Raw genomic sequence first — 72,089 nt, 5'->3', positions numbered from 1 at the left:
TTGGTGGGCCACCAGAAGTGCAGACCCACTGCAGTCCTTGTAGAAATAATGGTATTGGTGGGTCATCAAAGGTGTAGACCCACTGTAGTCCTTGTAGAGATGTCCAGCAGCCATCTGTTTGACTGTGCAGGCGCACAATCACCATTGAAGAGTCTTGCGGATAACATAGCAAGTCCATAACCCACCACTTGTCCACTCACAAAAATTGTTTTTGAAATGTCCTTAGAACCAGCAATGCTGTTATCCAGTACCTTACTGAGTTATTAACACATGTGCAAACACTATCAGTCCCTACTTCTCACATATTGTCCATATAATATGACCAGCAGAAACGTGTGCAGTGAAATGTAATTTACAAGTTACTTAATTTGATGAACTGGTGTCAATTACAATTTTATAACATAAGAATACAATAACAAAGGTACAAAACACATCTTTAAAGAACGTAAGACTACAGATATCATTTGCAGTAGTACAGGCTTTACAAAAGAATCGAAATAGCAAATACATCAGTGTTACAAAAATTACGACAGAAGTACATACATAAAAGATCAGAATAACTTTTGAAACATCAACTTCACACATGAGCATTAGAACAAAACAGAATAAATAATGTGTAAACACAAAGTAAATAGCATGTTATTAATGCAAATTATATTTGAGGATAACAGTATTCCTCATCATAGTGAATGTAGCTTAGTATTAGAAAAATTCTGCAACATAAGTCTTATCAGATAAACATTTAAAGACAGGGAGAACATAAATACACAAAGGTACACAAACACATAGTGGGATAACACAAGGAAAGGACAGGGTTTGTTTTACTGCAGTATTTTGCATAGAGATCTCCCTTAGATCATCATTATTCCCAAAAAGTCCTATCTAAACCTGCTTTCTGTATTCTGTTCACATCCTCTTTCAAAAATAGTTTTTCTCCACTGTACACTACTTTTTTTTGGCCAAATCATTTTCATATAGCTTCTCAATGCTTCTCTTCCAATTCATCATAGTTAGTTTCTTATATAGTCTACCCCCTTTTAAGCTAACTTAAAATCTACTGAGCTCAGATGCTAAACTAAGGGACGACGCAATGCAGCAGCACAAAACGATTAACACAAACAGCAATGAATAAAAAATGCAAGTAAGCATAGCAAGCAGCAATAAATGTAATAACTTATAACTAAACATGACAAACCCACAAGCAGAAAAAATAGTACACTAAAGACAACAATGCAGATAAGGGAAAGTTATAATCACATCTTAATGACTATGTAATTAAAGTGGTGCACCACAACTTATTCTATTAAATAAATTACCAAGTACTTGAAAAGAAAATTATGTATGCAGTTCCTGTTACTAGTCCCTTCTTATTGTTCTTTCCTTTCCAAATGCTCCTTTTTTTTAAGAATGTGGATCATAAAATTATTATTTAACAGATCTGTTGACAGAAAGTTTTCACATTAGCAAATGCATTTACTTTTATTTTATAAAACCAATGCTGTAACACAGCTGGAAAACAGATATCAAATGAAACAAGCAACTATGAAAGACAAAGAATAAAAATATCATTCAATAGTCATGTGACATTTCATAAGTTAGTACAAATTCTCTCAACTCTCGTAGAAAGACGGTTGTCATTGTCAGGTATGCATATGTAAGAAAATATCTTTCCAAGTAATGAGCGTATCGTTTTTGCGATGCTTTCTACAAAGGATTTTCAATAGCGAGGGTAATGGCCTCTTTATTTTTTTCTCCACCTGTGCCTCTGAAAGGCACACACTAATGGCTTGTTTCCCGGTGGTTGTCGCCCAGCTGGGTGCCCACGACGCATTACGCGCAGGTGGTCTCTTAACTGTCTTACCGAAATATTTACGACACCATAGCGTGTAGGCTTACGACACCAGTTTCCGCTACAGTGGCAGTCTCATATAAAAAATTTCACAGGTCAAGAACTTGCGTTACAAATCTGTAGAAACAAAATCCTGTAAATATAACAGTGTCCAAAAAATTTTTGGCGGCATTGTGGTACATTCACGCATTTACATACATTTCATTTCTTAAAGTATGATTCTTGGTTTCCAACCACCTTTTTCACAAACCAGAGTCCCTAACCACTACTCATTATTCCTTACCTTATTACACATATACATAATCGTCCACACTTCTTCAATATTTCATCATAACAAATAAGTAGCATAATCAAATTCCTCATATAGCATCAGCTTATTGATCATAAACATACCACAACATCATAATACACATCGTCATCGTAATAATAACATCATTACACCTCAGTCAAATTCTCAAAATCGTCGTAGCTTCCTCCAATAATTTCAAAACCTAAAAAAATTCTCTACTCATGTCAAAAGTTTCATCTACCTCAAATGTACTTTAAAAATCATGATCCCACACCAAATATGTCATTCAAAGCTCTCATAGTATCACAATGGTTCCGAAAAAATGTGAACAGTTCACAAAGTACAGACAAAATACAATTTCGTAAGTGTGAAGTTATCCTACAGTGTAATTACGTAAACATGTGTCACTGATGTAGTAAAATGAATGTTTGTCTCTCCCAGTTAAATGATCAGATAGCTGTGTAATTTATGTGTTAGAGAAATATGGTACCGATGTGTTAAGTTGTATAAACAAATACCATATTAGCTAGGGCTCCTTGTGCTTGCCAAACACATGGTACACAAAGTAGGCGTGTACCCCTCTGAGGATTAATGTAATTATATCCTCAGGTGTTACAGATTACAGCAATGGAATGAAATGTATCACGGAAAACTTTCTTTGTAATTCAAATATGTTGAAAAATGAATAGTTTAATGCATGTCCTGTAGCGCTAAATGTGCGTCTTGCTGTAAGATAATCTCTGTGGAAGTGTCGTAGTTATTGTCCTCCGAAAGCTAAGTTCTGCAGAAGTCAATGTACTTACCTCATGATAAACGAAATTGAAATGCTTTGCGTATAGATATCTTAGTTATTACGCTTATTGCCATGATGAAGTAAGTACTGTACTGTACGTATATTGTTGTGCTACAGAAAAGGCTGTCTCATTGTAACTATACCACAAACGTTACTACTAAAACATGTTTTACTTTCCAGAAAAATTCAGAAAAACTGTGCAGATATAAAACAGATAAACTGCAAAAGCAACATTGTAAATTGTCACTCATTAGTAGCGTCGTGATAAAATCGTGTAGCTGTCACATAAACTAACCACTGTATCGTCTGGTATCTCACAGAAAGTACTTTAAATCCAGAATCTATTTTCAAGTAAACCAAAATGTTGCATTAAAATCTCATTAGCAATACTGGTAAATGTTCTAAGTATGTGAGCCGTACATCGTTACGTAATCGTGCAACTAACAAGCAAGAATGTACACACGAAATAACACAGTGATGTGTGTTCACTATAACAATGCACTCGCAAATACTGTCTAAATATGTTCCGTAGGTTCTAGACTGGATAGTGAACTTCAAAACATTGTTACATGTTAACAGTTTCTAAGTGTGACAAAGCACATTAGAAATGTGAAGTGATATGTTTTATGGCAAAGACAAATATTAAAAAGCAGATTATATTTCAATAAACGGTTTTACGTATGAAATGTGGTGCAATCCTTTACTCTTCATAGTACTCAAAGTTTCAACTTGAACGCAATTATCATGTTCTATACGTCCGTAAAGAATACTGGAATTTATCTCGAGGTTAGGTTATGTTATTTTTCTCTGAGCCAGCCGGCGCACGTGGCTGCCTGCGGTGCGAGTCATTGTCTGTCTCTTTGTTGGTGCGTGCCGTTAATGGGATTAGGGGACCTAACTTCTAAAAATTCACCTTGCCGAGAGGGCCCTAACCCTGTTTGAAGCTCGCCAGTTCTGATGGATTTCCGGTCTGTCATTATGATTATATCGTCTGTCGTCATGTCGGTAGTTCGTGTAATTTCTTGTTTGTCGATCATGTGGTGGAGAATTTCTCCCTGAATCGTAACTGCGCGGTGGACCGTTGGGTCTGAAATTATTCTGTCTCCCGTGATAATAATAGTTCTGGTTGCCATATTGTCTGTTTCTATGATTGTCTCTGTTGTGTTCATTACCGCGGAGAGGTGATCTTTCCCTGTAATAATTACTACTCTGCCAACGGTTGTCATACGGGTGGTGTCTGTTTTGGTCACGATTTACGTTGTACGAATAGCCTTGTCGTGTATTATTTCTGTCATCGCGGAATTGTGACAGGTGTGACCTGTAATTGTTGTGCTCCTGTTTTCGCGTTCCGCGATTGTCAGTGTCAATTTCCAGTTCTTGTAACAGTCCCTGAAAAGCTTCAGTGTCGTCTTTGCAACGTCCTGCTAAAATAATCTGTTGTAAATGTTCAGGTAATTTGATTAAGCAAATGCGGATGAGTTCTGAGGTTTGAAAGATACTGATTCTTATGTAACATGTCTTCAAAATATTTGACAAGACTGGAAAATTCAGATTGTTCGAAATGTTTCATCATCATGATGCCATGTTTTACTCGGTCTTGTGTGGCTTGGGACCAATATGCTGAGAGGAAGGCATGGTAAAATTCTCCTTCACTGTGGCAATCGTGAATGACCGATCGCATTCTTACAGCTGGGTCATTCTCTAAGTAGCCACACATAAATTCTAATCTGTGCTCTAGTGACCAGTTGGGAGGAAAACAATGAGAGAATTGATTGAGCCACACTTGTGGATGAATGTCGTTGCCAGAATTCTTAAATGTTTTGAATTTACGTTCAGTAATGAACAGCTTATAGTCAAAATCATCGTGTCGGCGGGTAGCATATCGGTCATTGTTACGTCGTATCTGCGGTTCCATCTCAAAATTCGGTGCACCTTGCCAATTACTTTCATGATTTCCGAAATGCCCTGTGTTATTATTTTGTGGTTGTTCTGTATTGCATTGTCCCTCTTCCCATACTGGGGCGCGAGTGCCCTCTGAAATATGTAATTCTTGTATTACTTGAGCCAACTGATCTTGTACTTCCCGCATTTCTCTTTTGTACGGTGTGTTGATTTGATTTTGATTCTGTTTGAATTTCCTAATTTGTTCATACTCTTCAGTGTCAGTGAAGGCTACAGGTTTTGTGTCATTCAGATCATCATCTACCTTCGTAGATAAGTTAGTGAACTGATCTGAAAGTTCGGCTACTTTATCCGACAGTGAAATTATTTCCTCTGTGTCTTTCTGAATCAATTTTCAGATTATCTACTGCGTCCTTTAAGTTCGCTTGAGCTTTTGCAAGTTGCGTAACCGAATCGGTAGATGCAACTGAGTCCATTTTAGCTTGCAAGGTCTCATGATTTTCATGAACAATAGTTTGCAGTTCTTTTATGGCTGCTTCGTGATTCTGTAATGCATTTTCATGCCGCGAAAAAATAGGTTGGAAATGCTCACAAATTTGTGTTTTTACGTCATTACAGACTTTTTGACATTTCGATTCGATGTTATGTAACTCATTAGTTAAATCTTCACGTGTTTGTTCAAGTGTGGTGTCTAACTTTTGAAGCTTTTGCTATGTTTGTCTCTGATTTTGTTCCATTGCGTCTAACTTTTGAAGATTATGTTCCATTGTGTCTAACTTTTGAAGATTCTGTCCCATTTGTTTCTGATTTTGTTCAAGCGTTGTGTCTAACTTTTGAAGATTTTGTTCCATTCTGTCTAACATTTGAAGCTTTTGTCCCATTTGTTGCATTAATTGCAATAACAATGCACTGGTGTCTGAAACATGTTCCTGAGTGCTATTCGGCAATACATTTGAACCGGCAATATTCGCAGTTTGAAAAACAGAAAATGTGTCTTGACTTATTTGAGAAAGCGGTGAGGACGCAAAACCTGAATGTACAGTATTTCCTAGATTGTGTCCTGTCGTTTCCGATTTCTGACGCGAGCTGTTGCCGACCGATCGATCGATAATGCTTCCCTGTTCACTGTTTCACTGTCTACACATTATTTGCAGCCCGCTCCATTTCCCTATGCTCTATTCCCAAATTACTACTTTGAACGTTAGTTAATTCATTACATGGTGGCGTTAACATACTGCTTTCGTCTTCACTGTCATTTCTCAGTTTACTTTGGAGCCTAGTATTACGTTTTTCACACACCATTATTGTAACAATATTTCACACAACAACACAGAAAAAGCACAATTTGAAAAGCAAAAATAAGAGAACACATTAACATATCACTGAAAATAATATGTAGTTAATTGCAAGCACAGCTGCGAAAAACTTTGTGCAAAACTACAATGCATGCCACAACTGTTTTACTGTACAACAATGAAAGACTGCAACTACAAACGAAGTTCTATGATTACGCGCTAGCAATAAACAAAAGCTACACTAATTGCACAAACTACAAGAAAAAATCAGAAGATTCCAGTTAGGTATCCTGGCAGGGTCGCCATATGAAACGTCCCCTTTGAAAAATTTTACACGACTGTGCTTAAACTGACACACAATATCTTTTAGCGCAACGCAATCTGACTTTCAAAAACCCCTACGAAAGAATGGCCCTGACTAACATTAACCTATACGTTTCACAAATGACTTACCTCACAAAAATCTTCGTTACTCAAGCTACTGCAATACAGAGAGCGCCGCTACTGCCAGCTAAATAAAAGATTCAAACTACTGAAGGCACTAACTACTGATAGGCATAGTTAGGAAATGAAAGATTTTAATAGAGAACAAACAATGTATTTACCTCACTAGTCATAATATATATAGCAGTTCATGACACCAATTCTTACAAATTTCAAAACTCCGCAATCTCTCTCCCCACGTCCACCACTGCTGGCGGCTCACCTCCAACTGCGCAACACTACGCGCTGTTAGCATCCAGCTGCCCGCTGCTCAACACTACAATGGCGAGTATTACAACAATGCCAACCAGCCACAGACTGCACACAGCACAGCCAGTGATTTTCATACAGAGCGCTACGTGGCGGCGGCGTTACCAATTAAAAGAACCTAAACAGCTTACTAACAATCTCTTCAGTACAGGACATTGCAAGGCATCCAGATATGCTCAATAATGTTCATGTCTAGGGATGTTTATTGGCACTGTGGAAGTGTGTAAACTCAGAAGAGTAATCCTGGAGCTACTCTGTAGCAATTATGGACGTGTGAGGTGTTGCATTGTCCTGCTGTCAAGGTCGTCAGAATGCAACAGTGCTCATGGATGGATGCAGGTGATCAGACAGGATGCTTACGTCCATGCCGCATGTCAGAGTTGTATCTAGACGTATTAGGGATCCGGCTGCACACCCTCGACTCCATTACAGACCTTTGACCAGTTTGAAATGCCCCTTGCTGACAAGCAGGTTCCATGGATTCATGGGGTTGTCTCCAAACCAGTACACGTCCATGCGCCCAATAGAATTCGAAACGAGATTCGGCCAACCAGCAACGTGTTTTCCGTCATCAACAGTCCAATGTCGTTGTTGATGGGCCCATGTGAGGAGTAAACTTTGTGTTGTGCAGTCATCAAGGGTACAAGAGTGGGCCTTTGGCTCTGAAAGCCCATGTCGATTATGTTTCCTAGAACGGTTCGCACAGTGACACCTGTTGATGGTCCTTCATTGAAATCTGCAGCAATTTGTGGAAGGTTGCGCTTGTGGCACGTTGAACGTTCAGATGGCACTGAGCACTGTGGGGCTTAACATCTGAGGTCATCTGTCCACTAGACATAGAACTACTGACACCGAACTAACGTAAGGTCATCACACACAGCCATGCGCAAGGCAGGATTCGAATCAGTGACCGTAGCAGCAACGCGGTTCCGGACTGAAGAGCCTAGAACCGCTCGGCCACAGCGGCCGGCCACGTTGAACTATTCTTTTCAGTCGTCGATGCTCCCATTCTTGCAGGATCTTCTTCCAGACGCAGCGATGTCGGTGATTTGATGTTTTACGGGGTTCCTGATATACACGATGCTCTCGTGATATGGTCGTACGGGAAAATCCCCACTTCATTGCTGCTTTGTAGATGCTCGTGGATCGACTATAACACCACGATCAAACTCACTTAATTCTGGATAACCTGCCAATGTAGTAGCGGTAACCGACCACACAAATGCGACAGACATTTGTTGCCTTATTTAGGCGTTATCCGCCGCAGGTCGCATTATACCTTTTTTACATATGTCTGTATTTCAATACGCATGCCTATATCAGTTTCTTTGGCGCTTCAGTGTACATATAAATAGAAATGTCAGTTTGTTCGAAGTATTCTCTCTCTGATGAATCCACCTATTGCTTCTAAATTACGACACAACGTTACATTCGAATACATGCCTGTTTTTGTATGCCTGTTTTAACATATACTACGCATAAATAAATACATCTGTAAATGGGAAACGTTATTACAAAAAATCGTGGGAAGTTCTTGAGAGCTTCAATTTAAATTTTTACACAATACTCTAATCAACATACATAGTGGGTTCTTGATGATCAGTTATTACTTGAGCAGGGAACATCTATTAAAATGTTTTGTTTCAGATAAGATCAGTTGCTACTTCTAGAGTCTTTCGAACGTCTGTTTTACTGTGGATACGATAGAGCATATTAATCATGGCCTTGGCGTAGAATCCAGGCTAATAGTGTAAATGAATTAATTCCTATTTTTTTAAAAAAAGGTATTAGGCTAAAATTAATGTTCAGCTAATTGCACCATTCCTATGTGAACCGGTAGGCATTTTACGGCAATCCTCGAATAGTGCAAAAGTAATCAGTCTTAAAAATCTCCGGAATCAAGACTGGTGGTTTAAATTTGTTCCAGCGGTAAATAGGATCTAGGACTAAGACCAGTTTTAGTCGTTTGAGAAAAGTCATGCTTCGCCTGGATCGATTCTCCGTGCAAAAATAAGTGTCCTTGGTAAGCCTTTGAGGCCCACCATTTCTGTACTTTACACTTCTATGAATCGATTCAGACTTTGGACGGGGGGAGATAAATGGATAAAGTGAAAACAAAATGTTTGATGCAATAATTTTTATCTCTTTACGAGGTACGATGGTTTAGCGGTTCTTCTGAGGTTTTTGAAGCGAGCCGCTTCTACTCGTATACGATAAACTTGTACGCGGTTCAAACTCTGTACGAAGGTAGATAAATGGAAAAAAATCGAAAAGATTATTTTTTTGATACCACAATATCTATCCACTGTCGAGATAGGGTGGTTTAAACTCGACCTCAATGTAGCGCGAATATTCATTCTCACATGAACTGAATGCGTGGAAGTTGTTTAAAGTTAATTAAAGAAATAAAACAGGCAATTTTTGGATTAAATTAAAAACTGGTTTTCAAAAATATATCTTCATTTGGATCTTACGCACAAAAATACGTTTTTAATGAGTTTCTTTATGCGCGCCGCTTTTGTGATTCAAACTTGCTCGAACGGGTAAGAAGGCAGACAAATTCATGTAATTAATGGTCGTCGAGTTGTTTTGTGAGTTTTATTCATTTACGCAAGGTGGTTTGAAAGACGATAAGGGAGCCTCTACCGGCTCAAACGTCTCCCGAGTCAACAAAAATGTTCATTGGTTGGAAAGTTGTGACATTCTACTGTCAAAATTATTGTAGAGCGAATGATGGGAACCAGAATCAAATCTGCTCCTATCGCAGAGCAAATGTCAGAGTTAGGGATGTAAGAGAATGGCTCTAGAATTTCGATTTATTTCGTTTCATCAAAGACATTTAAATAAAATTATTTTGGTATACCCGTATTCGTGCTTTCTTACGAGATAACTATGTTTCCCTAGTCCAGTGAACTCTCTAAGACCTACCCACTGTTGAATGTGTTTTGAGGCGTGTAAGAACAAATACACTCCTGGAAATGTAAAAAAGAACACATTGACACCGGTGTGTCAGACCCACCATACTTGCTCCGGACACTGCGAGAGGGCTGTACAAGCAATGATCACACGCACGGCACAGCAGACACACCAGGAACCGCGGTGTTGGCCGTCGAATGGCGCTAGCTGCGTAGCATTTGTGCACCGCCGACATCAGTGTCAGCCAGTTTGCCGTGGCATACGGAGCTCCATCGCAGTCTTTAACACTGGTAGCATGCCGCGACAGCGTGGACGTGAACCGTATGTGCAGTTGGCGGACTTTGAGCGAGGGCGTATAGTGGGCATGCGGGAGGCCGGGTGGACGTACCGCCGAATTGCTCAACACGTGGGGCGTGAGGTCTCCACAGTACATCGATGTTGTCGCCAGTGGTCGGCGGAAGGTGCACGTGCCCGTCGACCTGGGACCGGACCGCAGCGACGCACGGATGCACACCAAGACCGTAGGATCCTACGCAACGCCGTAGGGGACCGCACCGCCACTTCCCAGCAAATTAGGGACACTGTTGCTCCTCGGGTATCGGCGAGGACCATTCGCAACCGTCTCCATGAAGCTGGGCTACGGTCCCGCACACCGTTAGGCCGTCTTCCGCTCACGCCCCAACATCGTGCAGCCCGCCTCCAGTGGTGTCGCGACAGGCGTGAATGGAGGGACGAATGGAGACGTGTCGTCTTCAGCGATGAGAGTCGCTTCTGCCTTGGTGCCAATGATGGTGGTATGCGTGTTTGGCGCCGTGCAGGTGAGCGCCACAATCAGGACTGCATACGACCGAGGCACACAGGGCCAACACCCGGCATCATGGTGTGGGGAGCGATCTCCTACACTGGCCGTACACCTCTGGTGATCGTCGAGGGGACACTGAATAGTGCACGGTACATCCAAACCGTCATCGAACCCATCGTTCTACCATTCCTAGACCGGCAAGGGAACTTGCAGTTCCAACAGGACAATGCACGTCCGCATGTATCCCGTGCCATTCAACGTGCTCTAGAAGGTGTAAGTCAACTACCCTAGCCAGCAAGATCTCCGGATCTGTCCCTCATTGAGCATGTTTGGGACTGGATGAAGCGTCGTCTCACGCGGTCTGCACGTCCAGCACGAACGCTGGTCCAACTGAGGCGCGAGGTGGAAATGGCATGGCTGAATAGTGCACGGTACATCAAAACCGTCATCGAACCCATCGTTCTACCATTCCTAGACCGGCAAGGGAACTTGCAGTTCCAACAGGACAATGCACGTCCGCATGTATCCCGTGCCATTCAACGTGCTCTAGAAGGTGTAAGTCAACTACCCTAGCCAGCAAGATCTCCGGATCTGTCCCTCATTGAGCATGTTTGGGACTGGATGAAGCGTCGTCTCACGCGGTCTGCACGTCCAGCACGAACGCTGGTCCAACTGAGGCGCGAGGTGGAAATGGCATGGCAAGCCGTTCCACAGGACTACATCCAGCATCTCTACGATCGTCTCCATGGGAGAATAGCAGCCTGCATTGCTGCGAAAGGTGGATATACACTGTACTAGTGCCGACATTGTGCATGCTCTGTTGCCTGTGTCTATGTGCCTGTGGTTCTGTCAGTGTGATCATGTGATGTATCTGACCCCAGGAATGTGTCAATAAAGTTTCCCCTTCCTGGGACAATGAATTCACGGTATTCTTATTTCAATTTCCAGGACTGTAGATACAAATCTTTGTGCGTCCAGAGAGAGGGATGTAGCTACAATAGGGACTTAACAAGAGTGGGGATGCATCTATAACCGGAAGTAAGCTGCAGTGGCGACGCATGTATCGTACACTTGAAATACATGTTGTGTCGTATTGCATGACGTGAGAAGTGCCATGTTGGATGACATAGAGACATGTGCCATGTTATATGACGTGACATCATGTATTGTGTTAGTTAGAGGAATCGATGTTGTATGTAGGTACTAATACTAACAAGTAAAAAAGCGCAAATATGTGAAAATGCTTTGATTTAAACATTTTTGAAGCTTCCACATGTCAAAAGGCTAGTTCCCTTCTTTTACCTCCCAAATGGCCTAGGAGATACTGGCATTTTTTGTGCTACAATAGGAATATCTTTCATTCTGTTTTTTTAATATATTTTATTCTAAAACAGTACGAAAAAATGTGGTAAAACGTAAAAATGAGCGATGTAAGGGAAAATTGCTAAAATGAATGTGTCTTTTCCTTGTGCATCGAACGATGTAATTGTTATTAACGAACAGATCTCAGATGACGTGACTTAACGTAATCTGTATAAACTAATAGACACAGCCTAAAACCTGAACCTATGCTGTCCAACTCCAGAGTGACCCCTCTCACTCAAGTGTCACAGTTATAAAAGGTTGAGGTGTGTAGGGTGTGACTGATAATCACTGGTCCCGAGGGAGGGGTGGGGAAGGAAGGAGAGGGGTTGAGGGATTGGAGGGGAGGGGCTGGCGTTTCCCCTGAGTGACGTTGATCAATTCCCGGTGGCTCCCTGGGGGAGAGCTAGTGGGCGCACCAAGGAGCCGGAGAGTGTGATGTATCACAGGACGTGCAACATGACACTGTATGTGATAAGATCATTATCTATTCTTGAAACCGCCATGTTGTTCTACTGAGGTGACGGACAGAGAGTGAGGGAAGGAGTATACAAGGAGAGAGGGAGGAGTAGAAGTGCAGAGACTAGGGGGAGCGGGGGGGGGGGGGGTGGGGGCGAATGGACTAGAAGGAGATTACTATGGTATAAAAGTCCCACACATGTTAGAAACGTGTGCTTTTTCTTCTGTTTCTTTTACATTTAACCAGACTGAGCCGAAGAAAAGCGTGGCTGGGAACAGCTAGTGGGCGATGCAATTCAATTTATTCATTCGCTTTCATACACGTAGTAGTAGTGGTGGTGGTAGTAGTAGTAGTGGTGTTGGTGGTAGTTTTATCCATATATAGGCCACTTTTACAAGGATTTCGGACCTATCATGTCTTTATAATTTAAGAACAAATAAAATAAGCAATTCGTGTTAAAGTCATTTACGTAGTTACACGTCTGGTTGGTAAGGATGGGACAGCCAGTCGGTAGTGACCTTAAAATAACCATCTGCCAGAATAATTTAGTAATATAAACGCTAGTGTTACAGTTTTCATATATTCTCACTGCACACACTACACACAACTATACAAACTACTGCATGATGTAACACAAAACACGCTTTCAGCTGACATCAGGAGCATGGCGACGATGCCTGGATTGCAATTTGTGACCGAGTTTTCCCGTTTGTTAGCCCGAAGAATAGTCACGATGTCTCCATAATGAGAGATACGTCGTGTTCAGAGAGACAAAACGGTGTTAGTAAGATACAGTGCTTAACTTTGGGAATAAAGTTTTCTAGAAAGGAATGAAACAGGGAAAGAAATGAAACGAAGAACAATAAAAACGTTCTGTGAAAGTCTTATGTGTAATAATATTTGTGTCATTATTATTATTAATAATTATTTGTGTTAGATTTTTTCGAAATCCCTACCCTGTGTTATATAAGTTTCGTCTCATTCCTAGATTTCAGTGTTTGCTTGGCAAATATAAGTTCAGGTTAGATCTTGATTTATGCTTATTGATAGAGAAATTTCTGAAATAATAGTGAATTATATTACTGATGTGGACAAGCGATCGGTAAATGCACTCAAAAGATGTAATTTAAAACTATACTGTTTTGACAGAATTCTACAACGAGCTCGACCACCACTCTTTCGTTACTGTTCTTGTAGCACTTCTGTGTAGTTGAAAACTATGTTCAGTATTTCTGCATTTTGTTCCCCACAAAGGAATTCCATAGCTAAGAACAGAGTACACAAATGAATACTGTGTAACTTAAAGACGAGTAAATATCGTGTGTAGATACTACTTTGAAAACTCTCCTGAAGTGAGTAATATGTTTTGAAATATTTATAATTATACTTCACACAATGATAGTTGGCAAATATCTTGCTATTATTAGGTATCAAATCACTCAAAGTTTGAGCCTTCAGAGTCTGTCCGCCTCTTCTCTCCCCAACCCACCCAGTTGTTAAATCATAATTCATCAACTACTTAACTTTTATTACATTTACACCTAGATACACTCAGCTTTGTAGCTCTTTGTCAAGAGATTCTGCAATTAATATGCACATTTGAGCAGTATCACATGAAAGGTGGCTACACTGAGTCACAGCCCCAGAGATTACGCCAAAGAGTATTATTCAGCCGCCTCCACTGGCAGTTGCCGCTGTGAACTTGCTAAGGTCAGTCGTAGTTCTGAGGTAGGCGTGATCTGTGCTTGTTGAGACGTCGATAGAGTACTAGCTGTTCTGTTGGGCAAGACACCATATGTTATTCGATTGGGGATGTTGTAATGATCAGAGTGTATTTTCGTCAATATGTATGAAGGTAAAGAAAATTTTTTATTTTAGACGTCATAAACAACAATGCATCTTGGTCACAGGTACAGTCAACAAAGCATCTGGCTCGTGTTCTTGTATTTGACTGCAATTCTGGTTTCTATGTGCAATCATAGTATTTCTAGTTTTTTTTTAATTACTTCAGTGTAAATGGTGTTCAAAATATGTCGTCTTATCGTGGAAGAACCGTGCCAGACGTGTACGTTGAATCACACTTCCACACATAGAACAGTTACATTTGTGCATTCTTGTTTCATAGGTTTTATAGTTACTGGGGACTTAATTAATTAATTGTGTTAACGGATATTTCCTTTCATTCTTTGTTGATATTCTGTGCAGTCTGATTGCGTACTAATATTATTCAGGTCAACTGGTTACGAGACTGCATAACCGGACAAACAGCGACAAAAATTAAAATTATTAGCATTCTATTTAATTAAGCCCCCATGCACACATCATTACAATTTCGTCATTTAGCCATACAGAGTATAATGTTAAGAGGTAAAATTTCTTTATTGTCACTTGTAAATTATTTCGTGTGAAGAACTTCATATTATAAGTGATTAGCGTACCTTCTCCGGTTTTAATGTGTTTGGGTTATCTGTATGTTTCAGTTTCGATGAAGTGCTGACATTTATTAAAAGAATAAAGATTCTGTTTCTTGTAGCGATGAATTAATTTCATACACTGCATACCCTTGTACGTGTAACAGTATTTATTACCTAACTGCCAAAGACATATTTTGCCTATTACCATTAGCTCTAGAGTAAAATGGTTGACATTCTCCGTGATACCACACTTCCATATCAATGGTGAATTACGTTTAGTCCTACTGTAAAACTTATTACAGACTGCATGATACTCTGATTTGGTCGTTTATCTATATAACTTCGCTCCTCCACTGCGCCAGCCTCTTCATTTCAGAGAACCTTCTGTACTACCACATCTCAAGCGCTTTGATTTTATTATATCGGTTCCAAAATTAGCCCGTCAGCCAAATTTAACACAAAGTCACAGGATTTTCTTAAGTTGGGGCATGGTATGTAAATTTTGCTGATAACATTGGCGTGTTATTTTTATAACTGATGGTTCGGATGGTTCATGCGAACACGAAACCAATCATTCAAAAGAAATTTTAGTCATCTAGAAGGACTACGAGATTGTGTTACAAGAACTGGTTGCGGACTCTCTACGGAAACATTATCCTTGTTTTTCCTACATTATACTTTCAGTTCTTACTGTGATGCACTAACCTGTACAGACGACTGATGAGTATGATTTTCTTGAGAGATAATTAATTGCGAGGGGACACTAATGGTGTATTATCTATATCTATTAACGGTGTACTTGGTATGACTCTGATGCAAACTATAAATCTGTGTTATAATGCAGCAATTTTCTTATATTTCCTAGCTTTATCCCCTATGTTCGAGGAATAAGCATGTTAATTATTTGATTTATCATTAGTGGTAGATGCTGGACAGATGCCTTCACTGTCTGTCCGCCACTTCTCTCCCCACCCCACCCAGTTCCTCCCCATCCTGCTCTCTGGATGGGACTTGCATCTGGTATTATCCCACATTAGAGTGCGAAAAAGTTTAGTAAGTGGTTGTGAATTATGTAATTGAGATCCGACGTTTGTACGAGAATAGTATTCACGGAAAACCATATAATAACGACATCCATGCTGGTCCGAACTGTGGCCCTCGTCGTTATTTCCCTGGACAGACACGATCTGAGCTCAGCGCAACCCCTTTAGTGGAGTGCTAATGCTTGTAGCTATTTATGCAGGAGATTCGAATGCTGAAATTCGTATGTGTGTCAATTGTGGAATGACTTTGACAATGACTACAAAACTGAAATTGCAGAACAGTATCCAGGAGAATACTGTATCATTAGTGTCAAATATTGCTGTGTGTTATTGACTCATCCTCTGCCACTGTTTCAGGTTTTTTTTTTTTTTTTTGAGTACTCGACCTGTGTATTAGGAAGAAAAGCTTCTGTTCTCATGCTGTCATGGACCACTGTTAGTGTGGTCACAGGGTCCTGTTTCCGGCAGAGGGCAATTGGTGAATCTCATTAGGAGAGGCTCGGCTCTCCAGGGTGACAGTTTACCAGAGGTGAGGTTGCTGCCTGCCTTCTGCTGCTGCGCACAGAGCCAGTGTCCTGGCAGTACTGATGACACGGAGCCCTGTGCCGCCACATCCGACACTGGGGAATAGTAGGGTTTGACATTTTTGCCCTTTCCACACATACATCCACTTCCAAGCTTAAACGCTGCTACCTGGTCGTCATGATAATCATCGTTCTTTCGGCTCCAACATATTGGTTTTCTAGTCGAATAGCTGTAGTGGGCCTAGGCTGATTGCCCCTGTCAAGGATACACTGCTTCAGGCTGGTACCATATGATCATGTGTATTTTATACACCAAGAATGGGGAGTTTCTGGTACATTCCCTTGTTTTCATCGAAATAAGCAGAATTCTCATATGTGATATTGTCAAGAGCACGCAGCTGCCCCTTGAATGTAGTTTTCTGGAGTAGAGTAGGCAGAGATGTGAACTTAGATTAGGGCATTCGTCTCTGGACCATCATTGAAGTGGAATTGTCTCTGGCTGATGTACGGTGCTTATTGGCGGAAGCTAGCTGATTTGCTTGGAGATGTAAGTGCTTGAAATTACAGTAACACTCTATATGGGGTGCAATGAAATGAAAACCACAGTGGGACATTGGAATAGTTCCATTCAAAAGTAATCAGCACACGCCTTAATACATTTATCCCATTGGGAGACGAGACAGTCAATTCCTACTTCATATATGGCAGTTGGCTGCTGACAGATCCACAACCACACCCATTCTTGCAGTATCTCGTCCGAATGAAACGACATCCACACACGTGTTTTTCCGGTCGCCAAAGTTTCGAAATTAACAAGGTGAAGGATATGGTTTATATGGAGGAAGTTACATTGTTCCTGAACCAAAATCAGTCTGACAGTATTCCTGGGCGTTTAGTCTTTTTGGTAGTTTGTGCAGTCTTCATAGCGGTGCGAATATGGCTGCGTGCTCGAGGAACTGCGAGCAGGGGCCTCTACAACTTGTGTAAATAACTCAGAATTACTTTGGCGAAAGAGATGGGGCATGTTTGCACTGTTGGTTTTGCCGTTTGCCCTCGGGCTCTCAGAATGCTGTGTGACAGAAGCATTTGTTGCATGATGATGGCCGCTCCGGCACTGCTAGTCGAACGAAAGTTCGAAACACTGCAACATCCTCCATAAAACCCGGATCATTCAACGTGTGATTTCCACATCTTTGGTGACCTGAAGAATTATACGCGTGAAGTCGGTTTCAGTCGGATGAGTAAATGCAAAATGGGTGCAATTGTGGATCGGTCAGCAGCCTACCTCACCGTACGAAATGAGAAGTTGTCGTCTCCTCTCCCAGTGAGAAAAACGTCTTACGCATTGTGGTGACTACTTTGGAATGGAACCATTCAATGGCCCCGTTGTGGAGTGTGTTTGGTTTTTATTTGATTGCCCCTTTTACAATCGGAGCTGCTGGTTCATTGCTTACTTTGCTGTACAACTAGTGTTCCTTAAAGTGGTTGTAATTTGTGGCATCAAGGCGTAACGTTACCTTCGTTTTTGGTAGCTTCCAGTTCGTGGAGACCTTGTTACGCTTTCTCCATACAGTCTTCCAAACTTTATGGTATCTCCTCATGATGTCAGTAGTTTTGTGATTTTATATTTTAATTTTAGGGAACTTTGTTCTCTGTTAATTGAACTGTGATTTGTATTAACCGTTAGAGCCAATCAGAAACGCTTAATACGGTCTAGATTTAGATTTCTAGATCCTTCACTGTCCCACGACTTTTCCATGATAATGCGACTCGGAAACAACAATACAGCCAGTTGCACACCCTACCTGTTCTTCTCATTTTGGAAACATTTTCATTGTGCACAGTGGCCAAATCCAATGATCATTTATATCAAGGTGGTCGAGCGATTCTAAGCGCTACAGTCTGGAGCCGCGCTACCGCTACGGTCACAGGTTCGAATCCTCCACGGGCATGGATGTGAGTGATGTCCTTAGATTAATTAGGTTCAAGTAGTTCTAAGTTGGAAGAATCAATACGCTAAGAAGTGGGATACGTAAGTTCTACGGAATGACGAGATACGTTTGAAGTTCTCTAGCGCTATAGATACAGCAATAAGGAACAGCGCAGAAGGCAACACAGTTGAAGAGGAATGGACGTCTCTAAAAAGGGCCGTCACAGAAGTTGGAAAGGAAAACATAGATACAAAGAATGTAGCTGTGAAGGAACCTTGGGTAACAGAAGAAATACTTCAGTTGATTGATGATAGGAGGAAGTACAAACATATTCCGGGAAAATCAGGAATACAGAAATACAAGTCGCTGAGGAATGAAATAAATACGAAGTGCAGGGTAGCTAAGACGAATTGGCTGCTGGAAAAATGTGAAGACATCGAAAAAGATATGATTGTCGGAAGGACAGACTCAGCATACAGGAAAGTGAAAACAATCTTTGGTGACATTAAAAGCAACGGTGGTAACATTAAGAGTGTAACGGGAAATCCACTGTTAAATGCAGAGGAGACAGCAGATAGGTTGAAAGAATACATTGAAAGCCTCTATGAGGGTGAAGATTTGTCTGATGTGATAGAAGAAGAAACAGGAGTCGATTTAGAAGAGATAGGGGATCCAGTATGAGAATCGGAATTTAAAAGAGCTTTGGAGGACTTACAGTCAAATAAGGCAAAAGGGATAGATAACATTCCATCAGAATTTCTAAAATCATTAGGGGAAGTGGCAACAAAACGACTGTTCACGTTGGTGTGTAGAATATATGAGTCTGGCGACAAACCATCTGACTTTCGGAAAAGCATCATCCACACTATTCCGAAGACGGCAAGAGCTGAGAAGTGCGAGAATTATCGCACAATCAGCTTAACAGCTCATGCATCGAACCTGCTTACAAGAATAATATATAGAAGAATGGAAAAGAAAATTGAGAAAGCTCTAGGTGACCACCAGTTTGGCTTTAGGAAAAGTAAAGACACGAGAGAGGCAATTCTGACGTTACGGCTAATAATGGAAGCAAGGCTAAAGAAAAATCAAGACACGTTCATAAGATTTGTCGACCTGGAAAAAGCGTTCGGCAATATAAAATGTGCAAGCTGTTCAAGATTCTGAAAACAGTAGGGGTAAGCTATAGGGAGAGACGGGTCATATACAATATGTACAACAACCAAGAGGGAATAATAAGAGTGGACGATCAAGAACAAAGTGCTCATATTAAGAAGGGAGTAAGACAAGGCTGTAGCCTTTCGCCCCTACTCTTCAATCTGTACATCGAGGAAGCAATGATGGAAATAAAAGAAACGTTCAGGAGTGCAATTAAAATACAAGGCGAAAGGATCTCAATGATACGATTCGCTCATGACATTGCTATCGTGAGTGAAAGTGAAGAAGAATTAAATGATCTGCTGAACGGAATGAACAGTCTAATGAGTACACAGTATGGTTTGAGAGTAAATTGGAGAAAGACGAAGGTAATGAGAAGTAGTAGAAATGAGAACAGCGAGAAACTTAACATCAGGATTGATGGTCACGAAGTCAATGAAGTTAATGAATTCTGCTACCTAGGCAGTAAAATAACCAATGACGGACGGAGCAAGGAGGACATCAAAAGCAGACTCGCTATGCCAAAAAAGGCATTTGTGGCCAAGAAAAGTCTACTAATATCAAATACCGGCCTTAATTTGAGGAAGAAATTTCTGAGGATGTACGTCGGGAGTACAGCATTGTATGGTAGTGAAACATGGACTGTGGGAAAACCGGAACAGAAGAGAATCGAAGCATTTGAGATGTGGTGCTATAGACGAATGTTGAAAATTAGGTGGACTGATAAGGTAAGGAATGAGGAGGTTCTACGCAGAATAGGAGAGGAAATGAATATGTAGAAAACGCTGATAAGGAGAAGAGACAGGGTGATAGGACATCAGCTAAGACATGAGGGAATGACTTCCATGGTACTAGAGGGAGCTGTAGAGGGCAAAGAGTGTAGAGGAAGACAGAGATTGGAATACGTCAAGCAAATAATTGAGGACGTAGGTTGCAAGTGCTACTCTGAGATGAAGAGATTAGCACAGGAAAGGAATTCGTGGCGGGCCGCATCAAACTAGTCAGTAGACTGATGACCAAAAAAAATTAAGTTCTACGGGACTGATGACCTTAGAAGTTAAGTCCCATAGTACGCAGAGCTATTTGAACCATTTGAATGTATATCAAGAATATCAGAGGAAGGAAACAACACTGCACCTGCTTCTCCCGTATGACCAAACATTTTAACGGTCATTGCACTTACGTCTTGAGTCACTCTTGGACACACCAGACATAGCTTTGAAAATGAGATAAATGTTAACTAGCGAAAACATTATCATTAAGAAAATTCATTGGCGAGAATAAATACGGAAAGCCAAGAAAAAGCTGTGTGACACACACAAAAGTTTGTATGCACGTTTCTACATCTTAACTATGATATATATTCAGATTTTATGGCTGTTGCATAAGGGAGGTGCCTTTATGAGGATGCAAATCAGGTTTGCTATAAGTACATCACGTAACGTGCATGAGGGTTAGCTAACTTTGAGATTGGACGTGGCGAGTCGATGTTAGTCAAGAATACTTTTAAAGGCGACACAGACATCATTATCAACACCTCACTGAGTTTGAATGAGGTCGTGTAATACGGCTATGAGGAATTTGATGTTCCTTCTGCGACAATCCAGAAAGTTTTGGCCGGAAAATAGCTTTGAAAATGAGGTAATTGTTAACTAGCGAAAACATTATCATTAAGAAAATTCATTGGCGGGAATAAATACGGAAAGCCAAGAAAAAGCTGTGTGACGCACACAAAAGTTTGTATGCACGTTTCTAAATCTTAACGATAACATATATTCAGATTTTATGGCTGTGGCATAGGGGTGATGCTACTAACGCCTTTATGAGGATGCAAATCAGGTTTGCACAAGAATGCTGGCAGCGGTGGTCATGAGAATGTATTGTTGCAAGAAGACCGCGCTCCGGGCGGCCACATGTCACTACCGTTAAGGAAGACCATCGTGTTCGGCGTGCCGCGTGGGATTACCGAGAGGAAAGACCACTGTGTTCGGCGCACAACTTTGGACCGTCGTAGTGCACCTGGAGCAGCAATCCGAGCAACAGTCTGCCTTACAGTAACACAACGTATTGATACAAATCACTTGCTTAAAGTACAGCTACGACCCCAAACCACTTTCATTGGAGACTTCAGTGGTGTCAAGCGAGAGCTCATTGGAGGGTAGGGTGGAGGTCTGCTGCATTTTATGATGAAAACTGGTAGTGACTCGGTGACAGCGGTGGCAGCGTGTTGGTTAAAAGGAGGCCTTTTGAAGCCGGCAACCAACCTCTCCGCATGCTACTCACACGGGACCTACACCTCGAGTTATGGTCTGGAGTGCGATTCCATATAACAACAGGGGCACTCTTGTGGTTTTCCCATGAAATCTGACATCAAATTGACCCGTAAATTTCGTAATGCCAAGGAATATTTTCCGACAGGATAACACTGGCCCACATGTCACTGTTGGAACCCAACCCGTTCCAGGGAGGATGCAAATGTTGCCTTGTCCCTCACGATCACCAAATGTATCTCCAATAGAGGACGTATCGGACATCATCGGACGACAACCTCAGTGTCATTGACTGACCAATTGCCACAAGCGTGGAACTCTGTTCCTCAAACTTATTTCCGGCATGTGTACATCGTATGGACGTGTGTACGCTTGCATTCAACAGTCTGGCGGCTACACCGGTTGTTAATGCCCCTCCTCCCCAATTTCACATTTGCAATGGCTTATCTGGCGCTTGCGCTGACTTGTGATATTGCAATGTTAATCACCTATTCGCATGTTAGCTAAACGAACGCATTTCCGAAATTTTAGTCTTCGATGTTCTGATCTTTCCCCGACAGTGATATTTAGGGGAAAAAAAAAGAAAAATAATTAACTCAGTGTGCGTTTTGATGTGCTTGCTCTGTCAGTATATGTTTTAGAAAATTACTGCTTTAATAAATTTAAAGACTTTGATGTTATCCTTTGTGTGAATATCGGGACTGCAAACTTGTGACAGAAAACTGTACGATCGCAATCCCGCCCGCCTGCTGGGGCGGTCGGCCCCGTCCGTGCCCCGCCTCTGCAGTCCTCGTCAGCTCGTTAGTGCCGCCCGCCCGCCACGCGGCCCCGTCTCTCTGCCCGACAGATGGATGGACCGCCCGCGCCACGCCCGTGGGTCGGCTTTAAATCCGGAGGCCGTTTTCCGATAGCCGTCCACGTGGCTCCACGGCGGCTGTCGCGACAGCGTTGGGTTTACATGCAAAATTTCATCAGCTGTGAGTGACAGCGAAAACAGTCTGTAGATCTCGGGGACGAGCCACCTTTTTTGTGTCGCAGCCGTCACTGCCGAAGTATTCAACTGGAAATAAATGGATCATTTTTAATTAAAGTATGAGGGAGCATTCTGTTCATTAAGTCAGTGCTTTTGTTGGTATATGCGTGCCACTCCAAGTAATTAACATCTGTCATTTCTGTATGCTACCCCAGGCGACTTGCTTCGGATTGCGCATTACACTTCGACTACTAGGTGAAAATAACACGTTCTAATAGTGACACATTGCGTACCTTGTTAACCATTCATTAACTTATATCACTAATTTTTGAAATTCCTTTAAAGATCACTTTATTCTTAGTTTTACTGGCAAGGATGTTCCAGCCATTATGGGTATTTTGGAAGGTCTGCTTGATTCCTATGGATGCCTTCATTCCTTCATAGGACACAAGCAAATGATGTATTTATTTTACTCGTTTCCCTTCCGACTGTTTTGATGCGACCCGTCACAAATCCAGCAATACCACTTGTACCCTACGTCCTCAATTATTTGCGCCACGTTTTCCAATCTCTGTCTTCCCTTACAGTTGCTACCCTGTGCAGCTCCCTCTTCTATAATAGATCTTAGTCCTTGATTCACAGCACATTCCCTATTAGTCTGATCTTTATTTTTGTCAGTATTTTATGTCTGATAACCGATACTGTGGGTACCTCCTTGTTCCTTATCTTGTCAGCCCACCTAATTTTCAATATTTTTCTGTAGCACCACATTGCAAGTTCCAAGATTCTTTTTCATTTTCTTGCAATCCATGATTCACTACCATACAATGCTGTGCTCAAACGTATGTTCTGAGAAATTTCATCCTCAAATTAAGACCTATGTTCTTTCGCACGCGCAAAAAAAAAAAAAAAAAAAGCCACTGCGTTGATACTATCACAACATTAGCACACGCGTCATAAGACAGAAAATACAATGAAATATCAAATTCTCTCTACTGTGGGGTGGCGGGTGGAATAATGGTTAATGTTCCTATTATTTATTTAATGCTGTTGTTTGCCGTTCTCAAAACTGGCTCTCTGACTACAATATTGGCTACCACAAAGTGATTAGCAAAACGTGGAGCCTGTAATTAGAATTCCTAGTGCCCACTTCATCTGAGAAACACATTTCTATCTACAGCTTATTGCTCTGAGGAATAAGGAGATTGTCTGGGATTCATATTCAAAAACCATTCTGTCTAAAATGTTCACTGTATTCTGAAAGTCACAGACCAAAAAGAATTCACACAATCCAACTACCAGAGCAGTTCAGAGTCTAATGCGCTGATGTAACTATAACTGTTCTAATTAAATGTTTAATTGAATGCTCGCCATAATTTGATGATAATGTTCATCAAACGCCACGCTAATAATGGCAGAATATCAGTCCTGCGGCAGCACGTGAAAATATGACATACGCAAACTAAAGATAGATCATTAACGTAATCCCAAAATGAACACTTCACTCGAAAACGATTTCATGGTTACGTGTATCCCGAGTAACTTATTACTGCATCCGAGGCTGTTTATATCAACGATACCGACGCGACGCGACTCCTGGCACAGGTGGTGCGCTAATCAGCGTCTGGAGAGAACTGGGGCCTTCTTCTCTTACGCAGCGTTCTTACATATAAAGCCGTGGTGCGGACGGGTAAAGGAACGCCTGATCAAATCTGCTCTCCCGACTAGCCGCTGGGCAAGTAATGCATCACTTTAAGTTATCGAATAAATCATTGCTTCCTTTGTGTTTACAATTTAATTGTACAATCAGCACACAAGTAAGTAATCATAATAAAAGTCTGACGTGGATAAGTCAAATATTTTGGGCGAGAGAACTAATTTAATTACACTACACGCAGTAGATGAGCTCTGAACTTGCTCTTTGGAGATACGCTATAGCTATAGTTTTATAGTTATTCTGTTGAAACTTCTCACATTTTTATGAGTATAGCGGATATCCCTTCTACTTAAATTTAAACATCCTAGCTTTGTTTATTTTCCTACTTACTCTATCTTGATTCCTTAATTTCTAAGACAAAAACCAGAAAATCACGAATTTCAACTAAAATTTTAATTTGTGAGATCCAGATTACTGTTTCTACTAAATTATTATGCAAAAGGGATCAAAACATAAATGTTGAAGTTTCTGGCTATTTTGTGTTGCGCCAATGATTTTTACAGAAAAACGACCAAATTTCAAAAATTGTTAAAGTTATTGAACTGATATTCAACTCATATTAATTTAGTATTACTCCTGACATTCTAGAAATGTTTCAGGTTATTTACTTGATTTTTAAAGTATTGCGCAACATTTATGACTTCAGAGCTAGTTACAGCGGACTGGCTCACACACAATGGAAAGACTGTTGTGAATTTTATAAGGCGCGAGTAGGCTGCTTCCCTACACTACGTGATACTACAGTTCGATACCAGTAGACTTCTCGTGGGCAGGGCTGTCCACTTTCCTGTGATAATCTACTTTGTATGTCTTCATTGCATCATTCCTCATGAGTTATGTTGCTGATAAGGTAGCAGAATTTCATAGCTCCGTCTAATCCGTGGTCACCAATATTGACGCAAAGCTTCTTACTTATTTCATTTCTACTGCTTCTCATTACCTTTGTCTTTTTCCAGACTGTTCTCAAGCCACCTTCTGTACTAATTACACCATTCCATTTAACAGTTGCAGTAATTCTTCGTCACTTTCACTGAGGGTAAAAACAGCATCAGTGATTCTTATTACACACATCCTTTCATCCTGAATTTTAACCTCAGACTCAGTCTTTGTTTTATTTATGTCATTATTTCTTCGATGAATAGATTGAACAATGGGTGGCGAAGACTGCATCTCTGTCTTACACCCTCTTCAATCCGAGCAGCCATTTAGCTTCGCACTCCCTGCACTTTGTATATATTTTAACTGAATCAACTGTTGGTACTTGGTAAAACGTTGTAAATTAACTAAACAAACACTGAAATTTCCTGGCAGATTAAAACTGTGTGTCAGACCGAGATTCGAACTCGGAACTTTTGTCTTTCGCGGGCAAGTACTTTCCCGCGAAATGGAAAGGTTCCAAGTTCGAGTCTCGGTCCGACACGCAGTTTTAATCTGCCAGGAAGTTTCATGCCAGCGCACACTCCGTTGCAGCGTGAAATTCTCATTCTGTAAACAAACACTGTTTTTAGCCTTGTTTCACAGTTTATTATTAATTTTATGGCACAACCAAAGTTCCGGGTTATAAGCCTATTTTCAAGTACATTACTGATTCCCAAAGATGATTAATACATAGATAAACAATGGGAATCATTAATGTACTGGAAAATTGGCTTATAACCTGAAAACTAGGTTGTGCAATAACTACATTAATAATAAATTGTGAAAGAAGTCTAAAACAGTGTTTGTATACAGAATGAGATTTTCACGCTGCAGCGGAGTGTGCTGTGGTATGAAACTTCCTGGGAGATTAAAACAGTGTTTGTTTTGGTAATTCTGTATATTTCATTCTTTTCCTTCCTTCTTCTTCTCTCAAGTGAAGTAGTTTTTCTGCTATCTACTGTTTCCACGAAATTATCTTCCTTGTATTTGTTTGCTTGTCAAGCATCTGTGATTAACCTTTTGTAGGTGACTAAAAAGGGCTAAAATGTCTACTCTGGTATTGATTTCCGCATTAGTGAACTTCAGTATTTCCGTATTCCGCTTCCTTCCACACTTATTCTTCCGGATGGTTATCTTATATTTCAATCTGCTCTTCGTCATTACTAAATTGTGATCTGAATCATATCTGCTCCTGGGTAAGCCTTGTAGTATTTCATACCGAAATATCTGTCTGAGGATGGCGCAGTACAGCTGGAATCGTCCCACCTTTGCGGATCTTTTGAAAATACACCTCATTCTCTTGTGGTATTTAAGCAGAGTTTTTGCTATTACCGTCTGAAATCTATTGCGAACTCATTCAGTCTTTCTCCTCTCTCATCCCTACCGCCAGGACCTTATTCTCCGATATCGCTTGCTGCCGAATCTGATGAGAACGACCTCATCGCTAAACTGTTCACAGTAGCCTACTGTATGCCCTATTTTCCAACTCACATTGAATCCCAATCCCATTATAACATTTTCTCCAGTTGTTGAAATCACAGTCTATTCATCTGACCAGATTAACTCCTTTGCATTTCACCTACTGTATCTACAATGAGTCTTCGCGTTTCCGTCTTTACATTTTCTATCTTTCCTACAATATTCAAGCTTCTGGCATTCGACGCTCCGACTTATCGAATGGTTTTTGTTTGTTGGTTATACCTTGCGTTTTTCATGGTCACTTCCTCCTTGACAGTTCCCTTCCGAAGGTCGGAACGGTGAAGTAGTCAGGACTCCTTCACCAATGGAAAGATTATCACGACACTTTCTCAGTTAAACATTACGTTTCTTTAATGCAATCGAAGGAAGATGTTTGCGGACTGTGAGTACGACTATAGTTACCAGAAACGCATGAAATTTTGTACCGGGCCTGGCCTCCAACCCAAAATTTCTCTCTTATCGCTAGTGGTTCCATTTACCACTTCGACCATCCGAGAATGCCTCCGGGCCCAATCCAAATTTCCGTATCTCCTACTGTCTAGATCCATACTGGTGGCACATTACGTGGTTCTCACTCAGGGGGAGACAATTTCTTGCTCGTCAGTTTAAGTTTGCTTCGGTATAAAATACAGTTGGTGTAGGATCTGTGATACAAAGTGTTTGTATAGTTCTACGCACATGTTCTTGAGACATACAGGCATGTCATACCACAACGTATTTTAATTTTCGAAATTTGACTAGATTAAAACCGGAGATTTATACATTGGCTGTGCTTTGGATTACTTACCACTGTTGCTTACCTAATGAAATGAATAAACAACTAAGCTATGACGTCTTTTTAGCGTGGGATTTAAGCGGAATGGGGTTTGGGAGGGGGTTCTGCTGGCGTGAGTATCAAATTAACATTAATTTATTGAACAGCAAGTATTTTAAAGTAATGCAACACAAAGCATTTGCAGTAAAACAATTTAATTTTCTCTAGCACGAGAGATTTACCTGCGGCTAGAATATTCAGGCAAGAATATTGAAATACAAGATCTTATTAGCAAAAACAGGACAAGGGGTAAAGAAATGTTCCAATTTGGGCCTGAAACGGTGACTGGGCATCAATATAAGAATTTAAAACAATGGGTACTCAGTCTTCATTAGAAAAGATTGATGGGAACTTTAGAAGTCAGATAGTGTAAAACGTATTTAATTAAAGATGTATCCTCAACTGCGCCTTAGTCTACTGTAACTATGAGAAATTACAACTAAGACACAATTTACGAATATTTCCGGTAGCTTATTCACGCTTATGTCTAAATAAATAGTTATCTAGTTACATACATGACGATTCATTCATATAAGACAATACAAAATAATCACAGCGTAAATGATTGAACAGTTGGTTTCCACTCACGAAATTCGTACAGAACCAGTTCTCAAAACTACTGACCATATCCAATTCACTACCATAGTGAGAAAAACTAAACTTTTGGGAAAGCAAAACAGTACCATCTCTTTTTAAAATCACTGACAGCGACGTATTGATAGTAGTCACAAAAAACAATAAACCTCTCTGTAATGTTCTATAAACTTCTAGATACAGATTGGGAAACTCTTGGAATGGTTGGGTCCACAATTCTAGAATCATTTGCACTTTGAATGATTACACTTATTTACGATGCACGTGACACCACAAAATAAAATATAATAGTCACCAAATATCTCTGAACATATGAAGTTGTTAAATGGAAATAAGACTTAAGGAAACAGTGCTAGATCAAATAAAAAAATAAATCATAATAAAACCTCTCTTAAACAACAAGTAAGTAAATGTAACTCATGCGAGACCTTGTTAAATAATCACAGTTGTTAAAAACTGATAATTTGGAATAAATACCAAATCATGGCATACCTGACCAATTTTCTTGCATCCATAGAACGGATACAAAAACAAATTAAGCTCAAGTAAACAATGGTGAGAATAGAAATCTGAGTATATGGCACTCAGAATGGAAATTCAATTAAACTGTTCCTCAGCAGATCATCTATGTTTGGATAGGCAAAGGAACTACAACAAAATTTAATTGCATCGCTAACCTATAGTCATTTAGGTAAAGTAATAAAGCAAGTACATCAGAGACTTAAGAATGGAAAGGCGAAACTTAACTTCAAGGAGGCAACCTGTCAAGTGAACAGTTCCACTATGGCAATAGCGGATAAGCTTCAAAAACAGCTGGGAGGCACGTGCAGAGCACAACACAACAACCCCTCACGACCGGCAGCCGCCGAAATGTCGGGCTCGAATTTCGCAAGGCTAAGGGGCGCTGCTAACAAACAACACGTAGCTGAGACACAGGCTAAAGAAATACAAATTAAATGACCAGCAGTCGCCACCTTCTTAAGAGATCACGGCTATTAGCCCAAAAATCCATGGTAAATTAAGGTAGCAAATATTACTCCGAAAAAAATTGATTTTAAATCGCTGGTAAGGTTCAAATGGTTCAAATGGCTCTAATCACTATGAGACTTAACGTCTGAGGCCATTACTCCCCTAGAACTCAGAACTCCTTAAACCTAACTAACCTAAGGACATCACACACATCCATGCCCGAGGCAGGATTCAAACCTGCGACCGTAGCGGTCACGCAGCTCCAGACTGTAGCGCTTAGAGCCGCTCGGCCACTCCGGCCGGCCGCTGGTAAGGGAGTATAAAAATATAATACTCAACGTCTCCCTAAACAAGTGTAAACTTTACACTAAAATTGCACCACCAGGTGCCTACTTGAATAAACAGATGGAACAAATAAACGATTAAGCTAAATCCTCCAAGAGAGTACCTAGTTACGAGGAATTACAAACAATGCTTTCTTGAGTCTTCAGGCTTGACAACCATTTAGAACAATGGTGCAAAACATACATATTAATACAGGGAATTACCCATAAAATGATTAAAAGGTAACAGTAGAAACCCTACAAAATGTAAAAAAAATCTGAATTTCAGTGAACAGAAATTGTGCCAAATGGCTCATGACCCAGTTAATAAAACTGAGTAAAAAACTTTATAAAACGTTAAAACTTAAGTACTAAATTGTCAAACAGATAAGCCGAAAGTTTAGTTTCAATAGTAAACCACTGAATTTGAAAGTGCTGCACGACTTATGGCGTCGGTAATCCAAAGTAAGTAAAGATACCAGTGGTAAACTATATCGTCAGCATAAGGACTGTCACTAGATGTTCCAGTGACCCATAAGGAACCAACATCAGAAGCACAAGTATCACAGCGTGAGCAATACTGAGCGCCAAATTTTCCACTGGTGCGCCTTACACACGCGGAAACAATGAGGGCAAAACTGCAGGGTTACACGTCTGCACAGCATGGATAAAAAGGGGAGTGCAAACCCTCTGGAGGCCGCAGAAGGACACCGTCAATACAGCAATATGATATCCACTATCCAAAGGAGCGACAAACCGATCTCGGCACAAACAGAATCAATGGCCGAAAGAACCATTTCACGCGAATATCCACGAGTGTTACTCTTCTGCTGAGCCTCTCCTGCTCGTCCTCACCTTACAACCCAATGTTTGCCTATTTCAAACTCTCTGAACCAGCGATCATCTACGAAAACTGCCCTCGTCGGAGCGCCAGTGAAAGTAGGCATCGGGAAGACAAAGATAAAATAAACTGGAGCCGCCAAGGCTCCCGTCTAATCAGGCCTGCCTTCTCACTTTACACACACTGCCGCACCGCCAGCGTGTGATAAATACAGACAGGTCGCTACTCAGTATTCGCAAGCTCCGTTGAAGAAACGACCACACTCCGTGACATTTACAAACACATCTATAACCAGCTCAAACACAAGGTCACCAGGATGCCAACAGTAATTGTAAAAAGACTCAAGTTGTGCCCTTGCGATATGGTGAAGCTGTTCCCTCACCTAGAATGTAGGACAGCATCCAACCGGGGAAACCAACAACCGCTCTAACAGGTTGTTCTCCATACGGCGACCAGTCCGTCCATACCATCATTATGTGTGGTTCATTCTCGCACGTCAGCTCCTTGAGTGAGTGCGTCAAGATTCTGGCGTGCGAGAAGGGACCACACATAATAACTCCAAATAAAACTGGCGTGTCACTCCTTCCACTCTCCTAGCGCTCAGTACTCCAGTTACGCTGGGGAGGCACTCGCGCCCCTCAGGAGTCCACCGCAACCGTCATCTGGCGGCGCCAGTGACATATCTTTTGCTCCGGGAAAAGTATCTGTGGTGGTCGAGATTGCACAGCTTCTAGCAAAAATTATAAAAAAATATTTTTTTCTTTCAAATTTTCTTCTCCCTCGAATGAGACGACCCGCAGGTCTTAAGGAAAGACAACCGGAAAGAAATAATTACCAGAAAGAAAAGTGTAGGAGACAGCATAGCATATGGTAATTTCATAATCTAAATACGTATACGATCCATTCATCTTAATGTGCCCATCGCCTATGTTTAACTTCTACGTACTGTAGACACTCACAGTGTCAAGGGGTATTGACAGTTTTGGAGATGTGTACACCTGAAGAGACATGCCATTCGACATAAAAATTTTCTGGGTATGATACCGCGTCATAATTTATAAATTTACTGCTGAAGAAAACCAACATTTGGGCTACGGTTGCAGCGGCCTTCTTCTGGGTCTATATGTGCATTTTATCTCTTCAGTGCCCCTTATATTATGTTATTACGTTCACTGCGCATTTCATTACGTCATCATTATAAAAAAGATAGTTCATTTCATTGGTCACTTAAGGAAAAAGGAGAGGGAACGTCATTTTAATAGGTTACTTCGGTGGATGCAGACCGTAACCTCTGTTCTCTATTGGCTCTTGGGTTATGTGCCATGAATAGGTAAATACCATCAGTCGGGTTGGGGTCCAGCCTGTCTTATATAGTGGTCGCAGGATCCAGAACCTGCTAGGCTCCATTATGAACAAGGTGGATGCATCTGAGATTCCCACAGGAGGTCTGACATAACTGGGAATCCGCAATGAAGAAGGTGGAAATGTGCACCGGACCAGGACTTAAATCTGGGATCTAGTGCTTACTAGGCACAGTTCCGTCTGACCTCCTGCGAGAATATCAAAGCAGCGAGAATGAAAGACACGGACAAGGCCTGCGGATAGGTGCCGCTAAGTGCGAATGTGAGTTAACCGAGAGGACTCAGGCCACACCTACAACATTAGAAGTCATGTTACGTTGAAACATATTTCAAGTCTCTATAATGTTTAACATCCTCCACGTCACTTTAATTTCGCGTTTTTTTTCTTTGGAATCGGTGACTATGCAGCTCGTTAGAATGAAATTACAATGAAATAAACACCCTTAGCTGCTTACAGGCGTTAACATACGTCAACGGGGACAGATAAGAAAATGTGCCGCGGCCGGAACTCGAACCGGGGATCTCCTGCTAACATGGCAGACTCTCCATCCTTCTCTCTCTCTCTCTCTCTCTCTTTTTTTTAGGGCCTCCCTTCTCCCCTCATAGCCCTTCCAAACGCTCACCTTTTTTTTTGGCTTCTTCGGCTAGCTTCTTTGCTTTTGTCGTTATTATTATTATTATTAAGAGTCCATCCTTCTACCAACTCCTTTTTTTGCTTTTTTATTTTATGTACTTTTTTATGTTTCGGATGCCAACTCCTCATTTTCTTACTTTTTGCAAGTGCTCGGCCACCTTTTGTTTTTTGTATTTTTTTATTTTATTTTATATTTTTATTTTTTAATTTTTTATTTCGGCTTTTTATTTTTTCTGTAAGCTGGATGCCTAAATTACCTTAGCTAACATAAATGAGAATGAATATTTCTTCTTAATATTAATTAAACGTGATGAATCTTCCTCTTGCTAATGGAAATCCAAGTATATTAGAATAAACTGAAACGTGAAGTCTCTCATCCTCATAAGGAAAACATAAAATCTTGCATCCTCTTGAAATACGTTTTATTAGAACTTAAAACTTATCTGAGTATGGCATAAGATGATTAAAAAAATAAAATACATAAAATTTGATGACGAATTTCTACATGAGGATGTAGTCCGCTGCGTCTTGCCACGGCCTTGATTTCTTTTCTGTAGTGTCTCGTGAAAGGATCGAAGACATTCCGGTTCCAGTTATCTGTAATCGTGCAAGGCAGACATCTCTGAATTCCGTACCAATCTTAATCTGTCATTGTTCTCTGTATAATTTTATTCCATGATTCTATTTAGCAAGCACACGTAATTTTTTTTGTAGCCTTTTGTCCGCATGAGGTGATGGTGCTGAGTCGCTAGATACACCCAGTAATCTTCTTTGCTTTTATTTCCTGCCTTTAAGATATAGTGCACTGTGTGCCCCTTTAGCCAGTTAACAGCATTTTTTTCGTGTTAGGATATGGCACTGCGTCTGGAGTTAGAAAATCTGCGGCGGTGAAAACGGTTGGAGATGTTCTGTTAACGGTCGCTAATTTCTGATTAACTATCTGCCGTATGTCTCTTACTCTTTCACACACGAATCGGTGTTCTTCAGTGTTAAGAAGGTTGCATGACGCGCACAAGGGCGAATTCGTGAGATGTATAGCATGCAATTTGGAATTAGTTGCTATTTTCTTGTTGACTGCATTATACCAAGTTGCTTTCACCTTAGAGGGTAAGTTCCGACCGTGGATATTTTTCCAAATTGCAGACCAGTCGTTGTTGGGGAATTTTCTCTCAATAATGTTTCCTTCCTTAGCTTCCACCAAATATGTATGTACGTCCTTTACTCTCTTCAACTGCTGTTCTGAGAGTCTAGAGGAGATATAGCTGTACTCAACGATAAACGTTTTTAGGTGACAAACACCAGCTGGTATATGCTTCACATCTATTGGCGGCTGCATGCTTTCTGGAGCAATTTCATTCAGCAAGTGGGCCGTTAAGCTGTCAGGCATCTGTTGCCATTGCTTGCACATTCGACACACATATAACGCTCGTGACCTGTAACTGACATCAACAAGGTTTAAAGCTCATTTCCTTGTTGGGAGTGTTAGTGTATTGAACTTCACTTTGAAAATGTTACCTTGGCCTACAAAGCTTCCTATCGCGGACAAAATTCTTCTGGCTGTTTCTAATGGCATCAGAAAAGCTTGGACAACATAGCTAAGTTTGGATATTATATACACATTTACTAGTTTGGTTTACTGTATCTCGTCCTGTTGCCTCACACTGTTTCCTTGTGCAGATGCTCGTATGCATGCAAGTAGTTTTTTTTTTAATAATTGACGGCAATAGTGTGTTGGATGTTGCTCCTAAATTCAATACCCAAGCATTTCAACGTGGATACTTCCGTCAATTGTTCCGATTTTGCATGTATATTCCTCAGCCTAGGTTCATGATGCCTGACTTCCTTTTATTCAGTTTGGCGCCAGAAGCAAGTTCATATGTGTGTACAATCTGAAGAGCTTTCGCCACTTCATCTTCATTTATAACCAGGACGCCCACATCATCTGCGTAGGCGTTGCACACTATTTTTTGCCGTTTATACATAATCCTTGCAGGTGATGCGTGAGTGTCGCCAGGAGAGGTTCTATTGCTATTGCGAAAAGGGCCATGGAGATTGGGCAACCTTGACGTACGGATCCAGGCAATTCCATCTCTCTACTTAGTTGTCAGTTTATCATGATTCGTGCTACACTGTTGTTCAGAATTTGTTGAACAATCCTCACGAATCGTGGTGGAAATCCCATTACTTTCATGGTACCAACGAGATACTTATGATCAACTCTGTCAAACGCCTTCTCGTAGTCTAATGACACTAAAGCACATTTTATTCGGCATACATTTGCGGTGGATATTATATCCCTATATTCGCATATATTCTGATATATGTTTCTGTCTTTGCCTACACATGTTTGGTACGTGCCAGTTACAGAGTTAATAACCATTTTTATTCTTCTGGCTAATACGCGGGCCATAATTTTGTTATCACTGTTGAGTAATGTTGCTGGGCGAAGGTTTTCAATTGCTTTGCTATGTGAGTTTTTAGGAATTAGAACTATGATCCCCTCAGGAAATTCTTTGGGAGCGGCAACAGTGCCATTCATGATTTCGTTGTACATACATAGCAACTTGCTTTTCATTTGTGGCCAGAACACTTGGTAGAATTCCGCGGGGATACCATCAGGTCCTGGAGCCTTATTTCTAGGACTCTGTGCTATTGCGTCTTTCAATTCGCCGTCTTCTATTTCAGCCGGGAGATTTTCTTCTTGCTCTGTACTAATTCGTCCTGATACGTTTCTAACAAGATCACGCAGAGCCTCGTCGACGCTAGGTTTGGTGGACATCATATATGAGATATATTTATGAATAGCGTTTCGAATTTCATGCTGTTTTGTGTGCCTGGTCCCATCAGGTAACTTAACTTCTGTCAGCATTTTTCTGTTTCATCTCTTATTCTCACGCATTACATGGTACACAGCTGTTTCTTCCCCTTCTACAATGTTGTATTTTCTCGCTATGAATTTAAAACCTTCTGACTGTCGCCGCTTCAGTGCTAAAAGTTTTGCTTTAACTTTCTGAATCCGGCTAAAGTTCTCGATTAATCGTGTATAAAAGGTGTACAGGTCTCTAAGGCAGATAAAATAAAATTCAGTCATCTTTTTAATCCAGAAACGTTTCTGTCGTGAGTAATCGATCAGCATTCTTCTTATTTTAGGCTTCGCACATTATAACCACCAAGCTATGGCAGAACTGTATAGCGGGAATCGTTTCTCGCATTCTTGCCACACATTAGGAAATGCTACGCGACATTCCTCATCTTTTAGATGTGTAATGTCGAGTTTCCATATGCCCCTCGCTCGGTAAGTCTCTTGTTTTTTTTTTTTTTTTTTTTTTTTTTTTTTTTTTTTTTTTTTTTTTTTTACATTTACTGTGGTGATGTACGCGGCGTGATGAGAAAACATAGTGGGCCAGACCTCAGACTGGAGTACACGGTTCTTAAGGTTGGACGAGACGTAAATTCTGTCTATTCTGCTTGCTGAGTGACTGGTAAAATATGTGAAACCGGCTGTGCGCCATGGGTATGTTCCCAGGTATCGATTAACTGCATTTGGTGGACTATTCTTTCCAATTCTAAGGACTTGTTGAAATTCGGTGTCTGGTCTTTCGGGCTAAGTACAGAATTAAAGTAGCCGGCTAGGATTATATAATGTTGACGTGTACCGAAGATATGAACGATTTCACTTTTTAAAAAATCCGCTCTAGCACGCCTGTTATTGTTGCCTGACGGTGCATAAACGTTGATGATGCGGGCATTATTAACAGTCACTGCAACCCCTCTGCTGTTTTCAAGTTTTGCTATTTGTGTGACACGGATGCCTTCTTTCGTGAGAATTGTTGTTCCCAGTTCCGCACCGATATCGGAGTTTGTTATGGCGTTGTATCCACGTATGTTTTCTAATTGAATATCTGTTACTTCCTGTAACAGTAGTATATCAACGTCAGCTGCGTATAGAAAGTCTTGCAGATGTTGTGAATGCAGAGAGGAGCGTATCTTATTAATGTACAACGTAGCGATTTTGTAGGCTTGTGCTGCGTTCATATTGTCCTATTCATTACCCGAGTCAATATTCGTGATTCGAAGTGCTGTCGGAGAAAAATCCTTTTCCACATGTATGTTCCGGCAATAATGTATCCATCGTGTTCAGTTGACCTCTTGGGCAGAAGTCTGTTTCGTTTCGCCAGTTTCATTCTATTCTTCACCTTGATTCATTTCATCCGATTCATCAGCCCAGGATTTGTGTTGATTAGCTTCCGATCTCTCTTTGTCTGCATTTCTAGTATCAGGGAAAACCTTGTCTGCATCGAAATTTGCTAGTAGCTTCGACCTCTCGTGTGACGAATGGTCCGTTGACATGGGGCATGGTGTATTTGATTTGGCTTGCAAGGGGTTAGGTGCCTGCATACTCAGAACCGGATTACTATGTTGTTCTTCATGCAGTTTGTTGCTAATCTGCTTTGCTTCTTCTCGCGAGGGCGGTGCCAGTTGTTGAGCGCCCGTATGAGCTAGTTTCCTCTTTTTATGTTTCCTTGGAGGACTGACTCTTGGGGAGGTTTCATCGTTTTCCATTACCTCTTGGCTTTCTTGCGCTCGGTCCTATTCGCTGGCAGGTAATGGGTTGGTTTCCTTGTGGTTTTCTGGAGACATCTCATTCTGAAGTACTATTATCGGTTCAGGAGTTTGTTCTATTTGAACAGAGATACTTGCTACTTTTTCTTGACTCTTTGGCTGTGTTGTCACCCTCGAGTCACTAACTTCCATTATCACGTCACTGTCGCGAGTTGCATCATCCTGAGTAGCGCCCCGATTAGCGTCAGGTGCGTCACGCGTATGGAGTTGTCCAGCGGCTGCCGCTACATAAGTTAGAGGCAATGTTGACATGGCTGGGGGTCTCACTGCTTCGCCCGCAGGTAGCTGGGCCACTCGCCGTTGTATACGCTGCGAGCGGACACGGTCTGTACCGCCGCAAGACGAGCAGGTTCTTGGCTGCCCACAATATATTACTATAGCCCGATAACCACAAACGTTTATATACGAGGGTATGTGCTTACGTAAATCAACTCGCAGTTGCCTGATACCATTCTAGACGGGGAACTTGTGAGCACGAGACCACTTTTCTGCAAAATTGCTGATTATCCTCCCATAAGGAGCTATCACGGAATTGATCTGCTCAGCAGTGATTTCAAATGCTAGCTCAAAGATACGGACACTCCTTAATCCAAAGCCAGCATGCGTATCACGAACTTCACTAACATTGCCATCGTGATGTTTGTAATTAAATGTTCCGCCACTAGATTCAACAATTTTATCACACAATTACGTATTTTTAAGCTTGACGTACACAATGCTACTCACAATTGAAAGGTGAGTACCTACAATATCCTCAAACGAAATTTTCACAATTTTATATAACCATGTCCCATTTTCGAACGAATTCGGTTTATGCCCTTTCTTATCAAAAACAAATTTCAATGTGTCTCTTCTATTAGGCTGATCCATCTCTCCTTCTAATATGAATCCATCAAGAGTCTGAAATAACGCAGCAAACTACTGCAACAGGCGCTTGACTTACCGAGCGGAGCACAGCAGACAGCAGCGCACAGCACACGCTGGAGGTCGGCACACCACGGCCGCCAAAAGCCGACTTCCTTCTGAACCACCGAGGCCACGGATGATAGCGCGACTGCCAGTATTTATCTCTGGCACGCCTCCCGCCAAACCCGCATTCTCAACGTATTGTCCCGCACTACATACGTAGTGCCCCTGCCCATTATACTCAATACTCCTGGCAGCTAAGGGTGTTCATTTTATTGTAATTTCATTCTAGCGAGCTACATGGTCACCGTTGGTATCTGTTCCTTCGGACATACCATCTTAGTATATATATATAGTTAAGGCTCACCGGCCACTTGACCATTTTCTTCTTCTGTATGAATGCACAAACAGTGCCTGAACTCTTACGAGAACCGGCAATGCGCCGCGAGTAATGAGTATAATGGGCTGCGGCACTATGAATGTAGTGCGGGACAATACGTTGATAATGTGGGTTTCGCGGGATGCGTGCCACAGATAAACCCCTGTAGTCGCGATATCTTCTGTTTCCTCGATGGATCAGGTGGATGGAGAGTCTGCCATGTAAGCAGGAGATCCCGGGTTCGAGTCCTGGACGGGGCACACATTTCCATCTGTCCCCGTAGACGTATGTCAACGCCTATAGGCAACTAATGGTGTTCATTTTATTGTAACTGAATTTTTAATTTACAAATGATTACACAACCCAAGCGATTAAAAAAGGTGCCTTACATTATAAAAATTATAGTATATTATTACTTTCCAAGCTACTTTACTACCATGTTCATATCTATAACTTCGAAAGGATACTATACTATGCACTTTTCTTTTGTGAAACAATATAGTAATTGTGTCAATGACTGTATGACTCATTATTACAAATTTGTTATACCTCCTACAAACAGCCTGGTTTTTCAAAGTATGTGTAAATTTATAGCTGAAATGGTTGTCATAAACTGAGAATCTCGTTGAATTACAACCTTTCTGCATTTATAAAATGAATGGGCTTTCTGATTCATTAATCGGCCTTCATTCTCCTCGTTCAGTTTTCTATTTTCTGAAAGGGTTTCTTTCTTTCGTCCGATTACAGCAGGCAGGAGGCAGGTGTTCAATAGTTACGTCCCATCCGTCAGATGTGGACAGTAGCCCTTCAGTTAACTTGAATCGCTTGCAGTTTTCCAAGGCTTCTTCACATGGCTGTAAATTTCGGTGACAATGATAACTTATCGTTAAAGTTGACGGCTCGTAGGATTCATTTACCGTTTATTGACATTCAGTCTTTCGTTTGTTTGTAAATGTTGTTTTTGATTTTTTCCTTTATTGCGCTTGTAGTTGTTTTGCTTTAACTCACTTTTTCCTTCCCGGAGTGGTCGCTCATCTATACCTTGGAACCTGTGTAAGCTAAAACTATACTATTCTGGAAACAGTATCTACCTTGAAATACCTAGGAGCAACCATCCTCAGGGACCATAAGTGGAATGGCAACGGCCACACACAACACACAGCAGGAAAAGCAGAAGCCAGCCTGAGATTCATAGGAAGCATCAGCTCATCCTCGAAGGAAGTGGTTTACAATGTACTTGTTCGACCTATTCTTGAGCATTGTTCATTAATATGGAATCTTTAAAGGCAGGACTAATAGAGGAGACAGAGAACATTCAACGGCCCGCGTTTCGACGCGGGATCGGTTAGGCGGTGCGAGAATGTTACAAAGATGCTAAACGAACTCCAATAAGACACGTTATTGTTGAAGAATTGTGCATTACGGAGAGGTTTCTTACTGAAATTTCAAGAGAGCACATTCTGGAAAGAATCGGATAACACATTACTACTTCGCACCTACATCTCGCGAAATGTCAACGATGAGAAAATTAGAGAAAATACGGATAACGCAGAGGCTTACCGACCATCATTTCTCCCACGTGCCATTCGCGAGCGGAACAGGGTAATGGAGGGCGGTCACTTATGAGTCCCAGAAATACGCTCCGCCCCACACCGTTAGGTGGCTTGCGGTGTATGGTGCAGGTATAGATCATCATAAATCCATCCGAAGTCTCTCTACCAGTTTTGAATCTAAAACATTCTTACTTTACGATGTGTAACTTCAACCAATAACTTACTCTTCATCAGATTTCGTAACGAATCTAATGTTTATCTTGCCGTCAGTGTCACGTACGGCAACTAATTGAATGTTCGTTAGAGTTTTTCATTTTCTAACACACATTTAACTGACGACTTGTTGTATATGGTTATTTCAGCATTTATCACCCAGGATGAGATGTAATTAATGAGGAAGCTTGTTGATAGGTATTTCTATTCCTGAGCTTACTCCGCCAACTGATTAGGCTCCATAGGTATTTAGCAAGGCCTTGTAATTTTCTTGCAGAACATGGCCCATTTAGCACCCTCTATATGATTATTAGACGGAATCTAGTACGAGAATTTCATAGGCAACTGTACAGTAACCAATCGGATAATTCACTCTGCAGATGATGCAAATTTCGAACGTACTACAGTGTGAGTCATATTTGTAGCTTTCGATAATTCAAATTTACAGTTGACAAGCACGGTTGTTGAAACCAGGCGTTCGAAGTGCTCCAAAATTGTCTTTTTCTGCTGCGTATCCTTGAAATATTTACCAATAAACTGACCACTAAGTACCTTACTTGATAAAGTGATTTCTTTATTTCTTTCTTTCCAGTCTCACTACCAGTCAGTTCTGTTATTAGTTTTTCAGCTATAGTGTGATATACACTTTGAGTTGGATGTTATTAGCTTACGGTATGCTTGGAATAAAGAAATAAATTGTACTTTACTTAAAAAACGTTAATATGGATCCAGTTTGAGTTAATATGAAAAAAGCGTAAGTACAGGCTTTATATAAAATATATTTTTATAATAATACAAAAACTAATTTATTGTTGATTTTTCATAATAAAGTATTATTAATATACGAAATTACGATTTAATTTATACATCTCTGTTGTGGGTGTGTGGACTGAGCTGCATTCTGGGTGTCTGCGGTTGCCGATTGATTTACGAACGCGTTTTGCGCTGCGGTTCAATGTTTTTATGCTACTGTTAGTTACAATATAGCATGTACCATTCATAAATATCCTATATGCGGTTTTCGTATTATTCATGCGATTAAAACCCTTCTTTTTAGGGAAGTTTCTTTCAAAACATGGGAAACTGAGACGAAAAGAAAGGCAAAAATCATTGAAATTGTCGTTAATGTAACTTACGTGGCTTCCAACGGCCTACTTGTGTTTCCGTATAACTGTAGCATATAGTGGGAAGATTTGAAGCGCAGCAGCACAGAAAAAAATGGTTCAAATGGCTCTGAGCACTAGGGGACTTAACATCTGAGGTCATCAGTCCCACAACTAACCTAAGGAGATCACACGCATTCATGCCCGAGGCAGGATTTGAACCTGCAGCCGTAGTGAAAGCTGTTCCATACTGTAGCGCCTAGAACCGCTCGGCCACCTCGGCCGGCAGCAGTGCACAATTTAGGCGTGATTTCAAACAGTATGCATTAGCATCTCCATCTACATGGATACTCTGCAAATGACATATAAGTGCGTGGCAGAGGTTTCATCGAACAACTTTCACAATAATTCACTATTCTAATCTCGCACCGCTTGCAGAAAAACAAGCTTTTATCTTTCCGTGTGAGCTCTGGTTTCACTTATTATATTCTGATAACCGGTTTTCTCTAGGCAGCCGTCAAATATTTATACATTCGGAGAATAAAACTGGAGACTGAAGTTTCGCGAGAAGGTTCCGCCGAAAGGAAAAACGCCTTTGTTTTAACCACGTCCACCTCAAATCGTGTATCAAGTCAGTGTCACTCTCTCCCCTATTTCGCGACAATACAAAATTTGCGGCTCTTCTCTGAACTTTCTCGGTGCACTCCATTAATCCTATCTGGTAGAAATCCCAGACCGCGCAGCAGTACTCGAAAATAGGACGGACAAGCGTGTCTATAGCAGATTTGTTACGTTTTCTATGTGTTTTGCGAATAAAACGCAATTTTAGGTTTGCCTTCCCCACAACATATTATTTGTCTTCTTTCCAATTTAAGTTGTTTGTAATTTTAATTTATAGATAATTAGTTGAATTTACGGCCTTTAGATTAGACTAATTTATCATGTAACCGAAGTTTAACGGATTCCTTTTAATACTCATGTGAATGCCCTTACACTTTTTATTATTTAGGCTCAATTTCCAATTTTCACACCATACAGATATCTTCTCTAAATCATTTTGCAATTTATTTTGATCTCTTGACAACTTTACTAGGCAATAGAATACAGTACCACCTGCCAACAATCTAAGAGGGCTTCTCAAATTGTCTTCTAAACCTTTTATATAGATAAGGAACAGCAGAGGGTCTAAAACATTAACTTGGGGAACCCAAGAAAACACTTCTGTCTTACTCGATGCCTCTCCGTCAGTTACTATGAACTATGATCCCTTTGAAAGGAAATAACGAATCCAGTCGCATAACTGAGACAATATTCCACTACCACGCAATTTCACTACAAGCCGCTTGTGTAGTACATTGTGAAAAACCATCTGTAAATATAGAAATACGGAATAAATTTTTTAATCTCCTCTCAATAGCAATCAACATTTCGTGTTAGTAAAGAGCAAGTTATGTTAGACAAGAACGAGGTTTTCTAAATTCGTGTTGACTGTGTGTTAATAGACCGTTCTCTTCGAGGTAATGCATAATTTTCGAACACAATAAATGTTCTAAAATCCTGTTCCATATTGAAGTTAATGATATGGGCCTGTAATGTATTGGATTACTCCTACTACCTTCCTTGAATATTGGTGCGACCTGTGCAACTTTCCAGCCTTTGGATCACGGGTCTTTAGTCGAATAAGCGTTTGTATATGATTTTTAAGTATGGAGCTACTGCATCACTTACTCTGAAAGGAACCTAATTGATATGCAGTTTGAACCAGAAGACGTACTTCGTAGATATCTACTTCTAAGTTATTCAGCGGTCTGGTGTTCTTGATTCGAGTTCTGGAATATTTACATCGTCTTCTTTGGTGAAGGAATTTCGGAAGACTATTCAGTAACTCGGCTTTGGCAGCACTGTCATCTATAGTATATCTATTGCTATAGCGCAGAGATGGCATTGAATGTATCTTGCCGCTAGCATACTTCACGTATGACGAGAATCTCTTTGGATTTTCTACCAGGGTTCAAGACAAGGATAGGGAAACTGCTATAAGTATCTCGCAGTGAAGTCCGCGCTAAGTTTCGAGCTTGTGTAAAAGCTCGCCAATATTGGAGATTTTGCGTTTGCTTCAATTTACCACATTGTCTTCTTTTTTTCTGCAACACTCTTTTGCCCCGTTTTGTGTACAAAGAGGGAGCAGCTGTGTGGTTTGTTAATTTATTGGGTGCAAATTTCTCAATTGCTGTCGATGCTATTTCTTTGAAATCAAGCCTCATCTGCTCTACACGTACATTTATTTGGAAGGAGTGGAGAGTGCATCTCAGGAAGGCGTTTCTCACCTTTTTGAAGAGGTAATCATGATTATATAATTACTTAGGTCTTCAATAATTATTTCAATTTCCTTATCACAAATAAAATAATAAAAGTCATTCAGTTTAATCACTTGATGCAGTACTAATAACTTGATGTGGTTGTCCTAGTTCTCGAATTCAAATACGACTCAGTATTCTAAGGGCGGATATAACGTATGTGAAAATAATGAAGTCTGCCCTGAAAAATTTTGTCTGTCAAAGTACAAAGTACAAAGTAAGATAATGTTAATAGCTCTTACAAACTATTCATACTGGAGGAAGCCATATTGCTTCATACGACTTCGTGTTTCAGCTTTTCCTACAATCACAGTGGGACGTAAGACACAAGGAATGAGTTCTCCTGTGCGCTGAGCGAGCGGATAACGAAAACGAAGTACCACAACAAACAATGAGAGCAAGAAGATAGCATATTGACCGACCACAGAGATATCTTTGTCTAAAACGAATTATATTTTCACTAGGTAAATACAAATTACGTTGTAGTATCATCAACTTGGTCTGTACAACTAGCTGCTTATAGGCATTTGGAAGTAATTGTGTAACGCGCTTTGGGCAAAGAGTAGAAACTGAAATGGTGAGCAATGAAGCGTTGTTTTCAGCAGCTTACTACCAAAGAAAATTAATCGGAAGTAGATGAAATTTTATAATGAGACTAACACTCAACCTACGAGAGCTGAAATGAAACGTAACTATATTTTTCTAACACATCCACGCGAAATACGTCGGAGGAGTGCAATTGTAGGTGAGAAACTTAATAAATGGAGTAACAATGCACAGGGCGATTGGTACTTAGGAGTATGCGAAATATTTGACACCGTGTAAATCGGAGAAGAAAGAGTGCATAAAATTTTACATGGATTGTTAACTACGAGAAAGCATTATGTTATGAGTATTCCATAGCTGCGCAATAAAATGTGAAAACGAATTTCTAGGCCAAGTTTTAATTAATTTGAAATGAATCGAACTGATATTGTGTGGAGAACGGTTACAGACGACGAGACGTACGTTCAGGACTTCGCCCCAGAAACGAACTACGTAACATAGCTGTAATTGTGAGCGGGATAACGCTGCATTTTATTTGTTAAAAAGTTATTAGGTACCTTTTTTGGAATCACAAAAGGATTCACCTATTTTAGGACAGTTCACCTGTGAATACTACGTAACGAATGTGTGAAAAGCTAATGAAAAAGAAATTACGTGACAGCAAGATGGTACCATCACGGTAGAAAGTATGTTATATTATCACGATACTTAAATCCCTAGCAACAAACAAGTTTTGACAATGGGTTATGAAGTGCGTATTATTGGAGAACCATAAAAACTTAAGAGTGACGATAACCACAGTTGCTACAAAAATGCCTAGTGTAATGACCAAACCATTAAGGTTGTTAAAAAAATCATCCAAGTATGACTGTTAGCTCTAAGGCAACTCCGGAGGAAGCCACGTTTCTCAATCCAATAAGAGGTCAAACGCGTTCAGAAACCCAGATCTCATGTTCACTAATTGCGAACTGGACGTAAAAAGCGACGCAGTTATGTACCATCTGTAAGCAGACAGCCCCAAATGTTGTATATGTAGGTCCTCAGACTTAAAGTAAAGCAGTGATCCACTCCAAGAAGTTACAGCGAGCAGAAGATTTCCAAATCTAGGGGACTCCTACGACTAAAAGCCTACAACAGGTACTGTGTATGGTTCAAATGGCTCTGAGCACTATGGAACTTAACATCTGAGGTCATCAGTCCCCTAGAACTTAGAACTACTTAAACCTAACTAACCTAAGGACATCACACACATCCATGCCCGAAGCAGGATTCGAACCTACGTCCGTAGCAGCCGGGTGTTTCCGCACGAAGCGCCTAGAACCGCTCGGCCACAGCGGCAGGCGATACCTTGTAAGTGAGCATGATCCTCAAATAAGCTTGACCACTAACAAGGACTTCTTGCCTTTACGTACCTCGGGAAGTTTCCAGCCTGTATTAGTCTACATATATCTACGTCGATAGTCACTTTCATTGTGACGAAAGCTTAAACCTAAGGGTTCAATTAGCAGAAACGAATCCGGCACTTCCTTAGTTCGTGCCCTTTAGTACCATACATTATTATGGGTACCGAAATCTTAACAATGCTAAAGACCAGGGTGGCTATGTGTTCTGATATCGGGCTGGAGTATCAAGTAAATATCATGTATGTTTTTATAAACTAGGGTCTGTGCTCTTTTGCATGTTCGTTGTTAACATTTGAAGAAGCAATAAAAAGCACGCCAGTGAACAACCCCGAGCCTAATTTCCCTAACATAACCTTATCTACCTTCTTAGCCTAACATCCAAGTCATTCTGTACTGCCTCCAATCGCAGACACCTGAAAATTCTCAACTTGGCCGTGTCGCCGTCTCGCTCCTGTACGCAGTAGCTCGTTTGCCGAGAAAGAGACGATCTCAAATCCCTCGTTATCTTTGACCAAAGCGTGAGCTTCTAAGCATGTTGCTGTCTACGGCGGATTCCGGCTCTGAAAAATGGTTTCTCTAATGTCGATATCCAGAAATACACAGCAGAATCCTACTTTAGACAAAATGTGTTGCTTAAAGTACGATTACGTCGAAAATGAGGGGATCAATGAACCAGCAATGATATTTTTATGGTTCCCTGTCAGGTCACAAACAGTAGTAATTGCGAAAAGTCATCTTGCAAAACAGAAGTAATGACTAGCGTTCCCCAAGGAAGTGCTTTAGACCCTGTGCTGTTCGTGATGTACATAAACGACTTAGAGGTCAATCCCAGTAAGCCTCTTACATTGTTTACAGATGGTGCTGACATTTACCGTCTTATAATGTTATCAGATGATCAAAAAAATAATTGCAAAACGATGTAGACAATGTATCAGTGTCTTGCGAAAAATGACAATTAAAGTAAGTATTAAAACGATAAACCACTCAGCTTTTAAGGCTGTAAACAAACTAAATACTCAGGAATTAAGGTGACGAATTTCATCAATTGGAACGAACACGCTGATAAGGTGTGATTGATTTCCAGAAAATGTAGAAAATGCAACACAACCACTTAAGAGACTTCTTACAGTACTCTTGTCCGCTCGCTTGTGGAGTATTGCTAAGCGGCGTGGAATCCACATTAGATAGGACCGACAGAGGACATCGAAAAAGTTCAAAGAGGTGCAGCTTGCTTCTTATTGTCGCGAAATAGAGGAGAATGTGTCGCAGATACGATAAGCGAATTGGGGTACAATCATTAAACGAAGGGCGTTTCTTGATGCTGCAGGCTCTTCTTCTGAAATTTTAATCACCAGCTCTCGCTCAGAGTTTGAAAACATTTTGCTGGCACCCATCTGCAGAGAGAAGAATGATCAGCATAAAAATTGAAATAAGAGCTCGCATAGAAGGATTTAACTGTTCGTTTCTCCTGCGCACTGTTAGAGAATGGATTGGTAGAGAAATAGGCTGAAGGCAGTTCGAAGAATCCTCTGCCAGGTACTTAACTGAGAATCGCTAAGTAATCACGTAGATGGAGATGAATATATTCCTTCATATCAATGTAGAAAAATGTCTTTCTTGGTAGGTTTGAACTTAGCTGTTAGAAATAAACTAGCTGCGGATTATTATTACAAGCAATTTCGTATACTTGTCATTTGGAAATAGCCATTCAACGAATGCCAATTACTGCGCGTTGTACCCAATAATACAGTTTCAAGAGATTTTATCATTCATTTATTGAAATGCTTTTGCTAACAGTTTCAAAATTAGAATTTCACTACCTAAGAGGTGTCAGGTCCTAATTCGAGACAAGAGTTAACCGAAGTAGCTTCCTATATAACGTAAATACACTCCTGGAAATTGAAATAAGAACACCGTGAATTTATTGTCCCAGGAAGGGGAAACTTTATTGACACATTCCTGGGGTCAGATACATCACATGATCACACTGACAGAACCCTAGGCACATAGACACAGGCAACAGGGCATGCACAATGTCGTCTCTAGTACAATGTATATCCACCTTTCGAAGCAATGCAGGCTGCTATTCTCCCATGGAGACGATCGTAGAGATGCTGGATGTAGTCCTGTGGAACGGCTTGCCATGCCATTTCCACCTGGCGCCTTAGTTGGACCAGCGTTCGTGCTGGACGTGCAGACCGCGTGAGACGACGCTTCATCCAGTCCCAAACATGCTCAATGGGGGACAGATCCGGAGATTTTGCTGGCCAGGGTAGTTGACTTACACCTTCTAGAGCACGATGGGTGGCACGAGATACATGCGGACGTGCATTGTCCTGTTGGAACAGCAAGTTCTCTTGCCGGTCTAGGAATGGTAGAACGATGGGTTCGATGACGGTTTGGATGTACCGTGCACTATTCAGTGTCCCCTCGACGATCACCAGAGGTGTACGGCCAGTGTAGGAGATCGCTCCCCAAACCATGATGCCGGGTGTTGGCCCTGTGTGTCTCAGTCGTATGCAGTCCTGATTGTGGCGCTCACCTGCACGGCGCCAAACACGCATACGACCATCATTGGCACCAAGGCAGAAGCGACTCTCATCGCTGAAGACGACACGTCTCCATTCGTCCCTCCATTCACGCCTGTCGCGATACCACTGGAGGCGGGCTGCACGATGTTGAGGCGTGAGTGGAAGACGGCCTAACGGTGTGCGGGACCGTAGCCCAGCTACATGGAGACGGTTGCGAATGGTCCTCGCCGATACCCCAGGAGCAACAGTGTCCCTAATTTGCTGGGAAGTGGCGGTGCGGTCCCCTACGGCACTGCGTAGGATCCTACGGTCTTGGCGTGCATCCATGCGTCGCTGCGGTCCGGTCCCAGGTCGACGGGCACGTGCACCTTCCGCCGACCACTGGCGACAACATCGATGTACTGTAGAGACCTCACGCCCCATTTGTTGAGCAATTCTGCGGTACGCCCACCCGGCCTCCCGCATGCCCACTATACGCCCTCGCTCAAAGTCCGTCAACTGCACATACGGTTCACGTCCACGCTGTCGCGGCATGCTACCAGTGTTAAAGACTACGATGGAGCTCCGTATGCCACGGCAAACTGACTGACACTGACGGCGGCGGTGCACAAATGCTGCGCAGCTAGCACCATTCGACGGCCAACACCGCGGTTCCTGGTGTGTCCGCTGTGCCGTGCGTGTGATCATTGCTTGTACAGCCCTCTCGCAGTATCCGGAGCAAGTATGGTGGGTCTGACACACCGGTGTCAATGTGTTCTTTTTTCCATTTCCAGGAGTGTAGTTAGTTCTAGACGGTCGATATTTGTTATTTCTAACAGACGTTCACGTAATGATAAAATATTATTTCATTCACGGAGAAAATAAGACGCAGGAAGGTGCAAACATAACTCAAAAACAGATGCGTAGGGAAAGACTTGATTTTAAATTCAAAAACTGAGCCAGAAATTAGATGGCGAAAGTGGGAAATTAAATCTCAGGTATAACTGTTAATATCGTAAACCGATCATCAGGCGTACGGAACGGGTTAGGTGGGTTGTGGGAGGCTAGAGGGAGGAGAGAGTGTGTTTGGGGGTTAGCGAATGTGTATGCTTTGTTTGCACGTGCGGTTGGCACGCGTTGAATCGCTGGTTCCTTTGTATTTCCAAGAACAGCAATTTTTTCAGTCAGTAAACTGCTGGGAACTAGACACGATGGTCATCACTTTAGCGTGCTGACACAATAATGCACTGTTCCACAGTATTCAGTAATCTTATTTATCTTAAACATCACTACATAGGAGGCCATGCAGAGGTCCTTGGGCCATCAGAACAAAGTCACACATATTTTTTTCATAAATCTTACATCTTCTCGAAACTTCGCTTCAATCTGATCTAATCAGTTTCGGAACAACTAATCGTAAAAGCAAAAGTAATTAAAATATTTTCCTCAGGTCGGACGAGCACGAAACTCCCCTCCTCGCAAAACACACGATCGTTGATCTCTGTCATCAAGTAATCCTTAACTCCGAAATGAAATTACTTATATCTGAAATATTTCGTGTTTCAAAAAGCTAATAAACTGAAACCATTAATCATATTTACTCACCTTGAGAACAGAATTCTTCAACTGGCTCCCACACCTTGCTAGCCCACCTCGGAGGGCCTAATCGGGTGTAGGCTCTCCAGGTGATGGCGTCTGCCCGCCATCCCTGGATTTCTCCAGCTTTATTGCACATGCCAGGCATGCTCAGGAATTGAAATGACAAAGCAGGAGCACTAGACGGTCGAAAGTTTAGGAAAAATAGCATACCGTTTGCGGGTCGGGCGTGGTATGAGCCAATTACGTTACCGTGTTTCCCAAAGAGCGGTTGTCGTAACAAAATGATCACAGATCAGTTTTTGCGCTCCCTAAACTGAAAATAAACCAAAATTGCGTCGATATATTTTGTTTATTAATATTTTCATAAAAGACACGAAAGGGAAAGTTAAATTTGAGACTGCTAATAACTTTCCTGGATGGGGTTATAAGGGGTACACATAAAATTCAAGACTTGTATTGTTTTATAGTTGATGATTTACAAGTGCCGGTAGGATATTCATTATGTAAACAGGAGAAGTTGTAATTCTTTAGGAATCTTCCACACGCTGCACGCGGTACAATTTTGCAGTTACCTGGTTCTTCGAAAGTTTCTAACGAAATTCAAGGGTGATCCGCAATCATAAAGGTCTCTCTCATAGGTCAGTTGAGCACCAAACAACACATAACGAAGTCCTGCATTCTTCAGTCACAACCCTTTCTTGGAAAGTTATTTGCAGCCCTTGTAGACGCTGATCGGCAAGCGGCCCACAGATGGGCTCAACAACATGACGAGTGGACCGCTCAGGATTGGCATCACGTTCTCTTCGCCGATGAGTGTCGATTATGCCATCAAGCAAACAACAGTCGGAGACGTGTTTGGAGGCAATCCGGTCAGGCTGAAATCCTTAGACACGCTGTCCAGCGAGTGCCTCAAAGTGGAGGTTCCCTGATGGGGTGGCATTATGTGGGGCCGACTTACGAAGCTGGTGGTCATGGAAAGCGCCGTAACGGCTGTACTATATATGAACGCATTCCTCCGACCAATAATGCAACCATATCGGCAGCATATTAGCGAGGCATTCGTCTTCATGTACGGCAATTCGCGCCGCTATCGTGCAAATCATGTGAATGACCTCCTTCAGGATAACGACATTGCTCGACTAGGGTGGCCAGCATGTTCTTCAGACATGAACCTTATCGAACATGCCTGGGACAGATTGAAAATCGCTGTTTATGGACGACGTGACAGACCAACCATTCTAAGGGATCTACACCGAATCCCTGTTGACGAGTGGGACAATCTGAACCAACAGTGTGTCGATGAACTTGTGGATAGTATCCCACGAATTCAGGCATGCATCAATGCAAGAGGACATGCTACTGGGTATTAGAGGTACGGGTGTGTACAGCAGTCAGGACCACCACCTCTGAAGGTCTCACTGTATGGTGGTACAACATTCAATGGGTGGTTTTCATGAGCAATAAAAAGGGCGGAAATGATGTTTATGCTGATCTCTATTCCAATTTTCTGTACGGGTTCCGGAACTCTCGGAACTGAGTGGTGCAAAACATTTTTTGATGTGTGTACAGTAAGTGCAAGAGCCAAGAGGGAATAATAAGAGTCGACAACAAAGAACGAAGTGCTCGATGTAAGGAGGGTGTAAGACAGGAATGCAGTCCTTCGTCCCTACTGTACAGTCTGTACATCGAAGATGCACTGGTGGAAATAAAGAGAGGTTTAGGGACGGAATTAAAATTCAGGGTGAATGGATATCAATGATACCATTCGCTGATGACATTGCAGCCTTGAGTAAAAGTGAAGAAAAATTACATGATCTGCTCAATGGAACGGACACACAAATAAGGGCTGAGAATAAATCTAAGAAAGAAAATAACGAGAAGTAGCGGAAGCGAGAACAGCGAGAAACTTAACATTAGGGTTATTGGTCACGAAGTAGATGAAGTTGAGGAAATCTGCTTCCTAGGCAGGAAATTAATCAGTGACGGACGGAGAAAAGAGGACATCAAAAGCAGACTAGCACCGGCGAAAAGGGCATTCCTGCCCAAGAGAAGTGTTCTAGTATCAAACATAGGCCATAATTTGAAATAGAAATTTCTGAGAAGGTACGTTTAGAGGGCAACATTGTTTGATACTGAAACATGGACTATTGAAAAACCGGAAGAAAAGTGGATTGAAGCATTTGAGATGTGATTCTATAGACGAATGTTGAAAACTAGGTGGACTGATAAGGTAACAAACGAAGAGGTAATGTGTAGAATCGGAGAGGAAAGGGATTTGTGGAAAACACTGAGAAGGAGAAGGTTCAGGACGATAGGACATCAGTTAAGACGTCAGGGAGTACCTTCCATGGTACTAGAGGGAGCTGTAGAGAGTAAAAACTGTAGAGAAAGACAGAGGTTGGAATGCACCTAGCAAATAAACGACGACGTATGCTGAAGGTGTTATTCTGAGATGAAGAGGTTGTCACAGGAGAGGAATTCGCGGCGGCCGCATCATAACAGTCAGAAGTCTGATGAGTAAGAAAAAAAATGTAGGGACCCCTCAAACAAGCATTGCAATATGTATCACAACACGCACATAGACATAATAATGAGACTTAGGATCATCTAATCTGTAACAGAAACACACAGTCGAAAGTAGCACCCATGAGATAAACTACTGAACGTCTAATACTTGGACCAATGTTCCAATGATGAGCTCTAATGGTTCTAATGGTGGACTCTAACCTTGACACAGGCGGGAGGACACGATGAAAGTAATGTGACTAATATATGAGTAAGAACAGTGACTGTAAGCACAGTTTGTAAATTACAGAAAGAACACAAAAAAGTGCGTTCGAAAACAAGTGAGACCGTCAAACTGCATATGAGAAAGTGCGTGCTCTGTGAAAATTAACACTAAGAACTAATCGGAACGCTAGATTCTGACACTGAAACCGAACGTCACTTTGTGGCGTCGCTGTTGCGGTAAGAACGATTCACACGCCAGCCTCTGGCAAGCGACAATAAGCTTGGTATCCCTTGGATAGTTAAAAGGTTTCTATAAACAATATTTTCTTTTTTTTTATAGAAAAAAGCCATCCTGTCTGCATTCCTCCCGGACAGCATGAGGTGGGGTACGCGAATGCTGGCTGGCTTCCTGTGGCCATTACTCAGCCTTGTACTGTGCTTAATTTTATGGTAATCAGCTCTTTTATAACTTATTTTTTGTACCCGGCTCAAGGCTCTCAGATGTGCTGCCCCTTCACCATACTAAAAAGAGAACTGAAAAGAAGGCAGTAAAAGGGACAGCCGCTAATGCTACTGAATCTTGGTTACAATTATTGTTCAAGGGAAATGAGAGTAAAAGCCTGTTAACTATGTTTCATGACAGTTCCAGAGAAAACTGGGCATGTAGCACTTGGTAGCAGAGCGTTTACTGTGAGGCGTTTTCCACAAATACTACCGAGTATTTCGATTCATCTGGTACAACGGCACAGGCGAAAAGTAAGACATACATGAGGTTTAGAATGAGTCCAGGCCGAGTTCAGTACCAGTGTTATAGAGTTGAAATACATTCTGTGGTAGGATACAGTGTGAGTTATTTGTGTTTCTCTACGCGTGTGTTAGTTAAGTCTCTTGGTGCACATATGTAGTGTCAGTGTAACTTTTGAATGCCAAGTAGATTAGATGAGTTTGTTTGGCCATGTCTTCAACGGGTTTTGATGTGCCAGGCGCTTTGTTTGTGTATTAGTGCCAGACGGTCTGCGAATTTGTTAGGAAAGGTTTTATGTGTGTTTTCATGACAAAGGAATTTTGTGTAATAGATTTTATATATCTGTTGTGATGTATTAAGACGTTACTGTGTTTTCAGTACATGTGGGATGTCGTTGGTATAGGTGCAGTTTGTGTTTTAATACACTCCTGGAAATAGAAATAAGAACACCGTGAATTCATTGTCCCAGGAAGGGGAAACTTTATTGACACATTCCTGGGGTCAGATACATCACATGATCACACTGACAGAACCACAGGCACATAGACACAGGCAACAGAGCATGCACAATGTCGGCACTATTACAGTGTATATCCACCTTTCGCAGCAATGCAGGCTGCTATTCTCCCATGGAGACGATCGTAGAGATGCTGGATGTAGTCCTGTGGAACGGCTTGCCATGCCATTTCCACCTGGCGCCTCAGTTGGACCAGCTTTCGTGCTGGACGTGCAGATCGCGTGAGACGACGCTTCATCAAGTCCCAAACATGCTCAATGGGGGACAGATCCGGAGAGCTTGCTGGCCAGGGTAGTTGACTTACACCTTCTAGAGCACGTTGGGTGGCACGGGATACATGCGGACGTGCATTGTCCTGTTGGAACAGCAAGTTCCCTTGCCGGTCTAGGAATGGTAGAACGATGGGTTCGATGACGGTTTGGATGTACTGTGCACTATTCAGTGTCCCCTCGACGATCACCAGAGGTGTACGGCCAGTGTAGGAGATCGCTCCCCACACCATGATGCCGGGTGTTGGCCCTTTGTGCCTCGGTCGTATGCAGTCCTGATTGTGGCGCTCACCTGCACGGCGCCAAACACGCATACGACCATCATTGGCACCAAGGCAGAAGCGACTCTCATCGCTGAAGACGACACGTCTCCATTCGTCCCTCCATTCACGCCTGTCACGACACTACTGGAGGCGGGCTGCACGATGTTGGGGCGTGAGCGGAAGACGGCCTAACGGTGTGCGGGACCGTAGCCCAGCTTCATGGAGACGGTTGCGAATGGTCCTCGCCGATACCCCAGGAGCAGCAGTGTCCCTAATTTGCTGGGAAGTGGCGGTGCGGTCCCCTATGGCACTGCGTAGGATCCTACGGTCTTGGTGTGCATCCGTGCGTGGCTGCGGTCCGGTCCCAGGTCGACGGGCACGTGCACCTTCCGCCGACCACTGGCGACAACATCGATGTACTGTGGAGACCTCACGCCCCACGTGTTGAGCAATTCGGTGGTACGTCCAACCGGCCTCCCGCATGCCCACTATACGCCCTCGCTCAAAGTCCGTCAACTGCACATACGGTTCACGTCCACGCTGTCGCGGCATGCTACCAGTGTTAAAGACTGCGATGAAGCTCCGTATGCCACGGCAAACTGGCTGACACTGACGGCGGCGGTGCACAAATGCTGCGCAGCTAGCGCCATTCGACGGCCAACACCGCGGTTCCTGGTGTGTCCGCTGTGCCGTGCGTGTGATCATTGCTTGTACAGCCCTCTCGCAGTGTCCGGAGCAAGTATGGTGGGTCTGACACACCGGTGTCAATGTGTTCTTTTTTCCATTTCCAGGAGTGTAATTCCCTGAGCATCACCTGACTTAATGCGACTACATTGAAATACCCTAAATTAGCTTTTGTTGATGTTCGTCTTAAATCCTCCTTTCAAGACACTATCCATTCCGTTCAACTGCTTTTCCAAGTCCTTTGCTGTCTCTAACAGAATACAATGTCATCGGCGAACCTCAAAGTTTTTATGGATTTTAATACCTACTCCGAATTCTTCTTTTGTTTCCTTTACTGCTTACTCAATATACAGATTGAATAACAACCCTGTCTCACTCCCTTCCCAACCACTGCTTCCCTATCATGCCCCTCGACTCTGATACCTGCTATCTGGTTTCTGTACAAATTGTAAATAGATTTCGCTCTCTGTATTTTACCCCTGCCACCTTTAGAATTTGAAAGAGAGTATTCGAGTCAACATTGTCAATATTTTCTCTAAGTCTAAAAATGCTAGAAATGTAGGTTTGCCTTTCCTTAATCTATTTTCTAAGATAAGTCATAGAGTTAGTATTACCTCACGTGTTCCAACATTTCTGCGGAATCCTAACTGATCTTCCCCGAGGTCGGCTTCTACCAGTTTTTCCATTCGTCTGTAAAGAATTCTCGTTAGTATTTTGCAGCTGTGACTTATTGAACTGACAGTTCGGTAATATTCACATCTGCTAACACCTGCTTTCTTTGGGATTGGAATTATTATATTCTTCTTGAAGTGTGAGGGTATTTCGCCTGTCTCATACATCTTGCTAACCAGATAGTTGAGTTTTGTCAGGACTGACTCTCCCAAGGCCGTCATAGTTCCAGTGGAATGTTGTCTATTCAGAGGGGCCTTGTTTCGACTCAGGTCTTTCAGTGCTCTGTCAAACTCTATACGCAGTATCGTATCTCCCATTTCATCTTCATCTACATCCTCTTCCATTTCCATAATATTGTCCTCAAGTACATCGCCCCTGTGTAGACCCTCTATATACTCCTTCCACCTTTCTGCTTTCCCTTCTTTTCTTAGAACTGGGTTACCATCCAAGCTCTTGATATTCATACAAGTGGCTCTCTTTTCTCCAAAGGTCTCTTTAATTTTCCTGTATGCAGCATCTATCCTAGTAAGATAAGCCTTACATCCTTACATTTGTCCCCTAGCCAACCGTGCTTAGCCATTTTGCTCTTCCTGTCGATCTCATTTTTGAGACGTTTGTATTCCCTTTCGCCTGCTTCATTTACTGCGTTTTTATATTTTCTCCTTTCATCAATTCAATATTTCTTGTGTTACCCAAGGATTTCTACTAGCCCTCGTCTTTTTACCTACTTGATCCTGTGCTGCCTTCACTACTTCATCCCTCAGAGCTACCCATTTTTCTTCTACGGTATTTCTTTCCCCCATTCCTGTCTATTGTTCCCCTATGCTCTCCCTGCAACTCTGTACAACCTCTGGTTTAGTCAGTTTATCCAGGTTTTTCTCTCCACCAATCCATATTCACCCACTATGTTTCCTTCTGTCCATTTTCCTACTCTCGAATTCCAGTCACCCATGATTATTAAACATTCGTTTCCCTCCACTGCCTGAATAATTTCTTTTATGTCATCTTAAATTTCATCAATTTCTTCATCATCTGCAGAGCCAGTTGGCTTATAAACTTGTACTACTGTAGTAGGTGTGGCCTTCGTATCTATCTTGGCCACAATAATGCGTTCACTATGCTGTTTGTAGTAGCTTACCCTCATTCCTATTTTTTTATTAATTATTAAATCTACTCCTGCATTACCCCTGTTTGATTTTGTATTTGTAACCCTGTATTCACCTCACCAAAGTCTTCTTCCTCCTGCCACCGAAGTTCACTAATTCCCACTATATCTAACTTCAACCTATCCATTTCCCTTTTTAAATTTTCTAACCTACCTGCCCGATTAAGGGATCTGACATTCCACGCTCCGATCCGTAGAACACCAGTTTTCTTTCTCCTGATAACGACGTCCTCCTGGGTAGTCCCCGCCCGGAGATCCGAGTGGGGGACTATTTTACCTCCGGAATATTTTACCCAAGAGGACACCATCATCATTTACCCACACATTAAAGCTGCATACCCCTCGGAAAAAATTACGGCTGTAGTTTCCCTTGCTTTCAGCCGTTTGCAGTACCAGCACAGCAAGGCCGTTTTGGTTAGTGTTGCAAGGCCAGATCAGTCAATCATCCACACTGTTGCCCCTGCAACTACTGAAAAGGTTGCTGCTCCTCTTCAGGAACCACACGTCTGTCTGGCCTCTCAACAGATATCGCTCCGTTGTGGCCTAATGATATATTAGAACTTATATGAGATACGGCGTCTTGCTTGAGAGAGTGACACGTTGGCAGTATTAGCAGCGCCATATTTCATCCTCTTCTGGCAGGAGGCAGTCAGCTTGCCTCCTGAAGACCGGAACCGCTTGCCGATCTCGAGGGTAAGCTCTTGTATGTGCGAGGCCAGATGATGGTCGGAGTAGGTCATGAAAAAGAAGGTCAAAGACCCGAAGGTTCGTACGTGTGGTAAATAGAGGCCATCACCTTCTGCCGCTTTCCATACCAGAGCCTAGTTGAGTTCTAGCTGCCTTGGGCCGAGTCGATGTTGCCATTGCGGCGACTGTAGTCAACATCGGCTCGATTCCCGTGTCCTGCTGTCAACTGACCTAAAAGCAGCCGTGCACCAGGCCGCAAACCACACACGTAATTGAATAAACCGGAAGGATATGGGTCGCATCTGGCTGCTGCCACACTCCTGTTGCCTTCTGCCACGCCATGTGAACGGCGCAACACCCGACTGCAGGCAACGCTAGGCTGTCGCCCAACAGCCATAAATACCAGAGGCAGCACGACTGAGACGTTTGATGGCTTTTCTTTTCTCACTATCTCTTATTCTGACAATGGTTACAGTGATTGCGACAGACATGTTAGTAGGTAGTGGAAGCAGCAGTATGTTGTCCCCTCCTGCGACGATTTCTTGAAAAACGTCCGCTACAGATTACAAATGTAAGGATGTGATGAACTGTAATTTAAGGATCAATGACAGACACGTTTGTATAAACAGCAACAGTGTAATGCCCGGAAAATACTCCCAGTGAGATGAACGTCTGAGAAATAACTAACGAATTGGTGTTCACGAAGGGACTACAGTTTGATAATTTGACTTTGCAGGTCATCTGCTTTGGATGGCCTTGATGTGAAGGTTTTGTGGAAGTTTAAGCCTAAACTGCAAGGAAGAAATGAGTAAAAGTCCTCTTGCAACTGCCTTGCTTTAAGTCCTTAGCGTTCAGCTACGAAAAACAAACAATGGTGCAACGTGAACTGTTTTATCGCCCCCAGGATACGCAGTGCTCCTGCTTATAACGAAACGACTAGTAAAATGTTTACATCTACATCTACATCCATACACCGCAAGCCACATGACGGTGTGTGGCGGAGGCTACCCTAAGTACCTCTATCGGTTCTCCCTTCTATTCCAGTCTCGTATTGTTCGTGGAAAGAAGGATTGTCGGTATGCTTCTGTGTGGGCTCTGATCTCTCTGATTTTACCCTCATGGTGTCTTCGCGAGATATACGTAGGAGGGAGCAATATACTCCTTGACTCTTCGGTGAAGGTATGTTCTCTAAACTTTAACAAAAGCCCATACCGAGCTGCTGAGCGTCTCTCCTGCAGAGTCTTCAACTGGAGTTTATCTATCATCTCCGTAACGCTTTCGCGATTACTAAAAGATCCTGTAACGAAGCGCGATGCTCTGCGTTGGATCTTCTCTCTCTCTTCTATCACCCCTATCTGGTACGGATCCCTCACCACACTGTTGAGCAGTATTCAAGCAGTGGGCGAACAAGCGTACTGTAACCTACTTCCTTTGTTTTCGGATTGCATTTCCTTAGGATTCTTCCAATGAATCTCAGTCTGACATTTGCTTTACCGACGATCAACTTTATATGATCATTCCAATTTCAATCACTCCTAAAGCGTACTCCCAGATAAGTTATGGAATTAACTGCTTCCTGTTGCTGACCTGCTATTTTCTAGCTAAATGATAAGAGATCTATCTTTCTATGTATTCGCAGTACATTACACTTGTCTACATTAGATTCAATTGCCATTCCCTGCACCATGCGTCAATTCGCTGCAGATCCTCCTGCATTTCAGTACAATTTTTCATTGTTGCAACCTCTCGATACACAACAGCATCATCTGCAAAAGCCTCAGTGAACTTCCGATGTCATCCACCAGGACATTTATGTATATTGTGAATAGGAACGGTCCTATGACACTCCCCTGCGGCACACCTGAAATCACTCTTACTTCGGAAAACTTCTCTCCATTGAGAATGACATGCTGCGTTCTGTTATCTAGGAACTCTTCAATCTAATCACACAATTGCTCTGATTGTCCATATGCCCTTACTTTGTTCATTAAACTACTGTGTGGAACTGTATCGAACGCCTTGCGCAAGTCAAGAAACACGGCATCTACCTGTGAACCCGTGTCTAAGGCCCTCTGAGTCTCGCGGACGAATAGCGCGAGCTCGGTTTCACACGACCGTCTTTTTCGAAACCCATGCTGAGTCCTACAGAGTAGATTTCTAGTCTCCAGAAAAGTCATAATACACGAACATAATACGTGTACCAAAATTCTACAACTGATCGACGTTAGAGATATAGTTGTATAGTTCTGCACATCTGTTCGACGTCCCTTCTTGAAAACGGGGATGACCTGTGCCCTTTTCCAATCCTTTGGAACGCTACGCTCTTCTAGAGACCTAAGGGACACCGCTGCAAGAAGGGGGCACGTTCCTTCTCGTACTCTGTGTAAAATCGAACTGGTATCCCATGAGGTCCAGCGGCCTTTCCTCTTTTGAGCGATTTTAATTGTTTCTCTATCCCTCTGTAGTCTATTTCGATATCTACCATTATTTCATCTGCGCGACAATCTAGAGAAGGAACTACAGTGCAGTCTTCCTCTGTGAAACAGCTTTGGAAGAAGACATTTAGTATTTCGGCCTTCAGTCTGTCATCCTCTGTCACAGATGTCTGGACGTTTTGTTTTGATCTACCTACCACTTTGACATAGGACCAAAATCTCTTAGGATTTTCTGCCAAGTCAGCTCATAGAACTTTACTTTCGAATTCATTGAACGCCTCTGGCATAGCGCTCCTCACACTACATTTCACTTCGCGTAATTTTTGTTTGTCTGCAAGGCTTTTGCTATGTTTATGTTTGCTGTGAAGTTCCCTTTGCTTCCGTAGCAGTTTTCTAACTTGGTTGTTGTACCACGGTGGCTCTTTTCCATCTCTTTCAATCTTGCTTGGCGCTTACTCATCTAACGCACATTGTACGATGGTTTTGAACTTTGTCCACTGATCCTCAACATTATCTGTCCTTGAGACAAAACTTTCGTGTGGAGCCATCAAGTACTCTGAAATCTGCTTTTTGACACTTTCGCTAAACAGAAAAATCTTCCTACCTTTTCAATATTTCTGAAATCATGGATGCAGTAACCGCTTTATGATCGCTGATTCCCTGCCGCCCGTTATGAACGTTTGAGTCTCCCAGTCTATATGCGGCAAATTAAAATCTCCACCCAGAACTATAACATGGTGGGGAAATCTACTCTAAATATTTTCCAAATTATTCTGCAGGTGCTCAGCCACAACAGCTGCCGAGCCCGGGGGACTATAGAGACATCCAATTACCATTTCTGAGCCTGCTTTAACCGTGACCTTCACCCAAATAATTTCACAACTCGGATCTCCGTGAATTTCCTTCGATACTGTTGCACTTCTTATCGCTATAAACACGCCTCCCCCTTCACTGTCCAGCCTGTCTCTGCGGTATACATTCCAATCTGAGTTTAGGATTTCACTACTGTTTACGTCTGGTTTCAGCCAACTTTCTGTCCCCAGTACTATATGGGCGTTGTGACCGTTTATTAACGAGAGCAGTTCTAGGACCTTTCTATAGATGCTCCTGGAGTTTACTATTAGCACATTACTATTGTTATTCCCTGTTGCATTTAGACATATACTGCGTGATATCTCAGACTTGAATGGGTATTTCTTGTTTTCGTACAGATTTCCGTTTATTGCTCAATCTGTCCAAAGGATGACTAGATATTTTGGGCTAGGTTTTCTACTCCAGTAGAATTGACATTTAGACTCCCAAATAATGTTTTTGCATTTTAGATGTAGCATCATTGTTAATAACTTTTATTTGGTGAATCACGTTTTTCGATCCTCATAATTCGATAACAAAATAGTGATACATACTTACTTACTTCTGGAATTCTGTGATCAGTGCTTTATTTCAAAAAATGAATTTTTGTTATTTCATCAGATCTGGGTGATAATGTATCCGTAATGTGACACCTACAGTTTCATGTTATACAGAAACAGACGCACACCTTGGGATATAAAATATTTTGGTGGCACTACTTTTGTACCTGGTATATCACATGATAAGTGCCACTTTTGTGTGTTATATTTTTGTGTTGTTCTTTGATTTCAGGCCTACTCTAGGACATAGTATCCCAAATTCTCATTTGTGAAGGGTGTATAAAGTGAGTCATGAGGTAGGGTATGTAATGTGTCAGTTGGGGATTTTTGTTCGTAAAAAACACTTTTAATAGAGAAATTTCTGTGCAGGTCGCAAGCGCTTAACATGCAAATTTTCTCTGATGTTTCGGCAGATATTTGTAATTTTATTCTTGCTATGTGTTGTTGGGGTCAGCCAAAATAAATCATGCTCATCACATCTTTCATGCGACACCCAGTGTCGATGCAAAGCGCCAGCTTCTGTCACAAAAGTAATTTTAAGAGGCCATTCGACACAGCTGTCACAAAGTAGTCTACTACGATATTCGTTTTGCCGTTGTAGGTCAACAGGAACAGTAAGACACGAAGGATAACCAGCACTCCAGCAGCAACAACACTGCCCTGGCCAGTACTCTATTTCTTTCTTTCGCTACTGCCTTTATCCCGGATTGCGCGCAGGGTCGGCAGGGTTAAGGACGGATTTGGCATGGGTTATGGGTGGCCGGATGCCCTTCCTGCCGCCACCACATACTGCCCGGGACGGAATTAGTGTACCGCATCTTTCTTCGTCTAGTGTAAATCGTGAAATAGTGTGAAAGTGTTGCAAATGTCTACGAGTCGTGTAACTGAGACGGGACGGAGTACCAGCCCGGTATTCACCTAGGAGGATGTGGAAAACCACCCAAAAACCACATCCAGGCTGGCTGGCACAGCGGCCGTCGTCGTTAATCCGCCGGACGGATTCGATGTGGGGCGGGCACGACGACGCGAGTCCAGGAAGCAGCGCGTCAGCGCTGTCGGCTAGCTTGGCGGGTCTAGCCAGTACTCACTGCTACTACTACATAGCAGCGCTGCTCAGTAGCTCCTCCAGTATTGCTTACTTTCTGTGTTTTGCTGTTCCTGTTAGTACATATCGACGAAACGAATAACGCAACAGACTAATTTGTGAGCGCTGTATCGAATGGGCACGTAAAATTCAGGATGCACATCTCTGTAGCTCGCCGCTGAATTTCCTGCTACTTCCACAATCCATCAAGCCGCAAAGAAAACTATCGATGGAGTTTTTACCAAGGAAACTGAAACTGCCAATTGAAAACTCGAAAAATACTACTGTGCCAATTGCACATCACTTCACGTGCCGTGTAGCCTCCGTTCACAAAGTGGTAAAAAACTATTCCACCAATTCCTGCACATCGGCTGGCGTCAGCTCTGACGATTTGTGACGTCGCAGGCCCTGCTCCAATCAACACACGTAATTTGCACGCAGAGGAAACCATTCAGTCCGGAACGTCTACGTGGCCTAAGAAAAAATCACCGCGTTCTTGTCCACCCAGTGTCCGGCAGCAAGCAGCGCTTCCGTGAATTATTTTCACCGGTCGAGTTGACACCGATCTTAGCAGAAACCGAAATCAATATGAGGCCTTTGCCGAAACAGTGGACTACGCTTCGCCTCGTCGAGGAACGACTGCCACTCTCACATCCCTATGCAATACATTCCTATGATGTGGTGAGAACCGTTGTCTTCGTCACCTGGTTATAAGAACCATACGCCGAGGGCCCCTGCTCCTGGCTGTAGGCTTCCTGTAGCTAGTGACCGCCCGTGGCTAGGGCCGCTTTCTCTGTGGCGGCTTCTGCCGTGCAAAAGCGCCAGCCCGGTTGCCCATCTTAGATCTGGCACCATTAATCCTCACCTGGCACAGGCGTGACTGCCCGACCAAAAACAAGTGCTTCAGTATCAGCATTACAACCACTATTGACCGTCTCTAATAATCTCGCTGACCATAAAACATGTGATTATCTATTCGACTGAGTAAATAAAGTGGAAGAAATGCGGATCGAGAGCAACTGCCGTCTCGCACTGTCATAACTTTATAATAACAAAATGGTTCAAATGGCCTTGAGCACTATGGGACTTAACATCTGAGGTCATCAGTTCCCTAGAACTTAGAACTACTTAAACCAAACTAACCTTAGGACAGCACACACATCCATGTCTGAGGCAGGATTCGACCCTGCGACCGTAGCTTTCGCGCGGCTCCAGAATGAAGCGCGTAGAATCGCTCGGCCACAGAGGCCGGCTTATAATAACTGGTCGGGCATGAATTTTGTAATCCCCATGGAAAGCATTGAAACGCGTCAATCAATTGGTGTCTCGTATAATTGTGGTGTTTTGCCTTATCAGTCTCTGTAGAGTATATTTTCTCCTCCTGCTTAAGCTCAAATTTTCCACGCTCATAGCTTCCATGCCATGGAGGAAGACACGCTGTCGGCATCGATCTAGTTGTCTTTATTCCCATGTTAAGGACACCTGACAGCCAGCACATATATGCCCATAACCACGTGCCTAAAACAAGAATAATCGTTCATTTGCAATAAATACGGTCGTAATTACAAATGCACGCGACTAGGGAAATTCAGGTGTAGCCTGGTGGTTTAACTTCTGAAATAGTAACATGAATAGGCAGTTCAACGATATTTTAACGCCAACGCTTGTGACGTCATGTCTGCAGGATACTGTGTCGCTAGACATGACCGCTCATTTCCAGGTGTGGATCTTCGGAGTTGGCTGTCTACCAATGCAGGCGTTGTCACACAGTCTTTAAATGTTCACCCACTGAATGGAATAGAAAATCATAGAATGAAAGAAGCGGGCGTTTCACGTCCAGTTTTCTGATTGGGGGAAACGTGTGCTCTCTGTAAAGGAAACAGTTTTAAGATTAGTTAATATGCCTTTACCAAGTTTTGCCGCTCTCTGTATGCAGAGTCGAGGCAGTTCAGGTTTCGGATAGAACTTACAGGGACGTGGACGCGAGCAGTTCCAGCAAGCAGTTATTGCTCCGGGATCAAGAAAGTAGTACTTTTGGATGGGAGCTGACTTTCAGACTTACATGTAAGTGGTAAACTCTGCTTTCGAGTCTTTGTGCGTAAGCAGCTGCGCGTCCATGTTTCAGTGTCTTGATCCTACAAGCCCTTTAATGACAGGTGATCAACAGTGTGTTATGGTTTTCTCGTATGGAACTATAGGATTAGTGTCTTGTGTGTTTTCGTTATAAACGTAGTCCCAGGAGTAAGCTGCTTTTGTGAAAGGAATTTTAATAATGCAGCAAATTAGTTCGTTAAATTAGGCCGCAAAGTGCACGCCAGCACTTTCCCCTACGTCGGTAAACCTTAGTACCTTGTACCCTGTGAGAGAAAATTACTTAATGTGTTTAGCAAAGCGTGGTTCCTGATAGGTCGTTCTGGAGTTCCCAAGTTAAAGTCTTGTTGCACAGTTTTCTCTATAGGACAGAGAGTATGGCTAATTTTAAATTAAAATTCATGGAACTTCAGTTTATTAGCATTGAGGGACGAATAAGAAATGTTAGCTACAGTATTTGTGCACATTAAGTGCTCAGCTAGCCAAAATCCTTGTCATAAGGCGAGATGAAGAGCTTTTATCCGAAGTGAGACACTTTCAGTATCTTATCTATTGCATGTATCATTCAACGTCTCATTCGATGCTACCGTCTCGAGGTTTTCATCGCTGATTTTAGCTTGAGAATGTATTCACTCTGGGTTATTTTCATGAAAAGCGTTACTTTCAAATTTAGCTGAGCATTTTTTAGGTAGCGAAAGAAGTGAAAATCATGATCAACTACATCAAACGCACCTCCACCCCCCCCCCCCCCCCTCTCACCTTTCCGGCCACCAGATATACGAAACGGTTTGTTCATCTTGGGTTCGAATGCCAGGACGATGAGTAGTGGTACAAGTCCCATGCTGAAATATTTGATTCGACATGCTGCCGATAGCGCTGTGTCACTAACAAAATAAAAAAAATCTTCAAATTGTTGTAAATACCATGTCCAAGAAGTTTGTTTACAGCGGCACAAAAATGCCAGATCTGCCCGCTCCCAGAAGAAAACGGCTAGTGCGCATACAGTGATCGATCTGTATGTGAGAAACGCATGGTATGAAAAACTTAAGGACAAAGGTAAAATTCGCATGATGTACCAATGTCAACGTGCCATTTCAATGAAACTTGGACCATACATAAAACTGCTACAGTATAGTACAGAAGGTAACAGGAAGAATAAACTCTATGGGACGATCATAAACGACACTTTTATTCAAAAACGTAACTGCACTGAATTCATCACAATTCAGTGCCGCTAATGTTTTTGAATAAAAGGGTTCCAGTCGACCATCACGATTCATGATGGGCCCTGGGCAATACAAACTGTGGGACCCAGTTCTTATTAGGGCTTGTGATCACCACGAACGGCAATGCATGCACCTGCTCTCATGCTGGCCACAGAGTCAGTAAGGAGCTCTTGGTAGGGCGTTCCTTTCCTCCGTTAGCCCTATTCGCAACTGCAGGATGGTCATTAGTGTATGTGGATGTGTTGCAGTATATTTTCGCGAAGCAGTTAACACACACTTAATGGGATTTACGTCGGGGAATGAGCAGATCAGTCCGTTCACCGAATATCCATACGCACACCGTGATATCGCAACGATAATCTTGAACAACGCTGGATGTGCACTCATATATCGACTGGTGTGAGCACGTAATGCACACTGGAACGTTGTCTGACATGTTCGTTTTGGTGGCCCTGGTGTGTGACGAGGCATAATGTTGCATTAGAATTCTGACTTCGAGCTCTTTGAACACAGTAAATTTACCAGTGACACTCTAGTACTACCCGTTGTGTGTCTTTTCAGGGGAGCATTCGGTAATGGCCATACTTATGGATGACTTTGCGCGCACGCATAGAGTAGTCCAGGTCGAGAAACTTGCAATGAGAGGGTATTCGGCAAATGGACTGGTCTGCCCGTTTTCGCAACTCAAATCCCATTAAGCACGTGTGGCATGCTTTGTGGAGACGTATCGCACAACATCCACATCCAACAACGACTATCAAACTGGCAGGTAGAGGAATGGAACGCCCCACCTGAAGAATTCCTTATCCACCATGTGGGCAGCATGGAAGCACGTTGCAGACCATGCATTGACACCATACTGAGTGCCTTGTCCCGCCGATTGTGTCTAGGAATCCAGGCGACAGTCATAAATAGCGGTGACCTCAGTCTCATTGTGGTATTTGAATGAACATTTTGGTTCCATTTGCCTTGCTGCGTTTTTGTTTCAGTTATATTCTTTATCTCAATGTAGCAGTTCTTTGTATGGGTGGTCCAAAGGTCGCCTTCTTGTCTGTTAAGTCGGTACAGATTTTACAGTTGATTTGCAACTAAATTCCTGATGAGTTAGACACTTGAAGTTCTCAACATAGTTCAGAACTGGATGACAAGGCAATATTAACTCGGTTTGTTGTCTGGCGTGTGGTGGATGGAGATTTATTTACCTCTGTAACTTCACGATGAGTTAGAGACTTGAAGCTTTCAATACAGCTCAAAATTCTTTGTCAATGCAATATTAACCCGCTTTCATGTCTGGTGCGTGTGTCTGATGTGTGAAGGAGGGTACTGCGTGTAACAGTGATATTTCCCCCTTTTCCTGTTCCACTGCCGAATGTTTGGTTGTAAAAAGGTTGTTGCTTAATTCCCGTGTGTCGATTCTCTGATTTTAACCTTCGAGCCCTTTTCGTGAGATAATCGCACCAGAACGCAATGCATTGGTTGACTGAGGTGAAGAGAAACTGCCGGCCGTGGTGGTCTAGCGGTTCTAGGCGCTCAGTGTGGAACCGCGCGACTACTATGGTCGCAGGTTCGAATCCTGCCTCGGGCATGAATATGTGTGATGTCCTTAGGTTAGTTCGGTTTAAGTAGTTCTAAGTTCTAGGGGACTGATGACCTGAGATGTTAAGTCCCATTGTGCTCAGAGCCATTTGAACCATTTGAAGAGAAACTGAAGTAATGCTGGAATTTACCTCACGTCTCTGTGGTAATCTCATCAAAATGTTTGAAATCAATTGAAAAATTTGTTACACACGAGACTAAAATGCAGAAAATAGTTATTTGAGTAAAAAGCTTTTTAATATATCACGTTTTTAAAACGGACTAAAAAGTCTAAAATAATTTCTCCTATTCCCACTAAGATTCCTAACCAATTACCAACAGCTCCAAAATGTGTGTTTGTGAAACTATAATAGCTATGAAATTTGGTGTAGAATTTAACAGGAAAAACGTGGGGCGAGTGCAATAAATAACAGTAAGAAGGACGGCTGGAGTGGCCGAGCGGTTTTAGGCGCTACAGTATGGAACCGCGCGACCGCTACGTTCGCAGGTTCGAATCCTGCCTCGGGCATGGTTGTGTGTGATGTCCTTAGGTTAGTTAGGTTTAAGTATTTCTCCGTTCTAGGGGACTTATGACCTCAGCAGTTGAGTCCCATAGTGCTCAGAGCCGTTTGAAACATTTTGAACATTAAGAATGTGAACTATTCATGCATCAGTCATGTATTGCAAGCACCCATGTTTATCGATTTAAATTCTATAAGTATGTTAATAGCCACAAAAAATTTACAAGCACAAAATTTTCAGGACTATCCTTAGAGCCAGAACTGTGTGTGGGGCCAGGAAAAATTGTATCATACTTTTCAGACCGTTTTAAAAACATGTTGCACTAAAACATTTCTTTATATAAACGGCTTTACGTTAGTGACAATACATCTGTGATTATTGTGCTGTGCTAGTCAGTGAAGGTATATTGTAGCCCTGACCTGCTCGGTACTTCCGAAGTTCACTGAATAATTAAGGGCAACGTCTGTGCCTGAGTGCTTTTCATTGCTTGACAGTTCCTAGTGTTGAACTGTGTTGCGTTTATTGGAGACACTGAGTAAAAGTGCAGAATACCTTGTACTTATTTTCGAAAAGAAACAGACTCAAGTCGTCATCCTTCTGCACTGAGCAATGGTTAGAGAAAGATCGCCGTTTATGTAGTCTGGAGTCCGTTCTAACTGGCCGCAGCATTTTTCCGCGTCTCTTCCTCATTTCCGCGTCGAAATTGTTTTCGCTCCAGCAGGAAAATGAGACGGGCGGCTGTTAAAGGCTCGTCCGTCTGAGATACGAGCGAGGCAGCCGTTGCTGCCCGCCTGCCGCCTCGCCGCTTCGGCGAACAGCAGAGCATTTGCCGCAGGGGGGAGAGACGGCCTCTTGACCCGTCTTAAAGGGCCACGCAATACACGGAATAACAGAGACGCTCAGAGAGAGAAAATGGTTTCACTGGCTGAGCGGCTGCTGTACGTCAATTGCGTTGCCTCGTTTTCGGCTATGACTGTAATCCGAGAAAGACGTCAACGTTGAAGTTTGTTTTCCCGAGCGGTCAGTACCTCCAGAGGCTAGCTCAGAATATTACAATGAAATGATTCCTTTCTTGGAAAGTACAACTGGCTGTGCTGCTGCTACTCGCAATGTGTAATTATCGTATGCAGCGAAACTTAGTGGGTATGCTAATGCACCAGCGCGGAACCATCTACGCTAGAATATAAATTAGTTCCAGTTATGGCCATTAGGTTCATATCTAAAGCTGTACACTGCTTGTATGACGGTATGACATCTTCTCTGTAATTTGACAAGCCGAAACGTGACTTGACAGTATGGCTATAGAGAAGAGAGAGCGAGCTCTATTTTGAGAAACTATTTAAGTAAGCGGCAGCAATCACAGCACTGCACTGAGCGAGTATCGCCTACTACAAGGACCGAGGGGACACCAATCGTCCTTAAACGCTATAAAGAAAATTGAAATCCGGAAACACAGTGGATCTTCGTGTGGCACCTGTAAGTGGAAGGTGTACTATCCTGAGTGGCCGAGCGGTTCTAGGAGCTTCAGTCTGGAGCCGCACGACCACTACGGTCGCAGGTTCGAATCCTGCCTCAGACATGGATGTGTGTGATGTCCTTGGGTTAGTTAAGTTTAAGTAGTTCTAAGTTATAGGGGACTGATGACCTAAGATGTTAAACCCATATTACTCAGAGCCATTTGAACCATTTGTACTATCTTGAAGGAAGTTAATGATGAGGTAGTTGTTGCTGTAACTGATCTTGCAGCATATGTCACGGTTAGTGTAGCTTGTCGTGCAGCGTCAATAGTACTATCCACACCATGATCAGTAATATGAAATGTTTTGCAGTCTGTTTTATACTGATACTCGTACAAGAGCTAGAAACTCATAATCCTCAGCAACGTTGCGGTCTTCGGTTTCTGACACGGATCAACTTTGGTGATGTGTGGTCGGGCAATATTCTATGTAGTGACGAGGCACATTTTACAGTACTGAGTGTTGGGATACACAGGACTACGTCAATCGGATTTAAACAGCATGTTGGCCACGAAGAATCATTGAACTCGGTGTATATGATTGTGTGGTCTTCGTTCACAAACAAATTTACGGTCGTTCCATTCTACTTTGGAGACGATACGCCCAAAGAGTCTATAAGGTGTACCGTATCGACTGCACGTTATCGAAATCTGCTTTGGAAGAGGTAACTGTGTCGGAAACACTTCGTGCAATATGGGGCAACACCTCATATCGGTCGCCCAGGGAAAGATCTGCTTAATGCAGCCATCCACGAACGTCTTATCTCGAGAGGTATTCCTGATGCGTGGTGTGCAAGATCACGTCATTTGAATCCTTGTGACTTTTGGGTGAGGAGAGATATAAAAGAACGCGTTTACCGGGGACAGGTTCGATATCAGTCTGGCAACAAGAACAGAATATAGGAACAAGTTGTTCAAAGTCCGCTGCAGCTTCTACATCTACATCTACATCTACATCCATACTCCGCAAGCCACCTGACGGTGTGTGGCGGAGGGTACCCTGAGTACCTCTATCGGTTCTCCCTTCTATTCCAGTCTCGTATTGTACGTGGAAAGAAGGATTGTCGGTATGCTTCTGTGTGGGCTCTAATCTCTCTGATTTTATCCTCATGGTCTCTTCGCGAGATATACGTAGGAGGTAGCAATATACTGCTTGACTCTTCGGTGAAGGTATGTTCTCGAAACTTTAACAAAAGCCCGTACCGAGCTACTGAGCGTCTCTCCTGCAGAGTCTTCCACTGGAGTTTATCTATCATCTCCGTAACGCTTTCGCAATTACTAAATGATCCTGTAACGAAGCGCGCTGCTCTCCGTTGGATCTTCTCTATCTCTTCTATCAACCCTACCTGGTGCGGATCCCACACTGCTGAGCAGTATTCAAGCATTGGGCGAACAAGCGTACTGTAACGTACTTCCTTTGTTGTCGGATTGCATTTCCTTAGGATTCTTCCAATGAATCTCAGTCTGGCATCTGCTTTACCGACCATCAACTTTATATGATCATTCCATTTTAAATCACTCCTAATGAGTACTCCCAGATAATTTATGGAATTAACTGCTTCCAGTTGCTGACCTGCTATTTTGTAGCTATATGATAAGGGACCTATCTTTCTATGTATTCGCATCACATTACACTTGTCTACATTGAGATTCAATTGCTATTACCTGCACCATGCGTCAATTCGCTGCAGATCCTCCTGCATTACAGTACAATTTACCATTGTTGCAACCTCTCAATACACCACAGCACCATCTGCAAAAAGCCTCAGTGAACTTCCGATGTCATCCACCAGATCATTTATGTATATTGTGAATAGCAACGGTACTATGACACTCCCCTGCGGCACACCTGAAATCACTCTTACTTCGGAAGACTTCTCTCCATTGAGAATGACATGCTGCGTTCTGTTATCTAGGAACTCCTCAATCCAATCACACAATTTTTCTTCACACACCATTTATCTTCTGTCGCATCTCGTCGACATCTCCATAGCTCATGCTGAACAAATTATAGCGGTTAAAAATAACATCAGTATTACTTCTTTCTAGCTTGTTTGACCTTTTCTGCCCACGTCCCATACTTAATCCATTACATACCGTAACATTTCTATATTTGCATTCTCATACCGCAGCTAGGCGACCATTGACTGGCGCAAGGTGGCCTTTTGAAACGCATTGAAACGTCCCCTTGGAAAAATTATACATAACTGTGCTTAATCTGACACACAATATTTTTTTTGCGCAACGCAATCTGACTTTCAAAAATCCCTACAAAAGAATTCCCCAGACTAACATTAACCTATACCTTCCACAAATCCCTTACCATACCAAAAATCTTCGTTACTCGAACTAGCGCAATACAGCGAGCGCCACTACTCCCAACTAAACAAAAGATTCAAACTACTGAAGGCACTAACAACTGATAGGCATAGTTAGCAGATGAAAGGTTTTGATAGAGAACAAACAATATACATACCTTAATAGTCATAATTTATATAGCAGTTCATGACATCCAGTCTTACAAATTTCAAAACTCCGCCATCTCTCTCCCCGCGGTCACCACTGCTGGCGGCTCACCTCCAACTGCGCAACGCTACGCGCTGTTCACATCCAACTGCCCAACACTACAATGGCAGACAACAATGCAAACCAGCCACAGACTGCACACAGCACAGCCAGTGATTTTCATACAGAGCGCTACGTGGCCGTGGCGTTACCAATATAAGAACCTAAACAGTCTACTTACAGCATCACGTTGTATATTCTAACAGACAGATGGCCGTTGGCGTTATGGCGCGAAACGTGTGAAAGTACAAGGTTCAGGCCGGAGAAGTGGCAGTTATGGTTTTCGGCTGTACGCTAGCTAGGCCTTTAAATGTAGCTGCATTTGGAAGTTCTTGTACCGTGTCTTCGTCCCCGTGCT

The sequence above is a fragment of the Schistocerca gregaria genome, chromosome 5 (genome assembly GCF_023897955.1).
Source record: "Schistocerca gregaria isolate iqSchGreg1 chromosome 5, iqSchGreg1.2, whole genome shotgun sequence".
Classification (NCBI taxonomy): Eukaryota; Metazoa; Arthropoda; class Insecta; order Orthoptera; family Acrididae; genus Schistocerca; species Schistocerca gregaria.
This window is presented reverse-complemented; position numbering follows the sequence as displayed.